This window comes from Indicator indicator, chromosome 8, assembly GCF_027791375.1.
Source record: "Indicator indicator isolate 239-I01 chromosome 8, UM_Iind_1.1, whole genome shotgun sequence".
Classification (NCBI taxonomy): Eukaryota; Metazoa; Chordata; class Aves; order Piciformes; family Indicatoridae; genus Indicator; species Indicator indicator.
The window spans coordinates 35721907-35793995 of record NC_072017.1 but is presented as its reverse complement, the minus strand read 5'-3'; the positions used below and the strand labels follow the sequence as shown (position 1 = coordinate 35793995).

Here is a 72089-nt window from a genome sequence, read left to right as displayed (position 1 = left end):
TGTATAAAGCTGTCTTCCACACCCCACTGCTGTGTGGGGGTGCATCAAGGCAGTATATAGAAGATGGAGATGTTTTTGGAATTATTACTAGAAGCAAATGTTGAAGCCATACGGTGGGCTGACCTTGTGGTCAGTAAGATATTAGCATGAAGTCCAGCAGCTGTGCATCAAGCACTCAGATGACTAGCACAACACCCAGCTATCAAGCACAGGAAGAAGCAGAGCATGAACAAGACAAGTGTTCAATAAAGCTTTCTCAAAGATACTGATAAGATACTTGGTTGAGTCTCAAGTGTAAGCTTTTTAACTGTAAATTAGCAACAGAGAGGTAGAAACACAGAGGAAGACACAGTATTTTTGAAAAGCAATATTATAACCTTGCATATGAAAAAGTCAAAATGCACACAGCAATTTATATTATATATAGGAAGGTAAATTTTGCCTGAAAAGGTGTTTATTTTATTCAAACATACTGACCCTTCCTCACCATGCTTATTTTACTCTTCTCTACTCTACCACCAAGATCTTTATGTACCTTCTGCCAGTGAATCCAGACTCTCAGTCACAATCTTCATTTCAGATTTTCAGTCTCATGGATATATTGAGCTCACATTGAGACCTTTCAATGAAAATCAAGACCCTAAAAATGCTAAGATACTCTGTGTTGAGAGCAGAGGGAGAGCCTTGCAGTTACTTGTACCTCCAGAAAGACCACTAGGTTCTGAATTATCTAGAATTTCCCAGGGAATAGAGCCCTAGGAATGAATTCTACACTCTAAATGTTTATAAAGGCACACCTGACTACACACAAAACTGAATGTTGGTGGTAAGGTGGCAGAGAGTGAAGAAATACTCTAGAGAGTGGGGCTTACTACTTCTGGGGCAGGGAGAGTGAAGATGGTGATGACAACTGCTGCTTCTGGAATGGCAAGTGTAACAAAGCAAGGTCTGGCACAATGCTGTTAGACGACACACAGAGGAACATGTTCGGTACACTGCTCAGCACAGTATTCACATCTTTCCAAACAAAACACAATGCAGTATTAACTCCATTAAAGAACCAACACAATGAGCAACATATGTAACTGGTAATACAAGTAGCATCAACTAAAATGGCAAGTAAAACCAGGAAACTCAGTTCTAATGAAGCTTACTTACAGTTTTCTCAAGTGAAATGAGCCTTTCTTGTATGTGTGGGACCTGTTCCTGCCAAACAACACTTACTTCATGTGGAGCTGACCGTGCCCAGTGGTCTCAGAGTTTAAAACTTGATCTGCAGGGCTAAACATAGGTCTTTGTGTCTATAACCACTCCTGAGGGGAAAAAAACGACAGAATAAAACCAATTTTTGCAATGCTCCCTGGAATGCATGAACTGAGCAGGCAATAGAAAGAAAATAAAGCTGAAAAGATATAAGTAATAGGTATATTAGGCTGGTAGATACTGGCAGATACAGTAGACCACAGAATACATGAGATATAACAAAAATCAGAGAAACAACTTCAAAATTTATCTTCACTGTTACAGGTAGCTATGAATATAATCACATGAGTAAAAGATACTGCCTGCAGGGCAATCTCCTGCCAGGTAACTTTGCTTTGAGGCATACATTAAATGAATAATTTCTTTCAAGTCCACTTTTTTTTAATACTAGCTTCCTCCTCCTTTTCTTAAAACACATTGCAAATAGTAATGAAGCCCTCTGTTTGGTAAAATCAAGCAATACTTTTTGTAACTTTCCCATTTACATCAGCAGAACTTAAGAAACAGAAAATGATTTTCCCATAAATCAATCTGTCCTGAGACCAGAAACAGACCTCCTGCTTTGCAATTTCATACTTAAACCACAAATCCATCCTTGATCCCTCCTAAGTATTTCACCCTCATTGAGGCTAACAAAGTTAACCATAAATACCACACTACTCTGAGTCACTCAATCATGCTATGATGTGTACAGAACCCCCTTGATTTGTAGTTGGCATGCACAATCACATTCTGTATTTGTGATGCTAATGTAGCATGTATGCTTCTTGCAAAATGGAGCAGCAGAAGCGAATCCCAGTCCAAACTACCTATGAAACTTTCAATGTCATTATTTTTCCTCTGGGGCTATGCAATTCTGCTTTTCAACCAACTTGGTTGTACAGTGCATTTGAAAGCAGTATTTATTAAGTAACTAGTATGTTGAGCATACACTAGGTAACAACCTCTGTCAATCCCATGAGAATAACAAAACTGTGAGGCACCAAGAAAAGTCAGCTAAATCAATCCTGGTATTCCACCTCCTTCTTGGTAAACCAATATGAAAGGGTAATCAAAACTATCAGACACTGTGGTATCAGATTACGTTCTGTAAAGATAAACACTGCTTTGGAAACACCATTTCAAAAGCTTTCAAATGCCTTTTTTTTTTTTGCACCAGGTCTTCCAAAGTAATTTGCTTTTTCCAATAATTATTTTCACACAAATACTCAATCCTTCTTTAAAAACTGAGAGCTACTTGTGTTAAAGTTTCCTGCATTTCATTACAGTGTAAAGAATTTATTTTCCTCTGTAAATAAATTACAATTTAACTTTCTAAGTCCAGTGAAGTTTAGTATTCCCTTCTGCATATGTTTTTAAAATAGATTCCTAACAGTCCATGTTATCAATTTTTGTACCAAATGTATTCTGCATAGGGGATCAGAATGATAATCCTCCAGATTTAATGTTATCCTGTGCAATAGAGGGTCAGCCTCCCTGGCCTCACTTGCAACGCAATCATTGAATGCAGAAAAATTTGCAACTGATGTAAAATACATCTTCAGCAGGATGGTGAGGGAGAACACAGTAACCTCCAAAACAATGGTGCTAAACTGCCTGCACTAATCCCAGCTTTACACATCCTGCACCTCCCAGTGATGGCAGCAAAAAAAGAGATGCAACTGTCAGAAAAACATGAGCTGGTCGTGGTGAGCAGGACCAGACAAGACACTGCATTGATACCTACTTGCAGGCAGGCAAGTGAGTGGAACTAGGATGAGTTCTGTATGTGAGTGAAACAACTGCAAATGCCTTCATAGACTGAGCAGAAAAACAGGCATATGGCCTCTGATGCCGTTTGAGAAAGGGAAGAAAAGAAAAAAGTTTTAGGAAGCTATTGAATAAATGATTGACAAACAGTTTGATGCAGTCAGATTGTCAGCACTGAATGAATGCCTCCAACAACACAGCATCACTGTTATCTGCTCCAGGTTGATGCAGCCAGTTAGCTCTCACTATTCACTGTAGTCAGCTTTTGGGCAAGCTTCACAACAAACCAGCAAGGTTTGGTGAAAAGGAGGTAGGGCTGTTTCCCAAGGAGCTGGCTTCTGTACATCATCTTTGTAAGGTCCTACTGTTCCAATAATGTGCTGAGTTCAATGCAACTCCTCTAGTTTACCAGCATGTTTGCAGATCATACTACATCTCTTCATGTCCAGTTTTCCACTTTGCAGCCAATGTTCAACCCTTTCCTCAAGAAACCAAATGGTCAAACAGAAAAAAACCCAAACTGGTCTATACATCACTAATACATTGTCACCTAATTCATGATCATGTCCATGGGCTGCATACACATGCACTTAGTCAAAGTGAAGGGACCAGAACTGAGGCACCAGCAAGACATCTAGCCTGAGTGGAAATAACCAAAGAAATATTACTTATACAGCAAGCAAATGCACACACTTGGCAAGGTTCAGAATCAGCAGTGTGCCATCTTTTTCATGGGCTGGAAGTGCATGAAACCCTCTGTTCAACAATATTAAAGGCTGATGAGAGATGACGTAAAAAAACCAAAGCAAAACCCAACTCACCAGATTATATTTTCTTTCAGTTGCAGATGGTAAAGAAAACAAAACAGGAGAAGAGTTGCATACCTCATACAGAGGATAACTATTAAAAACTTGTTAAGAATAAAAACCCCCACAAGTATGTGAGCTGGAACCAAACTCACACTTTCTGCTATAACTTTAACCAAAAAAAGGCAACATTAACAGAAGAGATCTCCATGAAGACATGTTCTTGACCACAGTTTTAACGTAAACTGATCTGAAGCAAGCAGGCCAACTGTTTTATATATTACCTGAAATAATGACTTTATGTAAGCTTTTCATGAGCCCAGACTGCAAGCTAGGGCTTCCTGGGCTACATACAAATTTTCACGTATAAGAAACGACCATAATTCAGCCTGAAAATTTACTAGACTTGTCTTTAGGACAAAAGCAGCAAACAATCTGGTGCCGCATGGATTCAATTGTTTCTGCTCATGAAATACAGTCCTTACAGCAAGAAATACACTGGGAGACACAGAACCAGAAGGAAATGATTTACAGTAGCCTAAAATTTCAGCCTTGACCATCACACAGTCTGTAACTTTGATTTTCCCCTTGCCTTGAGTCATTGCCAATAACAGGGGGAAAAAATGAAAGAAAAAAAAAGAAAATTGGAGGTCCATGCATTAATACAGGTATGCTGCCCAGGCTACCTATATAAATTACAAGTTATGACAATGACTTTCCTGAGAGAACCTGATCCTATAGATTTCTTTCCCCCCTCTTCCCGCTCCAAATGAACCTGAATTGCTATTTAAATTTTGTCAAAGACAGAATTAATCAGCTCAAAATATAAAAATCACTCAGGGTCCTGATTTTCCCTCATTTTCAGGTGCTTTAACTTTCTTTGCCTGAGCTATAGCTGTATAATGAGATGGAACCTCTGGTACTGGCCACTGATAAATTGACCAAGAACTACTTACATAAATGAGTGTAAATTGCTGTTGTCTAGGGGAAAGTGAGCTTGTCCAATTGATTGAATTCTTTATATTCCCATCTTGTTTTGTCCTTACAGAAAAAATTTAATACATTTTGAGATGCCAAGAGGGGCTAGTAGGCAGGAAAACCTACTACAGATGCTCAGAGGAAGAGTAGCTGACTGACCTCTTCTGTTCAATTTTATATACCTGCAATCTGTGAAAGAACTTCCAGGAATCAAAATAGAGGGGACAGCTGATTATTTGTATTGCTGTTTCACAGAATGGATGAATGATTGAGGTTGGAAAGGATTTCTGTAGGTCGTCTTGTCCAATCCTCCTTCTCAAGCAGGGTCATCTACAGCTGGATGCACAGGACCGTGTCTATGCAGCTTCTGAACAGCTCCAAGGATGGAGACGCCACAGGCTCTCTAGCAACTCATACCAGTACTCAGTCACTCTCACAGTGGAAAAGTATTTCCTGATGTTCAGAAGGAATCTCTTGTTTGTATCCATTACCTTTTGATCGTGGATACCACCAAAAAGTACATGGCTCCACCTTCTTTACATCTTCCTTGCAGATATTTGTCTGCATTGATGCAAATCCCCCTTGAGTCTTGTCTTCTCCAGGCTAACAGTCCCAGCTCTCTCAGTCTTTCTTCACAGAAGTGAGTCTTTGTGAGTCTCTTGCTGGACTATCTCCAGTAGCTTTGTATCTCTCTTATACTGAGGAGCCCAGAGCATGGCACTCCCGAGTATGGCCTTACCCGTGTTGAATAGAGGGGAAGGATCACCTCTCCCTTGATCTGCTGCAGCACTCCTCCTAATGTAACCCAGAATATTGTTAGCTGCCCTTGCAGCAAGAGTACACTGCTGCCTCACATTCAGCTTGGGGACCATCGGAATCCCAAGGCTTTGATGCAAAGCTGCTTTCTAGACAGGCAGCTGTGAGCATCTAGTGTACAGGGTTGTTCCTATTCAGGCACAAAACTTTGCACTTTCCTTTGTTGAACTGCTTGAGGTTCTTGCCAGCTCATTGCTTCAGCCTGTCTAGAGGTCTCTCTGGATGGCAGTGCGACACTCTGGCATATCAGCCCCTCCTCCCACTTCTGTGTCAGCAGCAAACACTGTGCCTCATCACCCAGAACATTAATGAAGATGTTAAACAGAACCAGACCCAGTATTGACCTCTGTGAAGCTGACGATTTCTACCAAAAAAGTTTTCATATGTTCTACGTCAAAGCCACAACAGATCTGAGAAGTACAGCGTGGAAAGAGTTAAATAAAGCACATGAGTAGTACGATGACTACTCCACAGATAGCCTTCTAATACCTTTCAGCATTACAGATTTTGTTTGTGGTTTTCATTAGGTAGGATGAGAGACTAAAACGTGCATGAAAGTCACATCTTCAGAATATATTACAAGAGGATGGAAAAGATTTAAGATGGGTTTAAGTGCTCAGAATGAAAGGAAATGAAGCAGTTTCAGGGTTATCTACTGGTTTTGGTAGACTTGATGATTCTATAGTCTTCTAAAGCAATACAGCAATGTTCAATTTTACTTTGTACTATGTACTTCTTGAAGCTGTATGTTCAAAACTGACTTCTGTGGGTTTTCATGAATATCCTTTGAGACATGAAATTTGGGATTGTGCTTTAAAATGCCTGCACTGCTGAATAAATGATCACTCTCCTGAACTGTGATTTTTTGTAAGATAGAGAAAAACAAGAGTTTTGGCTGAGATGGATTTCGACCACCAGGTTAGAAGCTTTTTCCATCAGTAATGAAGGTACTTTGCAGAAGAAGTGAGAAAATTTTAGGAATACAAAAACAAATTATAACAACTAGCATGAAAGGGGAAACCTAGAGGAGGAGACTGGAGCAAATCTGTCAGCAATTTAAAAGACTGGTTTGCAGACCATATCAAAATATTCTAAGACAAATGAAAAGCAGTCCAAATTTTAAAGGGCCCTGTAGTGCTTTAAACAGCAGAATCCACAGGTCATAGAACTGAAGACAGGATTAATGAACAGTTCTATGGACAGACAGAAGATGAAACTAAGACAAAAGGATAGAAGTTGACTCCTTTACATGTAAAAAGTACATTTTATTCTTGTCTTTTTAGTTCTAATACGTAAATAACTGTGAGTGATAACTATGCTTGGTCAAGTAGGGGAAGTATTAAAAAGAACTGAAAAGACAGACAGGAAAGTGCCTATAAAAAGCTTTACCTTTTTTCAAAAACTATAACCTGAACCACTTTACAACATTCTGCAATAATATGAATAGTTTAATAGCTGCACCTTTAAAGTGACAAACTGTCAGCTCTCAAAGACAGCAGGGGACTATCCAGATAAATGAGGTGTCATTTTTTCCTCGAGTGTAGTTAAAGTATGTCAGCTGCCCATCAGAAAATCAGACTGTCAAGCTTGCTTAGTACTCAGTTTCTACTTTTACTGGAACTGAAGACAATGGTCATAGAATGTGTTCCTTTTTTCTTATAAGTATGTTAAATCAAGAAGCAATCAAAGGAAGTCCACTTAAAGGGTTAGATTTGTTTCTGCCATAAATGACATTAAAGATGCTCATCTCTGGTTCCTGGTCCCTGAAGATTATGATTTTGTTATTCAAACCAAGAAACATCTGAACCCAAATCTAGCTGTACTGAACTTCTAGTTCATGAATCATTTCCCCAACCTCAAAAACATTACTGACAAAGAAAAAGTTAGGTGTGCACTCCTGTAGGGAGTCTCTACATTGTAAACAACCCCAAAGAACACTCCTGCAATTTACTGCTTTTAGTCATTTCTTCCTGTTTGGCTTCATGGGTGTTGACTCCGGCTTTGATCTCCTCGGTTCAAATCAGAAAATTACTGCATAAAGAAAGGCATTTTCTGCTCTCTCTCAATGTGTGAAAGGTGCACACAATTAAGAGAGCTAGACAGCACCTAACGGAAGTCTGCTGTGCTCCATGTAACGTATGAATCTAGTGGACTTCATCACCCAGATGTGAAGTGTTACTGTTCAAAACCAGCTTGGGAGCAATACCCAAAACTGTCTTACTGCTTTTGGCACCGTGTTGGCTTTCTCTGATGATGAAGGTAGGTATTAAGTGATAACAATTTTCATGGTTAACAAGCGACCTTCAGAAAGACACTTAACACTTGTCAAGATTACATGGAGAGGATAGACTATCCTGAAAAACTTGGAAACTCTATTTTCTAGTGATCTTTACATACAGCAGCAAATTCTGAATAAGGACAGTAGACACATAATGGCGCTGTGTTATCCTTAGAATGCTCCCACTTCTTTCAAGCAACTTCAGTGCTAACTTCAAATTAATGAGATAAATTATCTCTGTCAGGTTGTCAGTATACATGTCAATGGTATTTTTTCTTTTAACAGGAGCAACTGTGTCACCAATAGTATGCAGATATCCTGGTAACAAAATCAGCAAGAGCTAATATCAACTGCAGTTGCAAGTTCTCCCACTAATGATTATTCAGATGGAATATGTTTTACTTTAGAGGTTTTTTTGGTATTTACTACAGAGCATATTAAAGTAATCCAATTGTAATAAGGATTCATAAACTAACTGAAGGTTTCAAATTGCATAATTACCTTGAATGACTTTTTAAAGTATTTTCTTTTCCAGGACCCTATTTTGAGCATGAAACGTTACTCCGACATGGTTGAGGTATCCATTTATAAACAAATGTTTGTATATAATGGTCAAAGGCAAAAAAGAGGAATGGAATGTTTTAGTCCTGATTTTCATCCAATACCTTCTGTAATTTATCCTGAAATTCTAATTCTATCCCCCTATAAAAGCAGTGCAAATATGAAAACTGGGAGAAAACCTTTTTGCTAGAGCTTTTTCCCCCTCTTCTTTTTCCAAAGTAAAGAGATGCTTGCAGTCAAATTACTTAATGAGAAAAATTCAATATGTCAGCAATCATTCTACCAAAAAAAATGTCCATTTACAGTATTGTTTAACTATTTCTGTAGTTGGTGACCACACTACATAGGTATTTGAACAGGAAGATGCCAGATGAATAAAAGCAACCTTCATGGGTGCCAAATATTAGCTTTTTGTAGAAAATTAACTAAAAGCCTGTAAAAGCAAAATCATACACCCCTATTGTAACTACTGGCCTTTTAGGCAACATACACACTCTATAGTTGATGTGATTTTGTTTAAGTAATGTCAATAAAATACACCAGGAGTTATTACCAGCCCATTATGTCTCATCCAAGCTTATACTGAACTACAGCAATGTATTATAGCTCAGGAACTGTAACACAGCAGGAGTATGAAAATGGGTATCTATTCACAAAAGAAATCTACAGCTTATGATGAATGCCATGAAAAATCATGTTAGCTGGACAAAAACCATATCAACCAGAAGCTGTGCAGTTCAGCAGCCTTTGAATTCAGCTGAAGAATAAAATCGAATCAGAGCTGATTCTGAGAAGTCAGCCACTGCAAACCTCAATTAAAGGAAGGCGCCTGGGATTTTCAACAGTGAGTCAAAATGTTGCCAGTAGTGGTCCAGACTGGAGGCCTCCAAGAAAGAAGCCACAATGTTTTTAATGAACAGCAGTTGGCTCAAAGTCCTTGGCCTAAGCTTGAGAACATGAGGCGTCCATCCCTCGTGATCTTTTCCTACCATCTATTTTAAGTATGGATAACTTCATTATCCTTATTTTTAAAACCTCTACTTAAACCCCCTGATGATTTAAAGCCTGGCTCGGTGATAGTTTGTCAAGAAGAATTCCACTAGCTAAATAAAGATGCCACATAGAAATACACAGGTTACAAACACTAACCTTTAAGTCTGCAAACTTACTGGCACTCCCAGAGTTTTATACGAAATGGGTCGCATTATCCCAAACCACTACTTCTGTATTTCCTTCACAAAATAATTGGATTTCTTGTGTACAAGCTCTGAAAATTACCTACATGACTTTCTTTATCTTATGCTTGTGTTTTACTATGTTTTTATATAGACTGAACGCAAACAAGTAGCGGGTCAGCTTGTCACAAAGAAACCCCACATAAGCAGCTCTTACATCTGTCATTTCAAACAGTCACAGATAACCCAGAAATGGTCTACAGTCCAGGAAATACCAGACGACAAAGCTACAAACATATGGGAGCTAGGGAAACAAACTTGCTAGAGGGAGTGAGTTCCACAGCTGGAGTATCTCAAATAACCGTTCTCCATTCAACTCACCCTTCCATCTCCACATTTACACCCCACTGGCTTCTCTCCACATGCCTGCACCAAAAGTACCCTGGCTGTCATGAAAATATTAGGCTAAAATGCCTGATGTAAGTCAGATGATCCTCAGTGGAATAGTTACTATACAGGTTGAGGGGTATTAACAAGCAAATTGAAAGTTAATTTTAGGCATGTTGATGAGTATTTTTTAGGCAAGAAAACTTAACAGTTTCCTCTCTGTATGATGTTTCCCATCACACCATAGCCACCACCTGTTTCCCTGACATGGCTTCTGTCCTGTAACTCATGCAAGTCCCTAAGAGTAGATAGGACACACCTGGGGAGTACTGAGAAAGCTGGCTGGCCTCATCACAAGGCTGATCTTTATTCTCTTTGCAAGGCTGTGATACCTGGGGAGGTTCCCAAAAATTGCACAAAGGTAATTCTTACCGCAAGGACAATGCAGGGAACTATATGCAGAGCACTCTCACTTCCATCCCTTGCCCTGAGTGCAAGGCCTTTGGAAGCCTTCCCACCTGATACATCTATGATTTCCAGGGAACTTCATAGCTTCCCTAAGAACCAGCCATTACCTCCCCACAGAAATTCTGAAACTGTTAAAACTCTCTCTCCTTTTTCTTACCTGAAACATCATTTTAGGAGTATCTGTTCTGGCATATCAATCCCTAGTCATTCCAAAATGATGCCATCTGTAAATGGAGTCACATCAAGGCCCTTGAACTGCTGCTGTCTAGGGAAGAACAGCATTACTGAAATCTAAAGAAAAAACACTGAAATGGGAAAACAAATCCAAAGCTGGGCATTGATGCTAGAGATAAAGGAAAGCTAACTTGAGTTTTCTATTTTATGGCCCAGATGAATTCACTGCTGTATTGTTTACCTTACATATGCCTTTATCTCTTTACTACTTTCATATAGCAGTGATATTCCCTTTGTCTCATGCCCATGTAACTGGACAACTGCATTTCTCTTGAGTGTAACTTAGAATCACATTGCTATAATTGAAGGGGTTTGAGCTATGACACCTTTGTATCAGTAACAGTTTGAAGTGCAACTTATTCTATCTTCAGACATTTGAAAATACATTCCTTCCACAAACCTCCAAATTGTAATAACGTTAAATGAAATTGTATAACAATGCAGCAAAACCAACCAAGTATTGATAAAGATGTTAAAAATTACAACAATGACCTGTTAGAATAAATGGCACATTAAGTACACTGGCACGTTAGTTCATATTGACACTTTCATGCTCAGAAAAATCTATTAGCAATTAAAAATATGTATGGAATGCTATTCCAACACACCCAAACTAATGATCTGGGTTAGAAAATTACCACTGCAAGAAGAAAAAGCAAGAAGAATTGGAATTATAATAGCACACTAATTTAACACCCCCCAAAATGATCAGTATTTACATTTGAAACTAACTTAGATGCTTTTATAATACAAGCCCCTTAAAACTTTTCAAATGCCCATAACAATGGACTCTAAACTGAAGGGGCTGAGCACACAAAAATAATTTAAAAGTCATGTCTCATGTACTTGAAAATCAGTGGGTGAAAACCTATTTTCCTCAGTATCATGGATAACCTGCCGTCTTCAGAGCTTCATTTCCACTAGCATCTTTAAAAAACAAAACCAAACCCCAAACAAACAAAAGTATGCAAAAAATGTAAGTTAAATAATTTTGAGCTACAAATTGGGGAATATATCACTTGACATACATAGAGTTTAAAAACTGTTCTGTTTTCACTCAGAAATTATGTATTGTAAGACTATCCTAAATACTTTGTTACATAAGAGGCTTATCAGGTGAATTTTGAAAATACATTTATTTTCTTAAATTCACCTGGAAGAGAAGGATGCAGAGCAAGACACTTCATAACTCAATTTCTGAGTAAACAGAAGCTGCAAGCAAAGAAAAAATTAATTTGGTTTCAGTTTCATTGTTTGCATATGATCTTAATGTATTATTAACACAGGAAATGAAATTTCTTTTAATGATAGGTTTCATAAGTGAAACTTGCTACAGACAAGCTACTGAAGTGAAATGAAGATAACCAGGTAGTTTAAGTGTGGAAAGTTCTGAGGGTTTATTTTTTTTTTATTAGAGAGACAAGTAATATTTTTGACACTGGACATAATAGACAGGTATATGTATGATACCTAGGTTTTATCTTTTTTATTAAAAAAAAAAAATATTCTTTTTAAATTAAAAAACCCCAACAACAAAAAACCAAAAAAACCCAAAAGAAAACAAAACAAACCCAACAAAAACCAACCAACCAAAAAAATAAACATAAAAACCCACACTAAAATCAAAACAACCAAAACCCACCACAATTGAAATAACAGGAACTGAGACTGTAAATAACAAGTTTTTTAGGACATTAAGTGCTTCTAAGTGAGACTACCAGAAGTTGTACTGGAGTGGGCTTTAAGAAAGAAGATTGTGCTTTTCTCTCTGCTGACAACTACACAGGCAAGCACTAAGACTGGAACCAACACTTCAGCTACCTTTTTTAAGCAAGGCTTTTCTAGCTCAATACTCTTATTGAAAAAATATTGTGTGTATATATATATATATATATATATATATATATGTTTGTGTGTATGTATATATATATGTGTGTTTTCCTTCATATATATATATATACACACACACATATATACATACACACAAACACATACACACACATATAACTTTCACTGAAAGGGTAAATTACTAACCCAAAATCTTGACAGAAAATAGCTGCAGCTGATGGTGCCCAGCCAAACTGATATCCACAGAAACCCCAGTGTAAAATCAGATGTGTGCCACTTCACTGCAGATTACTTAAAGCTGAAACTTTAATGTGCACATTCTTGACCATACAGGGTTGTTTTTTAATTGCTCTATGCCATGAGAATACCTGGCATACCATGTCTCGTAAGAAACCAGTAATTTTATAAGACATTCCTGCTTATTATCATCACCTTATCAAATGACAGCTCCACCAAGTAGCTGAAAGTCAAGCGATAATCAGAAACATAAACCATCAGTCTAAAATTTATGGCAGCCCTATGAACAAATCATTTTATGGGCACCTTTAAGAATGGGTAATTTTGAAAACGTGTGATTTTAATCTTAAACAATAATAAAATAAAAAAATCAGTAGATTGATTTAGCACAGTAAAACTAGCACCTCAACTGTTTTTTGTTGCTGTTGCTGTTTTTTGGAGGGTTGGGGTTTTTTTTTGTTTGGGTTTTTTTCTTTGTTAAGATCAAGCCACAGAAAGATTAGGAGGCGCAAGGTGCCTACCAGGAACATCCTTTGTTTATTACTACCCCTGCCTAAATAAAGCAATATTAACACCTCCAGAAACAGGAGTGAGGAAGTAGGGAATTAATACAGACAAAATTGAAAGAACAAAAATAAGAATAGATACACACAGAGATGACTTCAACACACAGAATTGCTCAGTTCAGTTTGGTCATCTGTTTCCTATTATACATTTGCTTCTTCCAGCATTACTGGCTATAAAGATAACATAAAAGACGACTGGCAAGACAATAGAAAATTATGACTATGTTAGGACAACACTTTGTTCACCCTAGAGCTGGTCCCACTGGAGCCAGACACATAGAAACACAAACGGTATTTAGGTTTGCATCTTGAATGTAAAGCTAGCATCTTGCTTAACAAACTAAGAGAATAACAACAGTGGTTCACTTACGAGGACCACAACTTCCAGTAACCCTGTTTAGTAAATGCTAGGCTTTATTAACTCCATTTATGTCTAATGAAACATGTGACAAATTAACATACCTAAAAATTAATGTAATGAAGCTCACATTTCGAGAGGGAAGTATATGGCACAGAGCACTAATTTAATCTGTGGTAAATCAACTATTATCAACTGTTGAAAATATCTTCTCCTTTTTAGGCTTTTTTTCATCTGCCTCTTCAGTTTTCAATGGAAAAAAAAAACAACCAGTTCACCTCAGGCTTCATTATTCCATAGTAAGGTAACTTCATCCTTAGATATAAGGAAGATTCTGTTCTCCTAAGAACAGAAAACAGAGCCCATTGATGTCAACAGTGACAAGGTCACAAATTGGTATTACAAGCAAGATGCACACAGCAGTAGTTTTGAGGGGGTTTGCCTTGCTTTGATAAACCTTTTCTTCCTGTGAAGCATAGTTCTATGTGTGGTGGCAGATATAAAATAGCATAAGTCACAAACAAGCAACACCTGGGAGAAACTGTGTCATTAACATAAAACCAGGTACTTGCAAAAAATGGAAAAAATCCTCAAATAAAACAGGGATCGGTATTCAGATTCCTGTGTGACTTCAGCTATTTTTTTTGACTGTGCTGCATATTTAGTCTCTTGGATATTTGTCCAAATAAGGCTCCTTGTCCACCTCTGTTTCCAAGAAATACTGGTTTTGCCCATTAAAAAAAAAAAACCACAAACCTTTTCCACTTGCACACATGCTCCCTGTCACATCCCAAATATATTCCTTCTCCTTTTCTTATAGATCCAAAACTACTACAGACTATTGACACAGATATGAAAGAAATATTGAGGCATGCAACAGCACAGATTTTTCCTCTACTGAAAGCTATTTATTACTGCATCATGTCAGACCATGCCAAATACTCAGCATCACCATAATTAAAACACTTATACTGGTACCCATTGCCTGAAACAGAGTATTGTGAAAATCCTTACTGTAAACAGAAACAAAGCTTGCATCAGGTGTTTTACCTTGATGGTTTCTTCCTTCAGCACAAAAAGGCAATGAAGAGACATTTTGTCACTCCAGACACAGTCTCTGGAGTTCTAAATAAAGGAATTTAATATAAATAATGTTAAGACTTGACACACTGCTATCTTAAAAACAGAGTTCTCTTTGGGCAAATACAATAGAAAATCCTGGAATTAATTGGTATTGCTATGTATTTTATATTTGCTATATATTTTTCTAACCTTCAGTTACTCTTGTGGCTATAAAAGGTGACAGAAAAAGTACTCAGTCATTACTCACTAAGTAACTCATGCTGAAGGTATGACTTCACACCTACTTGTTCACATTTCTTCAGTATTCATGTTGGAGAAAAAGAAAAAAAAAAAAAAAAGAGGATTTGGATCTTTTAGCAGGGTAGGTTCCATGAAGGATAAAGAATTTCAGGATGTTTTTTTTTCCCCTCCACTATCTACTGTTTGTATTTCTATTGAATTACTACTGTTCGTAATTCTGTTTGCTGCATGCACTGATGGTGTGTTCACACTGACCAAACTTCAAATATATTTAATTTAATTAACAGCAGAATTCAGAAAGATATCAAACCCATAAATATGCAGTGAAAAATTCATTAGGAGCTATTTTAAAATTAGGGCAGAAAACTGCCTGTGAATCAGAGCATGGAAGCAGGCTTATTTTCCTCTTCTTTTTCACAGATGACTGTGGTCAATCTTTGCAAATGGTTCCACAACTGCAACTTTGTTCAAATTTTAACCTGATTAATAAACCAATGAAGATTATGTACATAAGACATCAGGTTTCTTAAGAACAAGAAGCAATACACTTCAAGTAGCAGAGGTATCACAGTGAAGTATTCATTCACTGACATCATCACTAGCTGCCATTATTTGGTCAATTGATATTCATGAGTTTGTTTTCTTTAACTAAATGCCTGGTTACAGAATCCTTGTGTAATATTTAAAGATAATTTTTAAAGGTAATTTTTAAAAGATTGGTAAATTGAAATAGGTATTTTTTTGATAGTAGAACGATGCCCAAGTTGTTCTGATGAACGTTTATTAAAAATAATCTTATAGCAGCATGGGATTCTTCAGCAAAGTCAAGCCATCAGCTGTTGCACAGTCTTCCTCGCTGACACTATAAATCTGACCTTTTCTGTTCCTCTAGCGATCTGCGTTATTGGCTGATCACTGCTCTACTTACAAACACAAATGAAGTTTTGACCACGAATGCAATTTTGAAGCACCCAAGACAACTTTACTCCAAAGGAAATCACCTTCCCTTCAATAAGGCCAGCTTTTTCTCCTAAACCTTTACAGATGGCTATGATTCCATGAAGAGTCATTAGATCCAGAAACTTCTCAGTAAGAGAACCAAAAGTTGCTTAACGGCACAAGTACGATTTGTGATGGTCTGCATGCAGTTAATTTTCTAAGACTTCGTGTGCTGCTTCCTTTTCTGAACCCAATGGGTTCAAGATGTGCAATGTCTGCTTCCCAGCTATGCTTCTATCTCCTGGATGTCGTTACGCACTTAAGATTTATGTTCAACTTCAAATCAAGTGCAAGTTTCACACTCTAAGCAGCGATGCCCACAAACATATTGTTCTTTGGAGAACAACTCTCTGGCTCCATAGATACAACTTGGACAGAGTAGTTATGCTCTTCTGCAGCCCATGCACGATCCAGATCCACAATCCCCATACACTGCTTTCCTAAAATGAGAGCAAAGGAGAGAATGGAAACTTTAAAAACACAGAAACATTATCAGAAATGTGCATTCCAATATGCAGTGTTAGGAAAACACATCAGTAAGTCATCTGAAAAATAAGTCCCAAATCTACTTAAACTATCTTAATCTATTTTATTTCAACTAGACAGTCATTAATACTTCTAAGTCATATTTGTACCTTGCAACCCTCATTTAGCAAGGACTTGGAGAAGGATTATTAACTCTTTATATATATGGAGAGAGATAAGACAACTAGTTTTAAATACTCTCAAAACTTAGAGAAAAATCCATGCATTAATATAAAAAACACAGAGATAAAAGTAATGCCCAATTTACCCCTTAGCTCTCTGAATTGCCAAACTTCTACTCCCTTTACTACCATAATTATTTTCCTCCTGTACTTCAATCTAAAATCTGAAAATCTATTATTGAATATCAGTAAAACACTAAAAATACCAGTGATACAACATAATTGAAACATACGAATGTAACTGCTTACAAACAGAAACACTAAATTACAAATGAAAACTAATCTTAGCTCAGATTTACCTGCAGAAAAAAAAAGAAGAGGAAAGAAATTAAACTTTTTTTCTGCAAAGATGTTTGTACTATGACACAACCATGCCAAGATTATGGGGTCATTTTTCACTACATATTTACTCATTATAATTGATTATTATCTTCTGGAATACAAAACTGATTTATCAGATGATATTTTCAGCAATTTGAAACTCTTGCAAAAAAGATTTAGCACTTCCCTGAAATGTTTTATCACTAATAGTCACATAGAGTCAAGTCACGAACAAGGAACAATCCTGCTTCAGTCTTGAAGCCAATGACCCAACCTCTTTTCCTGTTCCTGACAGGACCATACAATTAAATATATCTGGGGTCTGAGGTGAAGAGTCAGTAGTACTCATTCTAATTACCATCAGGATACAAGACTGGCATTCCAAACCACCCTCTGGAACTGCCTACCTCTTTCCCCATAAATATATACAGAACGTGAGAGCCTCAGAGAGTCACAGAATGTTAGGGGTTGGAAGGGACCTTGAAAGATTTTTCAAGTCCAAACCCCCCATGGCAGAAGAGGACCACCCAGAACAGGTCACACTGGAACGTGTCCAGGCAGGTTTTGAATGTCTCCAAAGAAGGAAACTCCACTACCTCTCTGGGCAGCCTGTTCCAGCATTCTGTCACCCTCACAGTGAAGTTTTTCCTTATGATCATGTGGAACCTCCTATGTTTCAGCTTGAAACCATTGCCCCTTGTCCTATCATTGCACATCACTGAGTAGAGCCTGGCTCTGTCCTCCTGACACTTGCCCTTCACATTAATGAGGTCATCTCTCAGTCTTCTCTTTGCCAAACAAAATAGCACCAGCTCCCTCAGCCTTTCCTCATAAGGGAGATGTTTCACTCCCTTAATCATCTTTGTGGCTCTGTGTTGGTCTCTTTCAAGCAGTTTCCTGAGGTCCTTCTTGAACTAAGGGGTGAGAACCTCTCTTGACCTAGTAACTACACTTCTTCTAATACACCCCAGGACACCATTGGCCTTCTTGGCCACAAAGGCACACTGCTGGCTCACGGTCATCCTTCTGGCCACCTTGACCCCCAAGTCACTCTCCTGTGCACTGCTCTCCAACAGGTCAGTCCTCAACCTATACTGGTACACAGGATTGTTCCTTCCCAGATGCAAGACACTGTGGTACTCATCTCTAACATTACAAGCCCTGCTATGCGTCTGTTAGGTACCTGTAGAAGTTTTGGATAGGTAGGACAAACATGCCCCCCAGTATCCTTGTATTTCAGAACAGCTGATGTAAGTTATACTTTAATATAGTACTCAGTCCAATCTATTCCGTCTTTCCCAGTAAGCCAACAGGCAGAAACATCTTCTCTTCAGCCTAATCATTTAAGTTAGAAAAGAAATTCACTACTTTGCTTTCACCAGCATTATGAAATTTGGACTGTTCTGTTTGTGGTTTGGAATTTGAGAAGGGTAGTGATTGGGTAGAGGACAATTTAGAGACACGATAATAAGGTTAGGCCTGAAAAAGAACTTTCCACCCTCTATGTTGCAGGGAGAACTCATCAGTTTATGATGCCCATAATTTACTTCTTGAGACACTATTCTCCTACATTTGTGGTTTCCAAGAACATCACCTTCCATGGCTGGTTGAACAAAATGGCATGTACACACTCCTGCCACTGACTGCAGCATCATTAGTATTCAAAGTGTGCACACTGAGGGCCAGTTGGGATTACCACAACCAAAGCCTGGTTCCCCAGGTGTTCCCAGTAAAACTGTGAAAAATATGGAACAGTTCTGTGATCAGAGAAAATACATAAGGTGGGCTGTAGCAATGCCCATGACACTATTCAGTATGTCTGCACTCAGGTTCCACTGCTGCATGTAGTGGATAGAACACACATGTCCAGTAAAAATGGGAAACAATTTTGTTCCTTCAAGAGGGAACTGCTGCATGTAGGATCACTGGGTTCAACTGGGTATTTCCATGTTCACAAATACAGCAGAAGCTGGTGATAAATCCTGGGACAAATGAGGTGTTTCAGCCATGACAGTCGCAGACAGAATGCTGTACTTCAGCACTTCAGGGCCTCACAGGCAATGAAACAAAATGATTTCTCATTTCACTGAAGTTACATAAACTCAAGGATAATTGCTAAAATACAGTTTAGGATACAATCCTAAAATATTCAAAAAGCAGAAGAACAAGTAATTTTGCCACTATTTACACTAGAAAAGAAAAAAAAAAATCTTCACCTGTTCAGGAATATTTTCATTTAATGAAATCCAGAGTTTTCTCAAGCCCTGATCACACACTGCACAAAATTAAATAACAACAAACAAACAAACAAAATCTCACACTGGCTGTAACACTGATCTGATTCAACCTTCAATTATTTGCAAGCAAAACTTAAAAGTATCCCAACAAGAGTCTCATAAAACCCATTTCAAAGCTGAAACAGAACACTGAAATGGGAATGATCTTCACTGAAACAGATTATTATTTCATGGAACTTAAAAGAAAAAAATAGAATTCTTTAACAATCGTGTAGGGGAAGGGAGAGGAATAAAATTTATATTTGGGTTTTCACCAGAGCAAAGCACATGAAAGTTAAATTTGCGAAGAAAACATTGCAGTTTGAGAGACAGAACAGATAAAAGTTACAATCTTTCAGAAACATTTTCTTGGTTCCTTTCCAATTTTCAATTCACCTGGCAGGAAACAGGAGACAATGTGGAGAGCTAGACGGGTAACTGAACACGGGTGTTTTGGGTTTCCGTTTTTTTTTTTTTTTTTTCAAAATACTGTGAGGATAACAAAAGAGCCAACAAATTTATTATAGAATAGTTATTTCAGAATCTGTATCGTTTTCTTTTTGTGCAGTGAGTACAGGAAGTACTTTGAATTCTTCAGATAAAGCTTTTTAAAAATATGGGTATTAGCTAATTTTAACATCCTAAGTGTTACTTGTAAGCCAAGAATGCACAGTTATACCCTCAGAGTTTCCAGTCCCTTCTGTCTTTTCTGACTTGGAAACTGGTTTATAGCCTCCATCAAAACACAGGAGCACATTATACACTTCTGTTAGTCAAAGAATGCTAGAATATTGCACATAATGAGGAAATGGCTTTGCTTATTCCAAACACTTGAAATGTTATGCATAGAGTAATGAAATTCCTGCTATCCTAAGGATAGCTGCTTGCATTTGTTTTCCCCAGAAATCATTGACACCTGAACAAGAAACTAAAATCTCAGGGACCAACTTACTTCTGCTGTTAATTGCACAGAAACAACCCAACAGAAGGCAGCTGCTTTTACTCAGAATGGCAATAAAATCCAAACTTGAAACAGAACTGTTTACCAAAAGGCAAAAACTGAGTCATACACTGCTGTAACTATGTCATAGGTTACATGCAATGAGAAGGCTGGTACCCCAGGCAAGGGGTAAAGCAAAACTGTGTTTGTGGCAAAGTCTTCAGATTGTAAATATTATTCACTAGTAAAAGAACCCAAAACTTCAAAAATACCTCAAAACCTTATGGTTTGTTTGGGTTTTTTTCTAAAATTATAACAACAATCCTAATAATGGGGAGAAGGGGCAAATAGGCTTGTATGCTCTTAAGCCTGACTCTTAAGCCAAAGCTAGCTCAGCCTCTGTTACTGTTTCCAGGTGCAGCATTAGATGTTTGTCCTTCTACAAGAGTTAGTGCCAGTGATTACAAGCAGGACAAAGGGGGCACACCAAAAATCACTTCTACGAATAGGCTGTGTTTTAATGAAAGTTAAACTAGCAACAGGAATTTAGTGAACTTTACAAAGACTTCATTCTTTGTAGAGAATGTTGGGAGGAAAATAGATCAAGCAACAACAAAAAAAAATATCAGTGAAATGTAAATTCTCTCTCTCATATTGATAATTCTGGGAGAAGTTTCTACACCATAGTTCAGAACAGCAAGAAGTGAAATGTGAAGAAACTCAGATTTTTCAAGTGTTACATGAAGACAGCAACTTAATGCCCTGTTCATAAAAATACTACTTCCTTTACATAGCAAGGTGATTTCATTACTGAGATAGGTTATACAACAGCTGCAGAAATTCATACCAATTAGCCTGCGTTCAGGTGGAAGCTGAACAGCTGTCTGATCTGCAAATCTGCAAAGGATCATGTGCTCCTAGAGAAAAAAAAAAAAAGAAATTAAAAAATTTTGCCCAGTACCACTTCTCTCTTTCTAAAAAAGTATGAAAATTCTAATTCAATGTTTTAAATATCAACATTTTTACCAGTATCAATAACACTATTCATGTTGAAGATATTTCTAGAAAAAATCATCTGTGTGCAAGCAAATCCTAATTTTGATACTGCTTTGGCATGTAAGCATGTGCGTAAAGCAAGTGTTTGTAACCACGACCATATTTCTACTCACAAGCGTTTGTTTCTTGCTAATTTTTCTCCAATTCTTTGCAGCAGCTGAATTGGAAGCAATGTATACAATGTAACACTCTTCAAAGATATCCTGCAGACTAATTGTGCCTTCAGTTATTGATGAGCAACATAGCCTTCTTTCAGTACAGTCGAAGGGCAGCATCTCTACATCAACAAGCAGCCAAACCAAAATTTTCAACTAGGTGATTTGAACGACTGCATGTTTCTCCCAAGCAGTGGTTTTTGAATCCCAGAATGACCACTTTGTGGGTCAGACCTCCCCTGCTCTGCCAAATCCTTTCAGGATCAATCAGAAGATACTGAAAGTAAAATTGATCCTGAAAGCCAAAAAAGAAAAACAAACAAACAAACAAACAAAAAACCCAAAACCCCAAACTGGCTATGAAAGTTTCCTACATTGACATGAGCACAATTCATTACACAAGCAGGCAAAACCCTGTCCTCGACCACCACTTATGCCAGCAGGTTACTCAAAGACCAGCCAACTCAAGGAAGGCAAGTTAGCCAGAGGGTGAAAGAAAACACCTTGAAGGTGTAGCAATGAAATTAATGGTCTGATGATAGCTGTGCTCTTGGGGACAGCTGCAATATTAAGCACAGGATGGAGCAAATCAGAATAACTTTAGAACTGTACAACACACCCAAGTCTTCTACAATGTCATGAGGCAACAAAAAGTGCTCTGCTAAGTAAAGCTACCAGAGCTCTAGCTCTGAAAAAGAGACATAAGTCTTGCATCAAAAAGAAATAATTTAAAAAAATAAAATTTAATTGCTGCCAGATTAAAAATTATGATTTTAAAGGTTTGGTTCCTGTAACAGATGGGGAGAACAACTTTGCCTTTGGAAACTTCATCTTCCCTCAGTATTCTGAAGTAAGGAGATTTACTCAAACTTTTTATTAGATGGACCTAAACATCCAAGTGTCTTCATTTCACTACAAACAGAAATGAAATCCTATCTTCATATTAAACCAAGATGGTAACTCCCTTCACAGTATAGTCCATCCAAATCCTAAATTTAATAGACATTTGATGAGAAGAAAGTTTGCCTACATACTTGCTACTTTGCTACACTATTGCTACTTAATTTTTCAAATGTTACTCATAGATTTACAGTATCTTGAGGCAGGGATATTTGTTTCCTAGTACAGCTCACTCACATGAAGGTTTTTCAGCTCACAGCTCGATAGGGAACATGCCAGCCAAACCAGAACATATTATAACATGTTTAGGATTTAAATGTGTTATGACCAGTCAGTTCAGGTCAGTTCAGGTACGGCTAATTTTGTAATACGAAAGAGCTGAAAATATTAAACCCAGATGTGACTACTGGTGAATGGAGTAGAATGAAAGCCACAGGCAATGTGATGGGAAGCTTGGGGGTGGAAAAAGGGAGTCAGAGGAGAGGGCAAAGATTCACACTAACACAGAAACCCTTCCAGCCCGCAGGCATCTAACACAAACTGACTTTTTGCAATGTCAGGTTCTCAGCTAACCCAACTACACCAGAGCCAAGGTAAGCCTTGACATTTAACCTAAACATCTAGACTGACTAAAGCCTTGGCTTCATAAAGAGATGATCCAAAAAGTTAAACTTTTCAACTACATCATCACTCTATGACTCAGTAATTAAACTGTCACATTCCCTGTTGGCAGTAATAAGAAAAGCATTCAAAAAATAATGAAATTAGTAATTATAAACTGTCCAAAACATGTGTGTGCATAAACAGCTGACTTGCTCACTAGAACACCCACATCCTTAATGCCTGTGAAGTTTCCAAAGCTCTTTGTGCAAAGTTTTTCAGTTTTACTTTCCAATTCTCCTACAGAGAGAGTGTCTTTGCAAATAAGAGTCTCAAAACATATCATAGTAGAAATCTGCAGCTATCATGACCTTATTCTTTGCAGTTATAAACTAATGATTTACAGCATAATGTTCTCATCAGAAAAGTTTCAGAATTGCCAGACTCCTGGTTGTCTTTTTAGATCTCACTAAAATGAAAGATAAGAGAAATGAATTTAAAATGGGAACTGGAGGGGGGTGACAGATACAACGTCTGGCTAACACATGGCAGCTTTGGCTACAAGCCAATAACCTGTAACAATTTATTAATATGAAATATAAAAACGCATATAGCTAGCTGTATAACAAAGGTTATTTATAATTAGGATTATTTGAGGCACCAACCAGCCTAGACCTTTTGTACAGACCCTTACATTAAGAGCAGCCGTATTTTTCAGCATTGTCCTTGACCCCTGTGCGCTTCTATACCACTACTAATAAAATGCTAGAACTTCTACAGTTTCCATAGATTAACAGAATAAGAGAAAAATTCACAGATTTTTTTAATATTATACACACTATCCTAATCTAGGCATCCTTAACTTTATCATTGTCACCTTCTCCCTCTGTACTGTCAACAAGATTACTTTTAATAATATATTAGTAAACAAACATTTTCTGAACTGAACTCTGAGTTCCTCACCATCATGTGTTACAAAGATATAAATGTGTTAAAAAGAATGGTAATCAAGGGAAAATAAAATGGCAGGTCCAAATCCACTGTGTCATTTGTACCATCTCAACCTATGGAAGTTTATTTCCATGCAAATTAGTAAAGTGTACATAGACCAGACTGTCATGAAGATGAGTTTATTACCAGATAACTGAACTTCCCACAGAAGTTGGATGGAGATTTTTTGAATTTTTTAAATGCCTTCTCTTACTTGAGGATTAGAAAGGGCAATACCCACTTTCCTCTTACATTAAGCATTTTTACCATCCCAGAAAAACGTGGATATTACAAACACTATTCCTCTCATATTTCTGTTACAATGGATTATGCATCTCCAAAATTTATTTTCTTATTGTAAACATGAAGACTCTTCTCTAGGATTTGACATGTAAACTTAGTAGTATGCTCCTGTATAGCATTGCTTTTCTCAAATGGAAACGTTTTCTTTTCTACGTTAAATGCACCTAACCTTCCAGTTTTTGGTTGCTCATCTCTAACTAGTTGAAATGCAGATCAGCACTAGTTGTCTGCTGTCCACCTCTCTGATCTTGTCCTTTTTCACTCCCCTCTTATCTGTTATATATACACCTTTGTTCTGTATGCATCATTGATTCTTCCTCTCCCTTTTCTCTCAAACTATCTCCACACAAATCTAGACTCCGCAGGGGTGACTACTATTGAAATAATTCTGAGTAATGTCTTTAAAACATACTGTATAAAATTCTTGCTGGTGAGTATTAACCTCTTCCTATTCACTATGCGCAGTGTTCTAGACATAAATTAGAGGGAGAAATCTAATGCTTCGTAGAGAATTATATCTATAAAAGCAAACATTTCACCTAAAAAAATGATCAGACATCACCACAGTATAAATAGTTGTGTTTAAGATGTAAATAAATTGGTATCCTGCAATCATTAACTGATACACATTAAGGCATCTTAGGAATGGCTTGCTTGTACTTTGATTTTACTGAAGAAAAAAAAAGTGGAAAAAAACAGATGGTGGAGAAAAAGCAGCACAATGACATCTGCACTACTAATTAACATTTCACATAACATGCTTCGTTATTTTCCCTTTTGCATCCAATGGTAATTTATTTACATTTACTACTTTCTGTTCAAGATCTCTGGAAAATTTTCTAGGCATAGCCCCAAAACTGCCACACCTTGAAATTAACAGATAACCACTTATATATCCTAAGATGATGTGGAAAAATGCAGGAATCTGCACATAATCCTCTCGACACCCCCCCCTCCGCCCCGCCCCCCCCCATTCTTTTTACATACCTTGTAGGACAAAATTTCTTTGAACTGGTGACTGGAAAAAAAAAAAAAAGACCAATTCAATTAATATGTAAAAAAGCAGAGGTGCAAAACAGAAGCATCACATACTCGAGCACATATTAAACAAATCAATTAATCAATACCTGTATCCTCCATAAAGGCATTCAACAAAAACCAGAGACCATTACAATTCTAGTTCATTAAAAAAAAAAGAAGAGTATATTTGGCATTGTCTTTTGTTTACATATGTATATTTTACTATTGATTAAAATTCTCTTTAAATCATTGTAAAGTGGTAAGACAGATTTCCTGGTGTTTCCACATTGTCACAGAAATACTTTAAATTACATGTAGACAACCTCTAGACATGTATTTTGTTTGGACCACAAAAGTAAGGTGGAACTGAGTAGGTAGGCAATAGGAGGAAGTGGACAGGCTATCATCTTTTATGATCATATCAAAAAAAAAAAAGAAAAAAAAAGCAAACTTCAAAACATAGCTCAAGCTAGACCTGAAAATTTTCTAAACTGCCTTATGATATTAAGTTTCAAAATTTTAGCAAATACAAAGCCATAATTTACAGTCTTGCAGCATCTACAGCAAGGGAAGTTTTGAAACATAGGGAGGTTTTCCAGTCTTCATAATCTAAAACTGTAACTGGTCAAAAGCTAAAGAGCCTCAAGTCCATTTTAAACCAAGTCAACAAAGAAAAGACACATGCCTGCTAGTTTTAGGTTTAAAACATTATTGCATCTTCAAGAGTACTTGTTTTATTCTGTCACAGGAGAAAAAAGAAGGGACAGAACAACACAGAAGAACCCAAATTGACTAAGAAAATGCTGTTAAGTGCAAAGTTTATCATATCAACAAATCCTAAATATTTATTCTCCAAGCACTTCTGTAACAGCATATTTTGGTATTATTAGAGAAACAAAAAAATATGTAACATGGATGCATAAGGTTTTTTTTAAGATTTGTAGATTGCTTTTAAGAAAGCATGCTTCAGTTTCTTATTTAAGGAAATACATTTGTAAGACAATGCTGTAATTCCTAGTAGAATTGCGTTTGATTCATCTTGAGCATCCAAAATGCAAAGCTCAGCTTTATGAAAAAGAACCCACAACTCTCCTCCCCCTTCTAGTTCTGCCTCAGAAAGCTGTTAGCCTCTTATCTTCTTCCACTTTATGCTTACCTTCTATATTTTATTTATATCAAAGGCATTAACATTCTTAAGCCTAAGATATCTAAGTATCTTCAAAATTGCAGATTTGAAGACAAAATATGTACAGCCCAAGGTATTAAAAAAATGAACTGAAATACAGGAGGGCTTGTCTCTACTTAGGCATAAATCAGAAGAGATTTTACAAGCAGTAAACTGTGGTATAAAGCAGACCCATTTATTTAAGCTGATTGCTTACATCTTTTGCCAACATTAAAATGTCAATTACCCTTCTTACAGTGATTTTCATGAGTTTTCTATTAACTTTGTGATTTCAAGGTAACAGGCCTGGATATTACATTGATTCCCATATACTGTATGTACTACTTCAATAGCATAAAGTGTTCTGGACTATGTGTAGAGAAATCCAGAAAAAATAATCCAGAATTACCAATCTGTTTCCTTTTCAGGATTGGTTGCCAAAGAGAAACAGAAGGAAACGCTTTCATTGTAACTGTGAACCAGTTTAGCCAGGACACTTGCAATTATCTTCAGCTGATTAATTCAGTGTGAAGCCCTGCATCTGGAGAGGAATAACACCAGGCACCAGTACAGATTAGGGGCTGTCCTGCTGGAAAGCAGTTCCATGAAAAAGTTACCCATGGGACAGCAATGTGCCCTTGTGTCCAAGAAGGCCAATGGTCTCCTGAGGCACATCAAGAAAAGTGTCCAGCAGGTCTAGGGAGGCTCTCCTCCTCGTCTGCTCTGCCCTGGTGAGACCACACCTGGAATACTGTGTCCAGTTTTGGGCTTCCCAATTCAAGATAGACAGGGATCTGCTGGAGAGAGTCCAACAGAGAGCCAATGGAGAGCTATGAGGATGATTGTGGGACTTGAACACCTCCTCCTACGAAAAAAGACTGACACACCTGGGGCTGTTTAGTCTTGAGAAGAGAAGGCTGAGGGGGGATTTTATCAATGTCCATAAATATCTGAGGAGTGGGTTTCAAGATGAAGGTGCCAGTCTCTTTTCGGTGGTGCCCAGTGATAGGACAAGGAACAACAGATACAAGCTGGAACACAGGAGGTCCCACCTCAACATGAGGAGACACTTCTTTATGGTGAGGGTGACTGAACGCTGAATAGGCTGCCCAGAAAGGTTGTGGAGTCTCCTCCTCTGAAGACTTTCAAAACCCACCTGGATGTGCTCCTGTGAAACCTGCCCTAGGCTTTCCTGCTTTGGCAGGGGGGTTGGATTCTATCTCTAAGAGGTCCCTTCCAATTCCTAACATTGTATGGTTCTCTTCTCATTTTAGTACTTTCTACCTTTATTTAAGTTAGTATTTTAAGGCCTATCTTATTAGCTTTACCTTCGTGGATATTTAAACTTCACTGTGTTCTGAATGAAGCCATAACAACAAGGGGAGATGACAAAGGCTGCCCGTGCCTTGATACAGTGCTCAATCACCATGTCTGTTGCCACACCACATGCATGCAGAGCCACCTAGAGTGTTAAAAACAAAGGAAAAAAGAAATAAGCAAATTCTTTACAGTAACATTCTAAACAAAATCCTGTTGCAGTGGGGATTTTTTGGTTAACTGAATTACTTAAACGTATGAGGATTTTTCTGCTATGTAAACTGTTATGCCAAAGGCCTAGTCCTTAATTCCTCAGTATTTCCTTCCTCTTCTTCCCATTATGGCTAAGGAAAATTTATGGCCTATTCCATTAACAGGGGAACCACCAACACTAACATAAGGGTCACTGACCAGAAGCACTTAAAAGGTAGGTGCCCTGCACTTTGATATCAAATAATTAAAAATGAAGCTCCAGAAAAATAGTCAAAGAAGAACTACTATGGTAATTAGCCAAAAATTTTCATCAAGCAAAAAAGACTTAGAAGAATGAACTATTTCAAAATGGGATTTCAATTCAGCATTAAGAGAAAGTAGCAGATATACCTGAAGGTCATGTTTAAAGGACAACATTTACACATACATTTTAATCATTTGATTGTAAAGTATTGGAAAACAAACACAAAAAAGGAAAGTGTCAAGTACAACTTGCCCTGCCTTTTTTTTTTTGTTCTCCTCCTTATTCTCTTCTTAGCTCTTGATCTAAACCCAGAATGCCACTTGATCAGAAGAGGTACCTGCAATCATGGATGTGTATTTGGAGAGCACACAGGTTGCACCCAAATTCCCTTACTGCTGCACACAATATACTGCAAAGGAAGCCGCACAGCTCTCTCCTAATCAATACCTGTGACACCAAATGGGCCATCTCAAAAGAAGCTATTACCTTCTCTTCCTTCTTTCCTGTGCTCAGTAACTTAAAGAGCAGGTTTGGTGTTTACATACTGCTCTGTTTTCACTGAAACAAGGACATTTTTGAGGTACATTTTTCATTTTATGCAGCACTGCAGATCTTGAAAACTGTACTGTTTTCTCTGGTTGTTCTTGACAACTTACAAAAAAGGTTTAAAACTGCAAAGCTCGGATTTTAGGGTTCAGAGATGTTTTTCAAGGTACAGAAATTGGAAGATAAAAAACTTTGCTCTCAGATATAAGTTAAAACAAAGAGGTTTTTGTTTGCAGACTGGTTGATGTAAGCTCAGCTAAGCAGACCATTAATCATCAACTGAGTGTAAGTGAATACAGATGGTAAGAAATGTTCTTGTCTCAGGCAGAACACTAAAAATTAACACAAAAATAATTTCACAATGCAAAAGCTTTCTGTCCATATAAAATTAAAAACACCTATAAAACTGTTTTTACATCAGAAATAGATTCTTAAAATCATAACTATTATTAGACTGTCATGGAATAAAATTATATTACTTCCTCATCTATCCAAGCAGAAAACAAAGACCAGTGCTTTGCTTGCACGTTTGAAAAAGAGACCTTACAACAGCAACAGATCAAACCAGTAGCTCAGCTGAGCTTGCATGAACTTTTACACCAATTAATTTCTTCTTTGGGTTTTTCAGAATCAATTTAGTTAAGCAAATAAATACAAAATTTGAGATGGCTTTCTCAGGATACCCTATACGTTAAACTCACTGAAACAAAATTAAAAGCGAGGACTAATGCTGATAATCCATTTGGTTCACAAATCCATACATCTCTAGACACAGGAAAATGAAGTGGCCCCTGAAGAGAACAACAGAGCTACTGCAGTGTAAGATCATTACCCTGTACTAGTCCTCTGATGCTAAAGCTTCTCAGAACACCCTGGTGCACACAGAAAAGTGAAGGGAAAAGCACGTTTCATGAAACCTTACATTCACTTCCATGACCTTAAACAGAAAAGAGCTCAACACCCCCAAAAATACACACCTCATCCCCCAACCAAAACTTAAACTTTTTAACTTGTTCTCACACATTAGCTGAGATAACTGTGAGAATTACAGAAATACTAAAACCAGCCAAGATCTCAAAGAGCTCTCTGAGTGTTGGCATGTCAGTCAACACTGCAGGCAAATGTTTGGAAGCTTTAACTTTGTGGTTGGTAGTTGCACTACACGTAATAGTACAATGCACCACAATGTTTGGCACTCAGGCGCTGCTTCACAAGCTTGATCTTCACTACCCCAGCAATTCATAAGGGCAGAAACTTTGTGGAGTAAAAGAGAAATGGTCGACACGTTGATTTTAAGCTGCTTTTGCTGGCAGATAACAGATAAGTAAAAAAAGATTTGCTATCAAAGTAACTATAATGCATATAAACATGTTTTAAACTAATACCAGAAGCAGAGAGATGACAACTTCTGCCACATTCATTTTTCTGTAGCTCTTTATATTTCAAATACTGTAACCAGCTAATTTCTTGTCATCATGTCTGCCCTCACATTTACATTGTAATGTTTTACTGAAAATGAAGTCATGCGATGAATGCACAGCCTTGTAAGCCTCAGAAGAAAGGTTTAGAAACGATGCATTCCCAAATTTTGTGTGTATCCATGCATTATGGTATTACATTGTCATTTTTCTATCAGTCCAACGTTTATGACATCATGATACAAAGGCAGATAAACTCCATGTTATCTGTCTTCCAACACACTAAACACTCATGCTACTAGTCAGAAAACCAGCCAGCTCTTGTCTTACATGTGGCTGCAGAGGAAAGCTAATTCTGAGTTAATGAGCACAACCTGAAGAATGAATTATGTATGGTATGATACAAACTAACTCTGAAGCTGAGATTGATACTGGTCTCCCAAAATGGGAAAGCTGCAGGTTTGTTAGTAGAATAGATTACAGAGTCAGGTCAAAGACACTGAAATCACAGGCCTGGGAATGGAAGAATTTCCAAGTGAATTTTTCTGACATACAGAATATCACAAAACAGATCCAGTTGGAAGGGACCTCAAAGATCACCCAGTCCAACCCTTGACCCAGCATTATTCTCCCTTTCACAAAAATTTAAAAAGGGAGAATGTCTAGGCCCAGAGAGTTGTAAGTGAAGTTAAATTCATTTGGCAGCTGGTCACTAGTGGTGTCCCCCAGGGTTCAGTATTGGGGCCTGTTCTCCTTAATATCTTTATCAGTGATCTGCATGAGGGGATTGAGTGCTCTGTCTGTACGTTTGCAGATGATACCATGTTAGGCAAGAGTGTTGATCTGCTTGAGAGTAGAGAGGCTTTGCAGAGAGATTTAGACAGGCTGGCTGTCTGGGCTAAGGCCAATGAGGTTTAATAAGGCCAAACGCCAGCCCTTTGGGTCACAACAACCCCATGCAATGCTCCAGGCTTGGGGCAGAGTGGCTAAAAAGCTGCCTGGCAGAAAAGGATCTGGAAGTGTTGGACAACAGCCAGCTAGTGGTGTGCTCAAGTGGCAAATAAGGTCAACAGCATCTTGGCCTATTTCAGCAATAGTGTGGCCAGCAGGACCAGGGAAGTGACCGTGCCCCTGTACTTGGCACTTATGAGGCTGCATCTCAAATACTGTGTTCAGTTTTCAGCCCAATAAAGACTTTGAATTGCTGGAGCATGTGCAAAGAAGGACACTGAAGCTGGTGAAGGGTCTGGAACAGGCTTTGTGAGGAATACCTGAAGGAACTGGGGTTGTTCAACCTAGAGAAAAAAGGCTGAGTGAAGACCTTATCACTCTCTACAACTACCAAAAGGAGGTTGGATGGAGGTGGGTGTTCTTTTCTGCAAGTATGAAGCAATAGGGTGAGAGGAAACAGCACAAAGCTGCATCAGGAGAGGTGTAGATGGAATATTAGGAAAAATTTCTTCACTGGAAGAGTGGTTAAGTCCTGGACCAGCTGCCCAGGTAAGTGATGGAGCCACCACTCCTGAAAGCATTTAAATGACATATAGATGTGGTGCTGAGGGACATGGTTTAGTGGTAAACTGGCAGGTCTGGGTTAACAGCTGGACTTGATGATCTTACAGGTATTTTCCAACCAAACTGATATGATTCTACAAATATACCACTTTTCAAAAATGAAAGCTCCACGGAGGTATTTCACTTAGTATTAACTTTAAAAACAGGCTCCATAAATGTAGACAGGAGCTCCAATGATCACAGAACTGGCGACTCATTTCACTGAAAAACTACGACACATTTCATACATAGAATTCAATAGATTATTCATAAGATCATGCGTTTTTGAAACAGATCTCTAGTTCATCCACTGAAGTGTCTATGACAATGTAGCACAGAAAATAAAGCCAGAGATTTTGAGATTTACACTTGGAAGGACCAGGCTAAAATAATTTATCCTCTCCTCTTTCTTCTGCACTGTATTTAATTTCTTTTATTAAATAAACCAAACAGTTAAAACAGTACTGTTCATGTGCCATAAACCTTCAGCTTTAAATATCCTCAGCTACAGCTGAAACAGGCCCTTGGATGGATGATTTAAAGAACAGTCTGACTCACGCTGAAAGCTTAGGGCTTACTGCAAAAGTTCTTATTCTGTTAACAGAGCATGAAACAAGACAGGAATTTTTACAGTTACAAGGGACTATTTATGCCTTACTTTTCCCTAGGGCTGCAGAATTCTGAAGAGGACATTAATCTGATTTGCTTTCAGGGTCTAACACAGATGCTTTGAATCAGTTTTCAAATCACCCATTTTGCTCCTGCAGAAAAAGATTCCTGCTGTGGTCTGCTCATTTATGGTTAACTGGGTGTCAGGTTGTCACCTGTTGACTACAACAGGAGTGCTCAGCATGAATTTTACAAAACTGAAATCATTCTGCCTGAAGTTATGCATTGAACACACATGTACATCATCAGTATAACATTCTCTGTCATGATAGCTCCTTTTCAGTTCTAAACTGCATACTCTTGAGTGGTTTGCTTTATCTTTATATAGTTTTACTGTCACCTAACTACACTTCTCATCTCGTTTTATTGTATTCAGGCTTAATTTGAGCAACAGTAATACTTTCTTCCTATCTTCAAATTATTACATCCATTAATGAACCACTAATTTCAAAACAACCTGATTAAACCAAGAATCTACCCCACATTTTCATGAACATGGTCAGGCAGCCCTCATTTTTGTGTGATTGGAGTAGACACCTCTCTTCATTCATGTAATATAAAAGTGATGCCAATTTGAAACAAATAATAAGTACAAAACTAACAATATGGATTAATGTAGAAAGGGTGTTTCTCATAGCATCAAAAATACCTACCTCTCAGGGCATTCTCTTAGATATTTTAGTTGTTTTGAGAGTAATTAACCAGATATGAAAGTTCTGAAGTTGAAAAATTATAATCACTTACCCCAATATTAAAAGTCCCATTAAAATAGTCCAAATTGGCTTGAATGAACCAAATATTGTTTAAACCTAGTTCATCACTTCTCTCTTTAGCACGGATCAGAGACAACTCCTTATTTTCTATGAGCACCACCTAGGTTTCAAACATAGGAGAAAATAAGACAAAAGACAACTGAGAAATAAAAGCATAGCATTGCCAACAAGCACAAAACTTGGTCATTTAGTTGAGAAATCCTCCATATTACTTGTGGCATAGCCTGAGATATCAAAAAAATGATTAGCAGGAAAGCCAACCACAGTGAAAGGCATTTAATACTTGTCAGTATCAATCAGCTTACAAATATTTTATCTTTTCCTATAACCTCCCCCCACCTCAGGAAAGCACCACACACATTTGGGATCAGGCTAAAAATTTGCATGCTTCAAATTTAAGCCCTCTCCTGAGACGAGTGTGTCTTGATATTTATTCTCCTTACACGCAACATTTTTAAAGGTGATTATCAAGAGACCAAAAGCTCATAAAATCTGTACTTCTTATTCAGAATTTACCTGGCATGATGGCATTACATGAGCAAGAACTATTCCAACATGACCCTGTAAAAACAAAACCAAACAAAACCTGAGTCACTTCTCAAGTCGCTAACTCATAACATAAGCATCCTCTAACCAGTCACAGAACCCTTGAAATCAGCTAAAACATTAGTGCTTGTACTTCTGGCTTAGGCAGTAAAAGCTGAAATAAACTGTACCACATAAACAAAAATATACATTACCCCTCCACTGCAAAAATCCACAATCACATCTCCAGGCTTAGCCAGCTTTGTCACCACTGCTACTAAATTATTCAACTGCTGCTGCTTCCTCAGAGCCCGGTCTCTGGACATCTTTCCTGGGGACGGCAGAGAAAACACTGAAGTAGTGATCATCAGTTCTCAACATTGGTAATTTTAAATGGGTAACAGCAAAGCATTGCAAAAGATAGTTATGGCCAAGACTAAAAACTGGCTGGAACACTTGGGAATCTCAATCCACTTTGACCTAAATTCACCAGCATTTGGCAGAGCTTCTCTACACCTGCAGCACATCTAAAAAATTCCACTCCAGTTCTTGCTGTTAACATCTCCTTATATAAACTTACTATAAATTAATCAAATTGGTGTATGCTCTAGCCCGATTATATTCCAAACCTGTGAATCATGCCCAAAAACAGAGCTGAAATCTACTTACTGCAAGGTTGACAAAATAAATCCCTATTTATTACATCTCTACACTTTCCTTAAGTAACTTGTTTTTAAAAGTTGTACTCTTTCTCTTGTCTTTTTTCTCTTCTCATAATAAGCAGCATTGTTTATTTAAATGAGTGTGTGTGCAAGGAGATAGTTCTCAAAGTGACTATTCCTGTCTGGCTTTCCATCACAACTTTTATGAAAAGACTATAAGGAGAAATTCTAATTCCTCACATGCCAAGTATCTATTTCAACGCTCCATAGACTGCTTCTAATTTTTGCTCCCATTTGATAAACTAATGTTCAAATGTTCTCAATGCCTGCAGTTTTAACTGTAGGTAATGGAAGACGCAGGCATTTCACCATGTGAAAAAAAATCAGTGTCTTAGCTAAAAATTCCGCTTCTGAGGTCAAATAATTTGTTAGGCAGACAGGAATTGTGATATTACCTATAAAACCCTACCCCTACAAATCACACAGGTACATTTTCTGTGTACAAATATATGTATATACTTGCCCACATGCAATCACAAGGGATTGTTTGAGTTTTAAAAAGCAGCTGCTATCTTGCACATAGCTTTAATCTAACTGAGGCTGCTGGAACAATAAATGAAAATAATCAAGCAATCTAATTTGTATTTGTCTGCTATATCACATGTCTAAAACAGCTGTGACAAGACATGCATAGTGAACAGGGAATTTTAGCTTGACAATGCAGGCCACTACTTGGGTCTGGTTTTATCAATCAGGTTTGTTTTAATTATTTCAATTCTACCTGATGAAGTACTTAATAAAATAGTCATTCATCTCAAACAAAGGAGCAGCTACCAGATGCCCTCCCCTGCAGCAAGAAACATTTGAATTCTTTCACCTGATAAACATATTAGCAGCCAAGGAAGGCCAGAATTCCCAACAAAACCACCTTCCTTAGAGCTCACTAGAAGCTGCTGATGCACAAAATCTGCATCTGACCAGGATGACTCAACTCTAAGAGGTGTGACTGCAGCTCAGATAAGTGAATCTGAGCTTGCTTTAAACAGTCCACCTTGGACTGGACATAACACTGCTATGACAGCTCTCCGTTTAAGGCAAGCTGATCTTCCAAAAACCTCTTTGGCTCCTATGTTGCTAAAACCAAAGCTACCACCTTAAAATTAGCTCAGTTATTGTTCAGAAACTGCAGGCACACAACTAACTGACACTGCAGGTCCAGAACTAGTAGGCAGCAGCAGCAGCAGGCGGCACAAACAGCAAGAACAGATGTAACTCTTGATCAGCACTGGATAAAAATTTTACGTTCAGCTAAAACCAGAAAAATGGGTTTTCCAAAAGCATGATAAAAACAAACAGAGGGGCTTTTATTTGACAGAATTCAGTAGGGTCTTGTCCTCTTAAGACAGTGAAAGCACACAGAATTCCTTACTTAGAAATACACTGTGAAGATAAAAGTCAATTTATTCTCAAAAATGGTTCTGAACATAAAATTTGCCTTTTAAGTTTCGGTGTCCTCGTTTACATGGCAACTCATTTTTAACAGGGGTTAGTTCTCAGAAGCATTATCTTAAAAACAAACCAAAGCAAAAACAAAACAGAAAACCCCAAATGAACAAAAAACTCCATATCAACCAAAACTTTAATCTTCACAAATTTTTATCCTTTCTATTTGGTGGAAACAAATAATAAAAGTATTTACAGCTCAATTGAGATATAAAATTGCAAGCTCCCTTGGAGGAAAGCCTTTAGAATTCAAGGCTTCCTGAGCTCAAATAGCTCAAATAACTGCTGCAATTAATTTAATGGGATTTGCTGTAAATGCTTTTTTTTTCCCAGGTAGCTTTTGTATCACTCTCTTATATCCACTTTCAACTTCAATCTTCCTAATTGCGAGAGGAACCAGGCAGACAATTTTGTTTCCAATTCCTGCCTCTCAACAGGCATTAGCACAAACATTCTGAGCTATTTTCCTGCACAATGCTGAAGGACAGACTGCACCTGCCAGGCCAGAAACAAAGAAATCCATGCGAGCAAATGCTCTTAGTTCCTTATACAACTTCTCTGTTCTTATTCTCCAACACTAAGGTTTTTCTGAAAGGCTTGGGATTTATTAATATACCAAGTACACTCCCTGAAAAATGCCACCATGTTTTCATAGAGAGCAAAGCTGACCAAATAGATCCTAGGAGTCACTACAAATCAAAAAATCAAGGTTTTATTAGCAACATTCATTAGTGACCTCATTACTGTTGATAAATATGTAAAGGATGAGTGCCAAGAAGATGGAGTCAGGCTCTGCTCAGTGATGCCCAATGACAGGACAAAGGTTAATGGGTGGAAGCTAAGGCAAAGGAAGTTCCACGGAAACATGAAGAGTTTTTTCACTGTGAGGGTGACAGAGCACTGGAACAGGCTGCCCAGGGGGGTTAGAGTCTTCCTCTCTGGAGATACTGAACACCTGGATGTGTTCCTGTGTGTTCTGATATAGATGATTCTGCTCTGGCAGGGGGGTTGGACTAGATGACCTTTCGAGGTCCCTTCTAACCCATGGCATTCTGTGATTCTGTGAACATATCCACTAGTTTGTACTCAGCTTTGTACTCAGTCAACCTTCTCAGTATCAAATTAATAAATACTTTTTTAAAAAGAGATTAGCCTATAGCCTTTAAAACCTCTTTAAAAATTAACTCTTTATAGTCGCCAACAAACAAGGTTTCATCCTTCCTTACCGTGCAGACAGCAAGCACTGCACATTCCCTGGAAAGATGGAGAAAACTAAGCTTGAATCAATAGGTCTTTTGTCTGCTCCATCTCACTTGCTAGCGAGAATCACCTAAAGCTAGCAAGCCATGACATAGCCTGCAGAGACTGTTAGTTAGCAAGGCTAACTAATCCTTCACCACAGCAAACTCGCAAAGAATTTAACTAAAACTTCTGCATCTGAAAATACTACAGCTCACTTTGCATTCCTCAAGCCCTGTGATATTAATGCTAAATGTTTTCATCAACAACAGGAGAAAAAGTAGCTTACATTCAGCCCTACAAGGCAAAACCTTGAAAAATGTCCTTTTCCTTTTTCTGCTGGAGAGTCAGATTTAAACAGATGAAGGATGCCACATCAGCTGACATTTATTTACAAAGAAATATTCTTACTAGTCAGAAACAATATTGCCTTCTTATAAGGAACTCTGCTAAATCTTGCAAGACATACAATTAGCAAGGACAATAGCTTTGCTGTTGTCCAGTGGTCACCTTGGTTACTTGAATAATATTCTTCTTCAGCTTCAGCTGCTTTAAGTCAATCTGTGTGGGTCAGTGCTGAAAGTTGAAGATCTGCCCTCCATTTCTCAGCCTGAGGCCACCTTCCAGCTGCACCCTTTCAACAACACTGACCTGTCTCCCTTCCTCTCCTCCTTCAAAAAGGGAACTATTTCAGCAGCACCTCTTTTCTACTCCTATTGCATAGCCACATGAGAGGAGAGAGATTAAGCAGTAGGAGATGGGCCAGATAGTCTCAGCATCATCTACAGGTAAAGATCCAACCTGAAATACATACATCAAATGGTAAAGAGGCATGTGAGAGGTAAATGTATGTCCATCCTCCTCTACCTCTCACCCTCTTACAAGAATGGAGGGAGGCAACTCTGATCAGGCAAACCAGGTAATTATCCTTCTTGAGCAGTATTGAAATCAATACAGCAAATAGTGCATTTGTGTTTTTTTACACTACACTTGGGTGTAACTCCAAGTGTGGGATCCAGAAAAGGAAGTTTGAGTGTTGAGAGACAAGTCTGACCACATCCTCTACTGGGACTTGAATATCTCCTAATTGTTATGGATTTGCCCAGTTAAAATCCAAAACTTACTCTCTTCAGAGTATGGTTTCAGGTTTGGGAATAAAGCAGGCTTTTACTGCAGAGTAGCTGTAAAACAACCACCACTGGAAAGTGTCCCTAACCAACTCCTCATGGCAGTCTAGATGGTAGAATGACACTGACCTTGGCCCTTCACTCATCAGGCTTGGTAAAACTGTTTTCTTTATACCTAACTCCCTCACTGGTGCATAGCTTCATGAAATAATTCAGTCTGTCTGTTTCAAGTGATGCCAGGCTAAAAAGTTTCTGTCACTGGAAGCCCACCTATTATTTACAGAGACTGTACTCCACTGAGCACATTAAATCCAGAGATCACACTTCACACTGACATGAATGCAGCATTCAAAGGCTGGCTTCTAACACCAAGTAGTTTTGACAAAGGATCTCGTATATTTGTTTTTACTACTTTACATTGATATACAGGACAAAGCAATTTATTAGCAATTATCTTTCTTGTTCATCTTGAGAATTCTCTTTGCTAAGAAAAAACCCCAGAAAATCAAAATAATAAAAAAATTAAAGGGACACCTGAACGTGAATGATAAGCCCATCCAAAAAAAAGGAAGTCTGACACAGACTAATGCTAAAACCAATCATTGTAAAATTTAATTTTAACATGCCAAATTGTCAAATCTTATAAAAACATGGAATAGTCTGAGGAGCAAGGCTGAAAATACTCAAGATATGCAAAACCTGCTGAATATGGTCATAAAAGTATTTAATGATGTGGAATGCAGAATATGATGAAATTGACAGTGACAAAGAAAATATCAGTCAAAAATATCAAATAATAATTTCATTGTTTTTACTGTTTCGACATTAGTTCCCTTTAAAATCTAATACAATGAATTTGCACAACAGGTGAATTTTCCAAATCACTGTCATGGAAAAGTAAACAAAGATTTAACTCAAAACAGCTGCACAGAATTTTCAAGTAGATATTTATTTCTGGGTTGCCTTACCTGCAGCAACGTATGAAAATCAAAAACCTGATACACATTTTGGAAGGCAAGTGAACAGAATCATCAGAAACAAAAAAAGACCTATACTTGGAAGCGTCACAAGGTATCAAATGTTTCTGCAGCCAAAGCTCTACACTGGAAATTATGTTCCATTGCAGAGACAACTACAAAAGACCTTATTTTTTTTCTTTTTGTACTTCTGATCTTGTTGCCTTTCCAAGACCTTGTTCTAAGGCATACCCAAAAGGCAGCCTTGCAGGTAGGGAAAGCATATACTTTTTGGCTCTGCAGACAATCTCAAAGAGTTATAAGACAGAGGGGCCAGAGATCTCCAAAGACCACTGCAATAACAAAATGCTCAAGCCTTTTTAAGGGACATATCTACAAGGTGCAGCAGAAAGATGCCGTTACACAAGATGATGGCAAATGCATTGCCTCTCTGAGCAGTAATAGCCCTGTTAGTGCAGTCTTAAATGAAAAATTCTGCATCTCTGCTACTACTTTGTCTACCATTCCTTTGTCTCTACTACTTCTTTTTGGGATCCTCAACTTATTTCTCTACAAGTTGTTACACTGCACCATATGAAGTAAGTCTCACTCATATCCTAATGCTGTATTTCACATTTACCTGGTCTCTATACAGCTTCCTCCTTGTATTTCTCAAGACACTAGGACACTGTCCCACCCAGCAAACCAGCATTTTAGGCCAGAACAGAATCGTTTCATACTTACAAAGACTCTTTGTAATTATTCTTGTAAGTTTTCATATGCACATGGCCAGGAAGCCCTCAAAGTGTAAATCATTTTCAGCTATAAAATATTACGCAAAACTCAAACTAGAAGTTAAGCTTTACTACTTATATCACCGAAGGACAGTGTTAACCATCATTTTCCCTAATTCTGGATATGATATTAAAAGAATCCTAAGGTACAAAAGGAGCTGGTAGGTGAATTGAAAAACTTCAAGAGGAAACATAGTTAATGTAGAACAGCATTGGCAGTGAGCCATCATCTGCTTCCTAACTCTCCTACACAGATGACTCAAGACAATCTATCATGATTTTTTCATTCTCTGAGAAACAGGAGCCTGCCCTAGGTGATCCTGCTTTTGGCAGGCAGGTTGGACTCACTGATCTCTGGAGGTCCCTTCCAACCCCTAACAGTGTGTGAATGTTCCTGAGAGAGCTAGTAATATTCATGAAGTTGCTTCTGTGCACACATTCAAACCAATGGCCTTAGCATTTGGGTGGGTGGAAACAGAAACAACCCACCTATAACATCCCAAATAAAGCCTATAAACTATCCTTCTGGAAAATGTATAGCATGCACTTTCAAGCCAACAGATAAGGTCAGACAAGAAAACCCACAGTACACATTATATTTTACTACATAAAGCCTTTTATGATCAAATGTAGTGATATTTTAGCTGCAGTTAAGGGACTAGGAGAACACTACAATACATGGTTTAAAGCATACAGATATAGAGCAACAACAAAAAGGACAGGAAAGACAACTAACTCCATGAGCATATTTTATTGTTTTTTTCAGAAAGGAGTCTCTCATGATCCTACTATCCAATCTGCTCTTTATTAAGGCAAGCTTTGCAAAATAACTTTATCATTTCAGGCATAAACCTCCCCCTTCATCTCACATACACTATCTTGGTATAGTCTCAAAAGGTCAGACAGCTATGAAAACTGACCTTTGACAACCTAAGCAGGAATTTGGCCTGCTTCCTTTTTTGTACTAGAGGACTTTAAGCAACAAAAGAATGTCACCTTTAAAAAAAAAAAACAATAAAATCAAGATCAACAGATGCCAGTAGAAATAAATAAAAAAATAACATTGGGCTTCCCTGAATGTAACTACGTCCTACTTACAGAAGTTTTTGGTTTGGTTTTGTTTACTTGCTGTTGGGTTTTTTGACCCTCAAAACAAATAAATCTTCTGAATATCCAACAGAAAACAAAGACATACAAACAGCCAACACTATTTGTGCACATCTAATCTGGTCTTTACATTACTGGAAGACTTTTTGATACTAGATTATCAAGTCTCTGTAGGTACTCAAATTAATGAGTGTTGTCCATACTGGTATGTACTTGCTAGAACCACAAAGTTTTTCACATTGTAATATTGCCAACAGCCATCTTCAAAAAAATCATGTATGAGAACCTTTCCTAGAACACTAGATTAACCCAAAATCGTGAGCTACTACTTCTTTAAGCTGACAATGTTCATACTTCTCATTCTGAAGTCCTTGAGATTCATATTTTCAAGCTACTTTTCCGTAATCACAGAGATTAGGAAGTTTTTTTGTTCTAAAATGAAAGCAGGCAATGTTATACAATCACTGGATTGAAAGAAAGATATCAAACACTGTCATGACAGAACCATGAGAAAAAAAAAAATGGCATTTACCCTTCTTTCAACTTATTTTACTCACATTTATTCATACACTGCCTATCCTGCACTCCACTCTTTTCCCCTCACCTTTGTCCCATACTCTCACTTCTTCAGTGAAGTAGTGAAGATGCTATGAGAAGAAGTCACTGTGTCCAGAATTCATGAGTAATTACAGGGCCTCACAACTGGCCCCACTGGACTACATGACTGCTTGAGGTCCCTTCCAACATGAATTATCCTATGATTCTTTGATTGGATTTGTTACAGGTAATATGAGGGCCAAATACCTTGCTCAAAGAGCAGGTGTCAAACAGTAGAGCAGACAGATTTCTAACAGCTTTACAGCAGTGGTGTTCCTTTGAATTTACTTCTGTCCTCCCTCACCTTAGCTCCTCTGTTTCTGCTACCTGAGCAGTCAGCCTTTACACTTCTATCACAGTATATCAGAGGTTGGAAGGAACCTCAAGACATCACCAGGTCCAATCCCCCTGCCAGAGCAGGATCACCTAGGGTAGTCCACACAGGAATGCATCCAGGTAGGTTTTGAAAGTCTCCAGAGAGGGAGACTCCACAACCCCCCTGGGCAGCCTGTTCCAGTGCTCCATCACCCTCACTGTAAAGAAGTTTCTCCTCATGTTGAGGTGAAATCTTCTATGTTCAAGTTTGAACTCACTGTTCCTTGTCTTATCACTGTGAACCACCAAAAAGAGCCTGGCCCCCTCCACTTGACACCCACCCCTCAGATATTTATACACATCTATGAAATCCCCTTATCGTCATCTCCTGTGCCCAAATCCATCTATCACTTGAGTAAGATGTGAGGAAGAAAGCACATCAATACAAACCTTAAGAAATGAAAGGTGTTAAAACTTTTGGGGAAGGATAAAGGGAAAAGCAAACTCTGCTGCTGTACTAAATGTGGGGCAAGGTCTCCCACTGTGAAGGAGAGCTGTGTCATCTAGGTGCAATATTGTACCAAATCTCAGCAACATGCAGGTTTGTGAGGCTGCTCACTCTCTGCAAAAGTTCTTCAGAAGATGATGTCACTGCCTAGCAAGGAAAGAAGAATCAAACTGTTTCTTTACCTTTCACAAGCCTAATATACTGACTGACAGCTACTGTCTTGCTGAGAAACAGCAACAGCTAATTCCTGAAGAATTCAGTGCTCACCAGGGGCTAAGAGAGGCTGACTCTTGCAGAAATAGGAGAGCTCTCTCCCCAGCAGGAATCAGAACTGGCTCCTGCTGAGGTCAGAACAAGGGCCAGAAGCCCCTGCCACTTACATTCACAGCTGTTCAGCAGGATCTTGCCTCCAGGGGACCAATTCTCTTAGTTAAGAGGCAGGCTCCTCAGGGTGCAGGCAGGAACACAGCATATTTCCCTTTCTCAGCTCCTTATGCTGAATGTCTATAACTGATTGTTAAGGGTAAATTAAGAGCTAAATATATCTGTACCATCAAGAGTAGTGAATCACAAATAGTTGAAGGAAAGAATGAAAGACACCTTCTGATATCTATGTTCTCATTAATTCCTATTGTAACTTCTAAATAAGGAAAACAAAAAATATTCAGTAGATTAATAACTTAGAAGATTCCTTTCTGATTTATTGACAAGAGAGAGAGCCTAAACCAATAACTCAGAAATAGGAAAAACTGGCTTAGAAGACAGTCACGATTCATTTGGCACTCCTGTGTCAAGACAACTGAACAGCTGGCTGCTGGACAAACAGCAGTGCTTTCAACTTAACTTTATACATTATGTCTGCTTACTGTACAAAGAGTAACGGCTGAAGGAATCCCTCCACAACACTTACCCTGATGAAAAAGAATTTCACCCTTGAAATTTCATCCTGCATTTTAGTCATTAGAAAAATCAAATCCCACACTGCAAAGGACTTGATGACCAATTTATAATTAATTTTCATTTTAATATGCATACAACCACATCATTTCACAATAGCTGGATATGATTTCTAAAGAAAGGAAATCTAGTTCACATGGAAAAGCCAAGGATAGAGACTTCTACCTTGACTGATCTACACTACGATTACCACAGCACTTGTAGCTTCATCCTATGTAAATCTGCAGTTTATGAAAATTTTATTCTGTTCAATCAACTTTCCTGTATTAAATGAGTGTATCTGGTACTCATGTGGTTTATGTTAGTTAGAAGGGCTGAAAAAACAGTCAGGAGTTCATAGGAAATACAGGAATTACCTGACTCAATCACAAGGTTTTAATTCTGTAATACTAACTGCTTGACCACTGATTTTCTCTCAGCAAATTTGAGGGGGAGGAATTGACATGACCCAATTTAGGCAATTAATACAATTAATTGCTTTGAATACCAAGCTAACTAGGATATTTTCTATACAGTTTTAAAGTCAGTCACCAGCTTTGGATAAGTGCTCTTTTAATCTCTGACATTGAAGCCCCAGTATCTATTTTCTGCCAGGTTACTGGTTTACTGCTGTAAATGTTGATGGCCAGAATTAAAGTTTGTATACCTTCCAGAACTGCATTCTATAATAAAACCCCCCTTTTGTTATAAAAGTACTTATGACTTTATTTAATAAATTAAATTATTTTCAATTAGCATTTCTCTTCCCTTAAGTCTTTTCCCTCATGCTTTCTCATCCTATGAGCACAAATTGAGTAAGCCACAAGTGGCTGAGACAGCACTGCTTCGGCCATAATTAAGTTCCTGTTACTGAATGCTAACTGTGCAATTTTGCAGTTTGCATACCACAGCCAAGTACAGTTACCAAGTAGTTCTCTGATATGTTTAGGTTGCTCTGAGTAACCAGTTTGGGTCAGAACCAACAGATACATCAGAATTCTCAGATTTGAAGAGTTCTGTGACTGCGTAGCACCAGACCACTTGCTAAGTAAATCTGGCGTTTACTATTATGAAAGAAACAGGCTTTGATATCCCCATCACCCTTAGAGCTACTAGAATCAGGGCATTTTGCACAATGCTTGTCTTCAAGCTGCTCCTTTTCATTGTTGTCAACCTATTCAAATCCCTCCAAATTAGGTAAAGCACATATTGACTATAACCAGCACAAGCTAATTATAATGCAGTGGACAACAAACCTCTGAAATTCATGGAATAAACATCTATTTTTTTCCTTTAAACAAACAGAAATAATGGTGTGATCATCTGGATCATACTTCACAGCAACAGTCATCCACTACAAATAAAGGCTACTTTACTGCACACTTCATGACAGAAAGATTATGTCAAGTTAAACAATCTGGCCATGAACAGAAATTTTTCTCAACGGATCAAAAACATGCAACATGAAGACCATAACATTTTACATCAAGTTTATAAAGGGAAAATGTAATTAAATTTCAACTTGTTTTAATACGCTTCTAAAGGACTACAGATATGGAGTAGCACAGAAGCGTCATCTTATGCTGCACAGCAGTTATCCACAAATAAATATGTTCCTAGGAGATTTTCAGAGCAAGTGTAAAATACTGCTTAGAGACAATTTGGATGTATCAATTCAGAAAGCTGCCTAGAGATAGAAAATATTTTCATTTTAGTTAGTCCAATGTATGGTCACTTCAGAAACTCTTGTGAAAAGCTAGTTGTGCATACAGTTTTCCACTACAAACATAGATGCCTTTGAAGAAAGAGCAAGAGAGTTTTTCCTTACCGACACTATAAAGAATAAAAGTACTCAAGCTTGCAAAGACTGTCTCAGGTTAACTCATTTTTATGAAGTCCAAAACAGAGGCAAAAATTGTTTCCTAGACAATGAATATATACAACTGGCACTTGTTGCCTAGTCCACAGTTCTAATAAGCAAAAGCTCCTTTTACTTGTGTCTTAAGCAGCTTTCCGCAGGGTGGCCTGTTGTATTATTCTTACATAGTTTATGAAAGCAAATAGCCAGGAAAATCCTTCCAACTACCTTTGAGACAGAAACCAGGATTTAATGAAACTGTGGGCACCAGCCCAGCCCTGTACTCCAGTCCCCTCAGCTTTGCACATAAAGAACATCAGGAAACAAAGACATGATTTCATCTGGCCCTTCTGTAGCAAGCAACTCTGAACAGCTGGCTGCTGGACAAACAGCAGCACTTCCAGCTTCGCTTTGTATGGCACTTCTGTTCCCTGTGCAAACTATCAGCATTCTTAGGCACAACTAACTAAACACCAAGGTCATCTATAAGTTTAGTTATAGCATGAAAATTCTGTACTAATTTGGAGGAGGAAATCAACAATAGCGTCTTCCTGCTCTTTATGTTCTCCCTTTACAGAAGGCAAAACAGTAGCACAATTCTCTTCCTCATCTCCCCAATATATTTTAATTACTTCATTATACATGAACAAAACTAAGCTAGCAGTGTTGAGGGGATGGAGAGAGACAGCAAAACCAGACAGCACGGACTGATGCCATTCAAACAGCTTGCTGAATTCCCATAAATATTTTAAAAATTGATTTGAAGCCAACAGAAATGAAACATTATGAACTCTTTTCCAACAGAAATTAATCAGCTCTGTCAACTAAACTGCCTTCAAAACAGCCATCTGCCTTCAAAAACTTTAAGATATATAAAATATCTATATATAATCTCCTACTAATCACCAGAAGGTAGGTTCATCAAACATCTGCCTTAATGAAAAATACACCACTAAACACAGTAAAACAGTAAAAACATGAAGTATTTCAAAAGTAGTCTAAAACATATACTTAAAGTATTTAAACAGGCAAATATTCATAGGGCACTGTGTAGAAAAGGGCCTCTGACACAACCTTTAGGTGCCAGTATAATGACAAAGGAGCCAAAAGCTGGAAAATACACCAAGAAAACAGCACAGCAAACCATCACAGCAATGATTTTTTTAGATAAGGCCTCTAGAGTTATTCTGATAAAACCTCCTGATCCAGTCTGAGCTACCACTAAGACCTGATCAGATCTAGTCAGGTCCTAAAAAACACAGGCAAAATTTCTTCCTTTATATATAATGTAAAATTTTGAAGCTTTTGTTTTCTCAAGCAAGAAATCACAGCCACTACACATTGATAAAAAGGTAGTAATTACAGCACTGCTCTTTACTATTCCAACTAGGGAAATCAAGCACTGCTGCTGCTAGCAAGATGACAACAAACTGCTAGGTATACTCAAGCTTAACACTGTTTGCAGTGTCCCAGCAAGGACTAATGAAAGATCCTGAGGAAGAGCAACATAAGATACATAAAAGCTCTGTACTGCATGAATTGATTGGCATATGTGAATAAAGTTTGCCTGTCATACATGTGCACAGACAAATTTGGCTTAAACAAATGCATATGAAACTCAGAAATACAGTCACCTATTCCAGGGTCACTTCAATTCGGTTCATAGCTTGCCTAATTTCTTCTCCTATTTTCCTAAATTTTCCTATTCACTAACTCCACAGAGAAAACCCTACAAGATTCCTACTGCATCCCACTACCTACAGTGCAGGCACTGACAGGCAGACTATTTCTCTGGACATATAACTGTATGGCAAATTGCTACTGAAAGATCCTTATAAAGCAGGTCACAAGGAAATCAAAGCTCCTCAGAGTAGCTGAAAGAAACCGAGAAACATGGACACCCTTCACCTCTGCATGGACACCACCTGTGAGAGCAATGCACATACTCCTGTGATATTTCTGAGACACAAGTTCTGCAGATGACTGAGCCTTCAGTGCAGCACAAGTATTCAGAGAAGTGTCAGCTAAAGGGGTGTTGACATTGGCCTTGAGCAGAATTTGCTTGCAAAGACAGAAAATTGTTTCAACAGTAACTTAAGACAGAGACAGCAGAGCACAAAGCCTAACCTCCAACAAAGAGGCAGTCAATACTGCTATATACAAGTATAATACTTAAAATGGGCATTTCTGGTGTAAGAGTGCAATTATTTTGAGGCTATCTGATGGGATTATTTTATTTAGATTAAGCCACTTCTTGAGTAAACCAAACTGAAAAGACACAAAGCCAGAACAAGCATCTCTTAGCATACCAGAAGAATTATATTGCAGAGGAATTCTCTTCCAAGGGATAAGCATTTCTTACAATAGCACCAAAAAGATTATATGTGACTATAGGAGTATCTATAACTGAGCATCCAGTAATTTTAAGGGGTATTTTTAATTGCAAAATCCAAGGAAACCTGAGCTGTGATAGTAACCACAGCATCCATCATGTACCTAGTGCAACAGTGAGTGCTGGCAGGGAAATGCAACACAGTCTCCAGTCACTAAAATCTGAGGATGGAAGACTAAGCAATCAATGGCTTTCAATCAGTTTCCCCCCTTAAGTACAGAGAAGCTCAACATCCTGTGATAATCAATGGCTGTTGTAATGCCCATTTCTTATCTTTTATTGCAGCTTTATATAAAATTAGAATAATGAAATGCACTCCTAATTTTCCATAAAGCTGTTTTGATCTAATGACTAAAAGAATACCAGCTTAGTTTTGTCAGAGGTTTTTTAATTAACTAATTATTCCTAAGTTGAAAACACTTTGGAAAGGTAATAGTAAAACTGAGTTGAGGACTATGCTTTGTCCCTGACATACAACAAAACTAAATCAAATGAGAAATTAATGGATTATGAAGCATTTGACCATGCAGCGCATTTGTGATACAAAACTTAAGGAATACACTAAATAGAGTTTTTTAAAATGTATTTGTTTGGCTTTCTGTATATTGCACAGTAGCAAATCTAACTGAATTACCTTAATAAACAACATAAAACTAAAGCTGTGATTCTCCTGAAGCTCTTGTTGCTCAATTCTCACACACAACCTCAAGAGGACTACTCCTACATTTAAACAAAGTCTATGCTTGCTTGCAATAGGGAATAATAACCTCTACAAAAATTAAAATTACTAAATAAATGCCCAAACCAAAAGGATGTTTCCTTATATCTTTTTAACTAACATAAAGCGACTGGGTTTTAAGCAAGCATTTCCCTATGGTAGTTATTAAAATGATGAACAACTTAAAAAAGCCAAATGTTCATAAAATGCCTTGAACTAGAAAAGAAAAATTACCTAATTATTAGAGATTAACTTGTGCTTGCAGGAACTTCAGGAAAAATTAGGGAACAAAATTTGCTCACCTCCCTGATAACAAAATCATAAACATCTATATTTGTACAGATCTGCATGTTTTGAATTTGTCAGAAAAACAGATGAAGCTAGATCTACAAACAACCAGCGTCCTGCAGAAAGTCAGCTGCAGTGATTTTCAGCCCTACTGTTTGCCATTTCCAAAGTTTACAAACCAATCTTTAAACAAAATTTCTGATCTTATGGCTCAAACGGAGTTCGACGTTCATAATCTCTGCCATCTGTTCTACTTGCTCCCTACCAGCAGAATCAGCTGCGGCTGTAATCTTTATGCCACAGTTCAGAACATACAGAGATATACAACGCATATATTAACCACGAAACAAGAAAAAAAAGACACACAAATACAGAAAGAGCAATCTAACCTTTGTTTACAAAGCAATTAAGAACCAAAATGTCAAGAAAGCTTGGCTGAAGGCATGATTTATTTTCTGCATCACATCTTACTTGATGTCATATAAAATGAGTTACAGGCAACTTATGGTTCCAACATACATCAACTAGGCTAAAGCATCCAGTAACAAGCACAAGCAGAGGAATGTCAAATACGTGCTGCAGATAAGATGGAAAGTAATCCATTTGGCAGATGTTTTTCTGAATAGTATAGAACACAGGATTAAGAACTGTTCTATGTCAGCTCAAACTGGTTTTTGGGGGTTGGTTTTGGTGGGACAGATTATTTTAATTAAGAAATCATTTCCAGCCTTTCAAAAACCAGATGAGAGTACAGTGAAGAAATTATAGCAATGCTTCACAAAAACGGTACAGCAGTAGACTGTGCTCAAAAAATGCATTAGAGAATATAGGGACACTACCAGTTCTTAAAGACCACTGTATAGCTGTTTATGTTGGCTTTCATATTTTAGATCAGGTGAACTAAAAGGAACCACATGAAAAAAATATTTCTTTTGTCAAAATTCCTCCAAAATGGTACCTGCCTAGCAGGCTATGGTGACTTCATACAAATCTGAACTTCATTTTGAGGATGACAAATCTGAATTACAAAGACAGAGTCTAGCAATGAGGAAGCCATGGAGGGCTGAAACCAAGACTTTTACAGCTTACACTTCAAACAAAAAAAAAACCCAAACAAATTACTAGAATCAACAATGGCTAATTTAAGAAAGCATAAAACATTTACTTGTTGTATTTATTACTTCAAAATGCATCTGCTTCACTCAAAAACTAGCACAAATGTTTTATGAAGATGTCCAAAACTATCTGACCCACAGTCTATTACAAGACTAAGAGCTTCTGCAAACCTGGGAAAAAATATGAAACAAAGAAGTTATCATAATTTTAGATGCCAGACATTTTCAGAGATTTTTGATGAGTGCTAGAGAAAAGAAAATTTTAAGTTTAAAGTGATGAACAAACGAAATGTCTTATTTGGAAACTCTGTCTGAAGTTACAGGATCTGCATGTAAAATGTTGGACTTGCTTTCACATTTCCTACGCTGATAGGATAGTGACATTTATTTTTGCTTACTTCCAGTTTCCTACAGAAACCACCAAAGAATGTAAACAATTTCAGGATTAGCACACACAGAAAAGACATACAGCTACTTTGTGGTTAAAGGGCCAAATCAGCTACAAGAATAAACTCAGAAGCTGCTCAAGAGTCCTTAAATGCTCAGAACCCTTGATTCTAAAAGCTACACACAAAAAACCAACTTCAACTTCTGGCTTCACAACTTTTCACAGTACTTGCTTACAGTTCTGTATTTCCATTATAAATCAGAATGAAATATATCCATATACACTAATCCATAAACATAATTATTTTAAAGGATGTCATAAATATCTCACAATAAACTTCTATACTAAAAATAAGTTCTTGCTACTTACTAAAAGTAACATCACTCTAGACAATAATGAATTTCTGGATTACAGGTAAATTAGGTCTGGAAATCCCAAATCGTTATTTTAGAAACCATGAAGTTATCAGTATTCCATAAAGGTTTCAACAAGCAAGGCTTAAATTCTTAGGCTATGCCTTATTGCAGAGATAGATCTATAAATTCTGATACTATGCAGTTGTGCATTTCATATCTAAAAAATTTGCTAGAACTGGATCCTCCTCCTTCTCTTAAAGGTTCAGTAATGGGAGAGGAAAAATTATTTTTGAAACAATTAATCCAGCCCAGCCACAGTATACAGAGTCCAGCATGATTCATTCTTACATTATTACAAATTATACATTTGTTTACACTTTATCTGAGGAGAACAAGATAGGTCATTGGGTAACATACAAACACAGAAGCAGAGTGCAGGTTCCAACTATTTAATGCTTGTCTTGTGCACCCCTTCAGGAAGGCTAGCCAAGCCTGATGGCTCAGATGTTATGTGGCTATTACTGTTGCCCCATGACACAGGTCAGCTCTGAATTTTAACAGCAGATTTTACGTCTCCAATATACAAGAATACAATTAAAGTCTCTCTGCTTGGGAAGAAACTTGTGAAAGACCTGGGTTGGAAAACAACCAAGGAAGAATTACATTACAACCACCAACTCATTAGAAATTTGTAAGTTATAAAGTATTTCAGAGGCTCCACAAACAAGGCGAAAAAAACCCAAACAATTTGATTCTAAAAAGCAAACAGGAAAAGAGATTAAGATGAACATTACAAATGCTCTCCTGTGGTTTTCTAGTCTCAACATATGCTAAAAACCCAAACACAAAATAATCTACCTCCTCCTGTTCTTCCTCCTCCTTCCATTACAAAAATTACCTAACTAGTCCTAGGCCCAATTCAATCATGACTTTCTGGGAAAACATAAGTCATGAGAAATGTTAAAAGTGTACATCCCTGTGATTATATGAATTGCATCTGTACAGTCATATGTAACTTTGTCTAACAAACAATTGCAACTACTTGAGTAAAGACAGAATGAAAACTTGACATAATGCATATACTTCATTAAAACAAACAAAACCACAAAACCAAAAACCAAAAACCCACACAAAGAAAAACCTAAACCAACACAACAGCTCCTTAGTATGAGTTTCTTCATTTACTGATTCACAGTGACTAGAGATGCAGTGATCTCAGCCCAACTGTTTTGAAACCAGTCACACTGCTAAATTGTTGTCAAAAGAATCAAAACATTGCATTTTCAGTATTAGTCTAGAGTTGGGCTCAAAATGTTTTCATAAAGTTTCTGGGAAACCAATTCGACAGTAATGAGATGGTGAAATGAACAGACTGGTGATCAGCCTTTCAGATGGTCAACACTGGAAATTGAGAAGAACTTGATATTAGATCTAAGATAGCCCTAACTCTCTGAGCTCTACATCCTTATCTTTTGTTCCTTAGGAAATTACTCTGGAAATGAACCAAGTGAAATCAAAGTACAATTTCATATACGGAGGAAGTGGCAGAATCAGACTCTTGTAAGAAGAACAAAGGACAGATTCTCCAGGCAGCAAGCTCCTCTGGGATAAGGACTTTAATTATGGGTACATCCAGTAATAGAAGCCCAAGAAAGAGATTCTTGGTCAGGTGGAAGCTTAAAGTTATTGAATCATGCTTGAGTACTACTACTGTACTGTTGTGGTAGACCAAAAATGTGGCTTCTTCATACCTCAAAGCACTGATTCAATATCATCCTCAGAGCTCAAAATAACACTTCTAATTCCACTCCCCCTACACACTCCTCCTGACCCCTACCTGTTTTGGTTTGCTGTTTTTTGTTTGTTTCTTTCTTTTTTTTAGCATTAAACTAGTATGGAAATGCTTTAATTTAATAACATTCTATCTATAGCATGGTTTTCAAGCCAGGTCAGGTCTCAGGTGTCCTTTCACAGCTAGCATAGCACTATCTAGGCACAAGTTCCAAATTGTGTGTTAATTTATCACAGATACAGAGGAGCATGCCAGCATTTAATTCAGATCAGACTTGTATCGCAATGAGATTTGGCAGTGAAACCACTGCTTCTGTTGAGAAACTGAAATACTACAGGAATACAAACAACAGAAAAGTCCCTGGCCTTACAACTCAGTAAATTAACAGAAGCCTACTACGAATAGAAAGCTCACAATGAGCAAATATGCACAAACTAGAAGTGAAGGAAGTGACACCAAAGCCACCCATGACTACAACCATGGTGCCCAGCACTCAGTCTCTCTTATTGCCTGAATTGTTCTTTGGCACGATACTGCAGAACTACATTGCAGGACTCTTTTCAACACAGGACACTTGAAAGTGCATAGTAGAAGCACACAGAAAATACAGCACTAAATTAATATTAACAAATTTTTCAAATTTTTCAGTGTTAGTACTGTTGCCTCGTCTCTTTTTCCATTTTGCTAAATGTAAAAGTAAGCTTTTTTAAGGTCTAGAGGATACTCTTCACAGCAGACTACTAACAAAAAGAATTAGTTTTACTTTTCCTTGCAAAACAACTATGCTTTCCCTCTCAATTAAGAAGACAAAGTTCACTGATTTCAGAACAAAAAGAATTAACTTCCATTAAACAAGCAACCTTGACACCTGTGAAAAGCCATCTGTGGTGAACAACAGCCTTTAGGTACCCTGTTAACTTCTACACCTGAAAATAAAAAAAAATTCCATTATTCACACTACCAAGTGTACCTATTTTTAAAAGGTCCACCAAAGCATCTAGCCAGAGGATTTGAAAATGCACTAATTGAAAAGAAACAAACATGTTGAGCGAATGCGGAGGAATATAGACACTGAAACCCCTAAAAGGCATTAAAACCCTCAAGTTCACTCACACTTAGATTTGTAGCAGTAATGTGAATCTTGTTATAAGTAAACCCAATACTTCTGTTTAATACAGTTAATGAGGTCTAATGAAAGCACAAATCCATTTTAAATATGAAAAACATTAGAAAGGTATCCACATTAACATCAAATTTGTTATTAAATTCACAAAATTTATCTTGTGCAGCAAGTCTGCTTTCCCAAGCTTACCTATGGATATCTGACACCCTGGTTCATTTTTCAAGTTACTACTTCTGAACAGAGATTTCATCACATTTTTTTCCCTATATGGGGGAAAATGAGCTACAAATATAAAATCCCTATCAAATCCCCATCATAGAAACATGCACTGTGAGAGTGGGCAACACATATACAAGCAGCTTGTGTTGATGATATGGAAACATAAGAATGATACAGATACATAAAATTTCAAGCAAAATACACCAAATATCCTGATAAAACACAATGCAGGTAGGAGGTATGGTTCAAGGTATTATACTACTAATTGCCTTATTTCTTGCACAACGTAAGCCTGCTATGCTGCAAGTAGCAGCACCGTGGATCTTCCTAAATGCATCAGCTGAACTTGCACAGAAACAGATGAACCCACCCAGGATGCAGCAGGAAATGTTGGCTCATGAAGGTCTGGGACATAAATCAGTGTTTCCCAACATCTCTAACTGATGAAGGACAAGGCAAGGAAGCCACTTTCCACAGGCAGTCATGAATACCACATACACAGTCTAGAACCAATTACAACCTGATATACCTTTCAGTGCAAGCTTGAAAATTTCACGTAGACAGTCTACGACAGCAAGGGATTTTTGTATAAAAATTAGAAGTTTAGGAGCACATTTACACTTTTTTCCTGCATCCTCTTGCTAACAAATAAATAAATGCAGAACACATGCAACACAATTGAGAGCCAAGATACGAACTCTTGTCTGGTTTACCACTTCTTCATGGAAACACTCAAAATAGTTTATACTAAGAGATATCTTAGTCTTTGGAGGGGAGGATGTTGCTTTATTTCCTATTTCCCATCACTAAAAGTGCAAGAATACAGGAAAGATTTGCAAATAGGATATTCAAATGCATTTAAGCAGATTTTAGAGCACTTTACTAATCAGACACATTAGGAAATACCAGGTAGAGTGTGCTGATGGAACTACTAAATGAATACTATTTCAACTTGCCTACTCACTATACTTACACAGGTGATTTAAACATAACACAAAATCCAACAGGTCTCTGACAGATCTGCAACAGTTTTAAAGTAACCTCCTAGAATTAATGTTCTACAACAACAGGGGACAAATTTTATTGCTTCAGATTAGATTTTACTCATTTTAATTCTGTGACTATTCTCCCGTTGTTCTACACTCAAAAGATAACTTGGCTGTTTGTAGATTTTTCTACTTGCCTTCACTCTGCAATACTCTAGAAGTTTTTTAAGGATATGAATTTCCTTTGATATTGCTATGGTAAGATGCCAGAAATTTGACATGAGGCATGCACCAAAAATTAAGCTTTTCAGAAGCTGTTCCAGACCATCTGGAGATGATGCAATTCAAGTACAAAATAATTAATACCACTTTCACCACAACACCAAACACAGTAGCCTGGCCTTTCCTTCATGCAGTTAAAAGCTTTGAAAGTATCAGATTACTCAGATTATGAATCACTCTTAACAAAATAATTTTACTTTTTGTTGTTGTTTGGTAACACTATTAGCTTTGGGGATTTTTGTTTTGTTTTTAAACACAGCCATGATGTCTTCCTTGAAATTGCTGATTAGAACTTTAAATGCACAACTGTAGCCTAAGAACTCACTTCCAGGAAGAACTAAAATGAAACACCTGACCTTATCCAATGTGGAACTGTATCCAAATCAAGTAATACGTTCATGGTTTTAACATGGAAATGTACAAACACCGAAAGTGCAAATGGAAACCATTAAGCAACTTCAATAGACAGAAAAATTCTGCCTCATCTCATGTTTTCTCACAAATTATTTATAGATTGGAAACAAAATCTGTACCTCAAATCTGCAACAGATAAAGATTGGGGGATGGAAAAAGAAGGAATACAAAAGCATTGTACAATGCTTACCTTTACACACACCACCTGTGTTTCAAAAGCATATTTTATACACTCAAGGCTGTTGTACTGCCCCCACAAAATGCCACAAATTTATCAATTCGTTATCAAATATCCATAAAGAGCTTATAGAAATTCACTAATGATGCACAAAACTTGACAGTACCTTAATGGTGCTGTGTTTTTTACATTGCAATAAGGCAGTCTCATCCTCCCAATGTACAGAACACTGACACTGCAAAGTAAGGTTTTTCAAAATAATTTCCTGCAGAACTGTAGGTAAACGTATCTAGTTCAATAACCACAAAATGAGTGTCCACTTTATTTTCATTTATGAATTGACAAAATCTGGGCAATCACAAATTCTGGAAACAACAAGTAGCCTTAAAAATAACTCCTTCAGGTTATTAAATATTAAGTAGGATAGATTAATAGAATTTCAGTAATTCAGTAAAATAAGAAACTGTGAACTGTGACCACAGGTTGAATTAATTTTCATGAATAAATAATCTAATGGGTTACACCAAAATCATTACAGATGACTTACATTACCTTTTTTGTAAATTATTTCAACTTCCAACAAATTTCTTCCCTCCAAAATCATTAACAAATTATGTTTTTAAAGAAACCATCCCAGAATACCACATGAGTGAATGTCAATAAACTTGAGTGAAAACAACATATAAATTCTTTCAATATGTCTGCAGTATTTTGTTACCAAGGAAGAAGAAAAAGAGATACACTCAGGCTGAGTTTCAGTCATTCCCCAGAAAGTCTTTTCTTTGTCCTTCTCATGTTTAGTTACCCTTCGGATCCTAACCTCTGTATAATTTCCCAGTGCTTACAATTAGTTTTTCAAATGCAAGATTATAGCAGGAAGAGAAGTTGTGAAAGGTTCAGTTAAGAAAGAATCTTTTTTGACTCGTTTCTGGGGAACATTTGAAAATGTTTGCATAGGCTAGACAGATCTTCCACATTCTGATTACTGCCCTCTCCTCCTAATGAAGAAGGTCACATATTTTCATGTGCTCAGAGTACTGCTATAAAGAAGGATTAGTGGTTAGATGCTTAAAATTTGCTTCTTTCTATCCTTTCAGTCACCTACTTTTTTCTTTTGCCACATCAAACAAGTTATTTGCTTTTACTCTAAATTCCATCCATAACCTAGCTTTCAATGGTACCATCTTTTTCAATTACTAAAACGTTGGCCCTTGAACTATGCCAGTATTTATTGATCGATTAAAAAAGGTAATAGTACCTTATCTGCACAAACCTTCATGTTGTCATGCCAAGAAAGAAAAATTCCCAGAAATTTCCACTGAGCTTCTCATTCTTTTACAAATATCTTCCCAGCACTCTCCTTTATATCAAAGAATATAAAACACAAGTGGAAGAAGTCGAGCTGATGAACTTTCCTTCACTCCCTGATCAGCTATTATCTCTTTTCTTTTACTTGAAAACTTTCAAGTCAGAAGGCATCACTCTGCTAGGTATTTATTCAGCACCTCGCACAAGAGATTGCTGCTACTTCAACACAATGAATGTCAACTGTTAAATCACCAGTTCTAATTTGAAGGGGAGAAAAGTGGTTTAAATCACTTTTTCCAACAGGTGGTTCGACATTTTGGGATTAGAGGCTATAGAACTGAGACCTGCCACATTAAAAGCAGCATTTTCCTAGTTGCAGGGCACAGTTCCAGCCAGCCAATTTCTTCTTCCTTATCCAAACAGATTTTGCTGCCCTCCTGTGGCTGTGAGGATTTTAAGCTTCCAAAACCACAAACCAGCACAATGGTGAAACAGCCAAGACAAACTCGATTCCCCTAGACCAGCTCACACTTTTGTCTTGAAAGACAGATTGCACAGCTCCACATTAGGCTTTGAGAAAAGTAAAAAAGCCAAAATGCTGTTGGAGAGGTAATGAAGCTCTCCTGATGCCTCTAATTGAAAGGACTGCTTAGACTTTGGAGCAGAAACACAGAGGTCGGTCATGCTCACTTCACAGTTGAGCTGATGAATTTACAACTCAGCTGTCCCTCAATTACAATGTAGAGAAAACAATGCAAGTGACTTTAAAAAAATACTTCAAAGAAGGAGGAAAAAAAACCCACCTACTTTAAATCCTTGTGTTGATTATGCTACATAGCTCTATGAATTATGAATCACCGAACTCTCAAGCATGGCAAATAGAGGACACACAAAACAGCTGAAGGACACAAGCTCTACAGTGATTACACTCCATCACTGATGGAGTTGAGATTTAAATCTAATCTAATGCAAAAACTTATGGAACAATCTTCAAATAAGCAGGGAAGACATTTTACAACAAGAAATATCAGAATACTGCAACAGATGAAACATCTCTTTTGAAGAAAACGCTGGTGCTACAGAAGATACTTAACTTTATATACTGCATTCTGGAAAACAAGTCCCTTGGAAGCCTAATATACTCACAATTAACAAGGAGTTGTGCGTTGTAAGCCCATACCTCTAGGGATTAAGTTTCATCAAAAACTCAACTCCAGTTCTAGGGATATTCAATATTAAGGGCTAAGGCTTCAGCACTTCCCTGAGGGTTTACACTTAGTCCCTAAAGCAAAGTACAAAAACAAAGGTGACACTTTTCAGCATGATTACCAGCAGTATGAAAAGTCCATTACTCACTCCCACCATAATAACTTCTTACAGAACAGGCAAAGCACTAATGAGAATGTGTCCTAAATTAATCAAAATGCAGCTGTTAAAACTCAATATTCTTTCTAGTATGATTTTCAGCAAGATACATTAGCAACTGCTGATTTTGCTCTGCAGATCTGCAGTGTTTCAGTGGCTGCTAAGCATATAATTTAGATCAAAGTATCTCTTTAAAAAAAAAGCAACAGATTTCAAGCAAACATTAACGAACTTGTATCCCTCCTAATACAGAAACATTATTTTCATGAGGCATAGAAACCTTCCATGTTTCCAAAAAGTAGGTGTTTCAGCAACACATTGTACTTAAAAATCATTATTGCATACTAGTTTAACTTCTCATTTCATAGCTGTGCTTCCTGTCTCCAAATATGCATCTAAAAATACAAAATAATGAATTCCCTTCTTTATCTTGGTAACCAAAATAATCACAAAGTAAAATAAAGGGAGAGTACAGAAATAGCAGGAGCCATATCTAGTACCACAGATGAGTTATCTGGTTTGGTGGCATGCATAAATAATAATTTCCAGCTACACACACGCAATTTTGTATCTAAAAATTTATAATTGCATTCAAACTCCCATCAAAATTGTCTTCAAGCCAATTATGCAATGCTATACCCCAGAACAGTTGAAAGATCCAAAGAAGTCACCTACGAAATCTAGAATTTTGTCTTTTTAAGATAAGCCACATAAGAGTGAAACTAGAGTAACAAGCTTCTATTTCCTTACACTTATCACCTCAAATACCAATGCTGCCTATATTCAATCCATTTTCCTTTCTCTTTGCTACTGAAAATTATTTATTACTTAAGTATTTAGTAAGAATACGAGGCAACCTGGCTCCGTTGCCATCGCAGGTTTTCCAGATCTTGAATTATAAAATACAACACAAATGTGTTTTAAACTTACTTAAACAAGCACAGCAAAACCATAACTTTAGGGAGAGGTTAACGAGAAGCAGCTTCAGCTGAGTTTCCCTTCAGTTGTTACCCATGTGGCCTGCAGGCAAAGAGCTGTCTGATTTGGAAAAACCAGTTGAAGAAGAAGGATGAGTTCCTGCTTCAGGATGCTCGAGACACTGAAATAGGCTACAAAACTATGTTTGAAAAAAAAAAATCTTCAAAGTGTTTCAAGAAGTTCTGACAGGCTTGGAAGGAAAATAGAAAACTTTAAAGTGTTTCTTTTAACCCATTTTGGTTTATAGAATCAATGACTGCCTGGATCTCATTTCAGAAACACCATTGCTTTGAACATTTAAAGTAAAAATTCATTTCTCTTGCTTTTCAAAAATTTTAATAAAATACCAGATTCCCTAAGACAGATTTGATTCTTAATCATCATCTATTCTTATCTCAGAAAGCATCTCTCAAGTCTAAAACACTCCAAAGGTAATAACATTGTAATAGAGAAAAATACAAAACTAACTAAAAAACCCCACAAACAAAACAACAAAAATCCCAAAACTAACCAAATAGAAACACCAAAAAACCCACAAAAAACCAACCAAACAAAAAAACCCCACTTCACAACAAACCCCAACAAACTATGCCCTATCTTTACAAAACAATTCTAGAGAAACTCACCTTTTATTGAATCCATCTTGACAACAATTCCAAATCAAATAACTCTACATCTAGCAAAGCATTTATGCCACAGTTATGTTAGTCAGCTTTGCCAGCAACTACAAATAGTTTTAATATGGATCCAAGCTCACAAACTTTTAAAATGGTTAAAAAGACGATGACATCATTCAATGCTGGTTTCCACCAGTGTTGTAAAAAAAAAAAAAAATAAAATACAGCAACCAGTAAAACATCAGTAATCTCTAATCACATGAAATTAGAGAATGGTTGATAATCGTTTGATATAGGGTTAATACCCAACATATCAACATTATGTCCTAGCTACAGGGACCTCTGTCAGAAGTCAGGCTTTGCAATGATTAACAGATCAAACCAAGAATCTTATCACTACTTCAAACCCATAGAAAGGTGGCACAATAAGAGCAGCTTCATCCTCGTGTCGTTATTCTTTCAGTACCACAGGCAAGCTCTCCGATGTGAATGTTTTATATTCTGTATGTACATAAATAACTGAATATGGCACCTTAAGTTTTATATTCAAGAATATATATTAAAATACTCCTATTAATGAAAGTATGCCTTTCAAAAAAAAAAAAAAACAAAACAACTGACAGTCATATTTCATCCAAGGAGCTCTTTCCTGACCTATTGCAGTTCCTTCATTTAAGTAAAAATATTTTTTACGAGGAAGAGAGAGCATTACTCACAAGACTATAGAATGTAGTTTACTACTTGCCATGTTCATTCTGTGAGCAGTTTCACACTTTGGAAAGAACAGCATAAATTCATTCACAGCTAACCACTACCTTTGTAAGTAAATACCATCACATGTACACTCTGTCAGTCTGGCTGGTAGTTTCAGAATGAAATACCACAAAGAAAGCGTTTTTCTTCTTTTAAGCACTGCCTGCTTAACAAGTATTTCAACTCAGGAGAAAAGAAGCAAAAGTTTGAAAGACCATTATTTCTCATTCTTGAATGTCACAGTTGAAAAAGTTGTTTTAAAGAAAAAAAAAGATTCCCATTAAAAAAAAAAACCCACACTTTTCTTCTTCTGTCTCACACTGAACACAATCCTTGATGAAAAGATGACAGCATCAAAGACGTATCCCCGTATATGATCAGAAAAATAAAGCAGCAAACAAAGCTTATCACTCTCCACTGACACATACTCTCCATCTACTCGTAGTGGAGTTTCGGTGAGCTTAAGGGAATCACCTCTAATCATAACTAGTCAAACTGATCTTGATATCCACAAAGCCTTTGCAGTCAATACAAAAGTAACCTCAAGTCAAGGAATATTTTCACACACACAGGGGACCAGCACAAAGGCTCCAGAGTTGACTGAAGCTCCCAAAAGGGTAAAAAAAATCCTTTCTACTGCTGCTTAGTATAACTGTGAAACCCCAGAAGAGATGTTCCATTTCTTTGTTGGTCACAAATCTAATGAAATACAACTTCCTCTTTCCCAGACATCACATTTAATCAGCATTCTTTCCACAAGGTCTTCTTCCCAAAATTTCAGTCACCACTTTGTGAGGGTAAAAATTAAAACATGGCCTATGCTGAAATACATCTGAAAAAGTATAGTATATTCTATTTCGTTGTTTCAGAAATATGATTGGCAAATGAAAAGTAACATAATCATGTAATCATGAATGTTACAACCTCTAGTTTTGCAACAGTAAATAATCCCTATAAAAAAAAATAATAAATTTAAATGTATAATGCAAACAACACATTAAAACCGCAATCATCAGTAATTCTTTTCTGCAGTAAACAGATGTGACAGCAAGGTGCTTCCAGACTGAACAATTCGATCCCAGAACTTCCACATACATGTAACACAAATTCTGAGATATCTAAGTTGAAATAGAGCAAAGGTGCTTATCATGTATGCTATTAAGATTTGTCAGCAAATTAAATTTACTAGGGCTAAAAAACATTCAGTACTTTGTCTCAATTGCTATTAACACCATTAAGAGAAAACTGATTTACTAGTTATAATCTAGTATTATATAATCTATAATCTTGAAAGAGGCCTGCAAGAAAGCTGGTGAGGGACTTTTTAGGGTGTCAGGCAATGATAGGACTAGGGGAAATGGATCCAAACTAGAGGAGGGTAGAATTAGCTTGGCTATTAGGAAGAAATTCTTCACCATGAGGGCAGTGAGACACTGAAATAGACTGCACAGGGAGGTGATGGAAGCCCCATCCTCAGATGTTTTCAAGGTCAAGCTGCATGTGGCTCTGGGCAGCCTGATCTAGTGGAAAATATCCTTGCCCACAGCAGGCAGGTTGGAACTAGATGATCCTTGAGGTCCCTTCCAAGCCTGAAAATTCTGTGATTCTGTGTGCTCCAGGACTAAAAGCACAAACATGTGGACTTTGCCTAAATCAGAAAACAGCATCAACATCACCGTGATCTTGGTTGGAAAGAGGTGAAATGTCTCCCTTGGCACCCTGCTGAGGCTATCAAAACATCCCCAAAAAATTGAACTGAAAACCATTTCAGATACTGACATCATCAGAATTCATTCATCAAAGTTGACAGAGAGAGCAAGCACTCATGCAGGAAGCAGCAGGACTTGGTTTTTCCACCAGTCAAATTGTGATCCAGCACACAACGTCCAAATATAGACTCAGTATGTGTTCCTCTATGTCATGCACCTTTTTCACATTTTCTTTCAAAGAGACACCTTGGCAAAACAATGAACTAAACTTTACAGCCAAACCCCTGAGCATTGGAAGTAAGCAAAACCATCTATTCACTTTCCAAAGAAAATATTGAAGCTTGGACACTCAAATTCAACACACAGAGTCAGGTTACAAAGCTATTTTAACAGAAGTATATCCAAAACTTCACTAAGCGTGAAGAAGCATGATGACAGATACAAACCCAAGATTTGATTGGGCTTTTTTCCTTCCATGGTAAAAGAAAGGAAGGATCAAAAACTGAAGCAGAGTGTGCAGCTTCCCAGTAAGACTTCTCTCAGGACAAAACCAGAGGAAAATAGTTCATGTTAAAAGGATGGACACTTTATATAAAACCATAAATCTGTTTGTGGTACACATGAGGGTTTTGTCATGGCTTTGTAACTACACACAGATCCAAGCCAGAGGAAAACAAGTTCAAATTTGACCTTATTTTTATAGCCTGTCTGCTGTAGATGGCAACACATGCTTGTATTCATAGCTAGATATTAAAAAAGAGTATTGTTTTGTAAGTGCCTATAGCTCTTCAGTGATTCTTAATATATTCTCTGATGAATTTCACATATTGCCCACTGAAGACCTTCTTCACATTGCATATGTATTTCTGTGTTCTTTAAATCAAGAGTTCTATGCCACTGAGGCTAGGACTCCAGCATCTAAATTATCTTTTTACACAACAGAACACAAACCTTTTTCTTTCCCTGTAGAAAGGGGTTACCCTCCGCTAACTTCTTACTGATATGTGTAACACCTACTGTGCACAGAAGAGGTATTCAATATTCATGACACTCATTAAAACAACAAACACTGTGACAAATCATATTCCTTGTAAAACTATAGCAACTAGGCAACTAACTGTCCTTCAATCCAGCAAAGCAAACAACCCCTACATGGCAGGGAACACTGCCACAAAAGGGAAGACTCACACATAGCTACCAAACTTTGCTAATTATTTTCATCAACTTTGCACGTTATTTTCATCAGAATAAAATCAGCTGTTGGGAGAAACAATCCACATACAACCCTCATGTTGACTCTATTAACATAATGTAGTCAGAAAAAAATATGGGAAAAAATATGGTTCAGGAATTAAGTTTTATTTCCAGTTTGGTCATCAGCTGTTCATGACCTGAGGGAAGGCATCTCACCATGTGTCCCAAACAGATTGAATTTTAAAAGCAGATTTAAAACTGCTTAGTTGTTTTACAGCACTCCAAACCACATTGAGAAGTGACATATTTTCCCATGAAACAGTTAAGTATCTTCGCCAGAAGGCGGCACTGTTAAATACATACATAAAACCTTACCTTCTCCAGGATTGACTGCAGATGGTAGATTGGACCAATCTAGGGTCCAGTTGGGGCACGGATGAGGAGAAAACTTTGCTTCAATACCATTTTCCTATATGAATGGGAATTAAAAAAAAATAATAATACTACCCACTGAAGTTGGTAACACCCACTGACTTCAATAATAGCATCAGATCAAATTGTGCAATGCTTACAACTCAACTGAAACTGACCAGGCAGTTGACTTTACATTATATGGGATGCAAATTATGTATTTCTCTCATTTTCTCAAGAAAGTCCTGTTAATTTTCTTCAGAAAATACTGTTAGCATCTATGCAAACAATATTGAGAGCTATGAAACCTGATGGAGAGTTTTCTTTAACAAAATTCATTAGAGTTCCCAGAAGTTCAAAGCTCTAATCAAATAGCAAAAAGTAGAAGTGATAGAACAAAGTCAAAGATAAAAGCAATGGTTTTTGTCATCCCTTATATAAATATTTTTTAAAGAGGAATACAAGATTGAGATTCAAACAAAAAGTTACTTCGATTATTCAAAATTATTGGTTTCCAGCAGTCCTGTCTTTGCTTAATTCCTGAACTGGTCCAACATCATAACAGTAAAAAGCAAAATAACACCTAAGTCAATGAATATCAGATGGAAGACAAGCAAAAAGTATTAAACTGCTCAAGGCTGTCAGACAGCTTCTGCACTTCTAGGAAATTAGGAATTTTACCTATTCCAAATCAAGCAGATTATTACTATTAAAAATACCTCATTTAAAAGCTTACATTACCATTAACTTAGTCATAGTTGGCCTTGGACCACCTATAAAATGACTCTCTTGGTTCTCCTCTTCTAATTCATCAGAAACTGAAGAAGAGTCTTGTAGCTGTTCCTCTGGAGCAGACATCAACTCTGGAAGTTGGAGAAGCTCCATATTGCATTTGGCAGCAGCTCTCTTTACTCCAGGTACTTCCTGAACTCTTCGATACCAACTGGATATCAGGGGCAAATTTACCAGATTTTTGCCTTGTTTTATGCTGGAAGCCTAGGGGGAAAAATGGAAAGGTCACTTCTTACCATAAATTGCTTCCTACAGGCCTCAAAAAGGCATGAACTCATGAAGTGAGCTTGGTTGCACCCCAAGCATGCTTATTCATAGCACGGTAATACTTGCCAGCTAAGGGCTCATGAGGGCCTGCAGGTGGAATTGCCAGCTGGTCATTCAGATTTTATCTGAAATTCCCACTTGCTTAACAGAATGCCAAGTTTACATCACCAATTTTCATTATCATTTCAGTCAGTAATATTAAAACACAATTTAAGTAATATTCTTGATAATGTGCTGCTTCATAACAAGGGAATGGTTTATTTTTGTTCCTAATCACAGAAAAAAAAGGGGGGGTGGAATAGTAATTTGCAACAAATACTGAACTCTAAGCAAGACATTACCATACCCGAATGCTGCTCTTTCTCACAGACACCCTGCACCCCTTCAAAACGTGGCCACTGACAGGTGTTTTTGCTGGCAACTGCAAGCCAGAAATACCTTTGACTATGTGGCAAAGCAAGCACAGGCATACGAGGTCTCTGGACTTCAGTGAAGTCTTTGCACCGTATCTGTGACTTTTACATAGCACCAAATCCAACCCTTTTTTTTTAGAATTCTATATTTAAGTATATATGATGATCAGATGAAGTGGCCTTCAACAGAAATTAGAATTCTAAGTGTAGAAAAGAAAGAAAAAAACCAAAAGACATTCTTAAGAATACAATGCAAGTATTACCAAAAAAGATACCCAAATCACATTTTCAGATGAAGACCAGGATGCATTTGGTCTTAAGTAATTTTTGTTCAGGTAACCGAATGTTTTAGAACAATGCAGATCACTCTCTTACAGGAGAGGCTGTGAAGTCACCATCCTTAAGAGACACTTAAAAAAATTGACTGGACAACCAGCTCCAGGTAACCCTACTCTGAGCAGAGGGATTAGACAAGTTGATCTCCAGCTGTGCCCTTCAACCTTAACTATTCCGTGATGCTGCGCCTGCTTTAAGCAGAAAATTAAATATCATGATTACAGGAAAAGGCAGAAATGGCCATGTAAAAACGGTGCTCCTCCACATGTCTATCCTGGAAGCCGAAACTGGTAAAGAACACTTGAAATGACATTTCAGGCAGCTTTCTTACATGCTATGTTTATAATGCTCTTTAGCATAATCACAAGTCATGAGTAATTGTTAAGGGAGCAAAAGGAGGATGAACTGTGCGATTTCAGTATCTAATTCAATATCCTAATAGTAACACAGGCAGAAATACATTAATTTAGTTAAAGAAGGAAGTTATTTTGGAAAGCAATTCTAAGAGGCACTGTTACACTTGATAGCAAGTGTTCTAAACTGTATTTTTAAACATGACTTCTCCCAGATGGAGACCAGAGCTTTTCTTACTCTATTAATTTTAAACAGTTTCAACTAATAGAAAGCCTAACAAAGCTAATTTCAGAAAGATTACAGAAATGGAATAAAGTAATGAAAAACAACTCCTCAGCTTCATTATCTTACTTTTGGTAATTACAATTACAATCAGTTAGTCAGGTCTCCTTGTATGTATTGTATACTTCCCAGACATATCCATTGAAGACTTCATTATTGTTCACACTCTTAAAGCAAAGTGGAAGTGCAACTGTAATAATTTTTTTCAAACACATTCCAGGAAGTCCAGTTGTAAGTGATAAATAACGTTTTATTACAGAATTAAATTCTGGTACTTCCATCAGTAAGAATGGTTTCAACCCACTGTCTGCAAGAAGCGTTCAGATCCAGCTTACTCAATTTTACTGATAACTGTAGGGATCAAGATAGAGAAAATGATCATCCATCAGAGAACAAAAATAGGGCAACATGATGCCAGAGCTTTTATAATTTAGATTTAAAAAGGGAACTGAAAGCCATTTTTTTAGGAAAATCCTTGGTGCAAGCTAAGACAGATCTATCATACAATATATGGGCTGTAAGCTGCAAGCCACCAGGCCTCAAGGGTCACATAGGAAAAGCGAATAGATACAGCAATCTCAGCTGTATCTCCAAGTATATCACAAGTCACAAAATAGCCCTACCCTCAGAAGGAAATTTTGCATATGCCCACTATAGAGTGTCCATATTACTTTGTGGCCATTTTCTTCACAGTGCTGTGTAAATCTCTTGATGTGGAAAAAAAGGACAAAGATTAAGACAATTGAAAACAACCCATTAGCGTCTGTCCAGCATTGGGAACACGCTAGGTTGACTGCAGAGGAGAAGAGGAGGCAAAGGCATCTTTGAATAGAGCATGCTCCTGGCATTTCCAAAACACACAACTGCATAGGAAAATGTTCGGCTCCCCTAAAGGAAAGTGTGAACTTTCTCTCAGTACATTATGGGACCATACAGGTAGCATACCAGAAAAATAAATTAAGTAGTCCCAGTGCCACAAGACTGCAAGGATAATCACAGCTTTCCAGTTACAAACTTCACTCAAAGAGCTTCCAGCAATCTAACCTTTTACAGGGAGCTGCTCCTTTCACTGCAGTGACCAAAGGACCTCCCACAAACACTGGAAAACAGTTTAACAGCAGCAGTACTATGAATGACAAAAAATTCACATTACTAAGTTTCAGGGGCTGAAGCACATCCCAAAGAAGCTTGCTCCCTAGACACAACCCCATTTCTGAACAGGATCACAGTGATCAGTCCTTGCTTGAAGAGGAACACAAACTAAGTTTTGTAAAAACAAAACTGTACAGAAGAATAAAAGGGTTGCTGACTAGTTTTTACGCTGTCCTAGGCACCAGTCTTTATTTAGAGATGTGCAATGAAATTGGTTTATTTTGCTGGAGAGCTTGATAAAAAGCTGGGTTGGGTTACAAAGGAATGTTTCCTCCCAAACAAATAAATCACCCCTAGGAACTAGAAGGAAACAACAGCAGAGATTGACTAATTAACCTATTATGTGGAGAAAACTAAAATGGAAGTCATGGCACACTGCATTTTAAAATACTGGTAGACAAAGAAGAAAAATAATATTCTCAAGAGAATCTCAGGAAATTACATACCAGTGGCATAAATAAATGATCTTTTCCTAGTCAATGAGTGTTTCCCTAGTCAATTCCAAAGCACCTCCTCATCTCTGAGCATAGAAAGCAAGGGATTAACATCTGTAGTTTACATCTCTAGAAAGCCACCATAGTTCCTGAACCTATCCTCTTCCTTAAAAGGCATTGTTCATTTCTTAGAAGGTACTTGTTTTCTTTTGGCTTATCTGTCCATGTCAGGATAAAGTCACATAAATTTGTCAGTCTTTGCTGAAAAGAGCTCCAATTCAGGTAATAGCCAGACAGTAGAAGCACAAACTGAGTACTCCAGTACACCGAAGACAAAGTTAAAATTGGTTCACGCTTACCTACTTTTTTCCTACATGTATTACAATATACTTCAAGTGTCCATTGTAAATCTCTCATGAGAAACATCTCTTCCAGTATTTTAAGATTATTATACCATTCTCAACCCTCCCTCCTTTTTAAATTTGCAATTTATGATGGAATCAAAATTCCACATCACAAAAAATTCCTCACAAACAGTCTCATTTAGTAAATTATCCACCGAGTCACAGCTATGAATCTAGTACACTAACTTCAAGCAAGAAAATCAGCTCAAGCTACTTTTGCTTTTATGCATATTAGAATGCACTTTGAGTGTCCGTGTAATGTATTTTCATGGAGGAATCTTCTAGGCAACATGCTGACAAAATACTTCAGCATAATATTTTAGCAGTTTGAATAGTGTTTACTAAGTATTGCTATGCTATGCATTTAAGAGTGATCACAGAATCACAGAATGTTAGGGGTTGGAAAGGACCTCCAGAAATCATCGGGTCCAACTCCCCTGCCAAAGCAGCATGACCTAGGGCAGGCCACACAGGAGACCCCACAAACTCTCCTGGGTAGTCTGTTCCAGTGATCTTGCCTATCCCTCTTTTTGTTTGATTGTACAATACGAAAGACAAATCCTCTGTTTCAGGTTCAGTTCATATTGCAAATGTCACAATATATTTTAAATGAACACATTTTACAATTTTCCAGTTCTTAAAAAAATACATACATGCTACTTAATGTTTGCAGAGTTTGTTGTCTTACCAAGAACTGATGGATGCACGGCAAAAGCACTACATCTGCCAAGGTAAAATAAAGCCCTTCTGCAAAAATGTGCTCCAAAGGTGGAAGGTCAGAGGTTTTTGTTCTCCTGATGTGAGACGCCTCCCTGTTGACCACATCTGATCTTTCCTGGACAAGTAGCTTGGAGAAAGCTACACTCAGTTCCAAACTTGGGAGCGGATGTTCCTGCATTTCCACTGTTTTTCCTTCTTCTGTTGCTTCTTTACCAAGCATAGGCATTGCAGACTTGGCACCTGCCTTCTGTTGTTGAAGTTTTTGCCTTCGAATTTTGTCATCATTGTGTACTCGGACAGGTTCTCCAAGCTTCTTTTCAAGTTGTAAAATATCAGGAGGAATAGTCTGACAGTGCTCAGGAGATGCCTTCAAAAACCCTTCAACAGCTAGAGGTATGCTGATCTCACAAAGTCTGGTCCACTGGCTAACCTGTCAGATAAATTCATGTAATTAATGTTTATACAGAAGGATAAATAAAATCCAGGATACCATTTTTTGCCCACTTTAAGCAAAGAAATTCCAGTTTCAAATACATGCTCTGATAATCTTAGAAACTCATGTTTTGTGTTACTTTTGCAACACAGAATTAGGAAGCTAAATATTCTATATAGAACACAATGAGCAGTTATCCAGAATAGCATATTTTTATTCCCTATTATTTGCATCAGATTAGGGTGGCTACATAACTCATGAAAAGCAATGCTGTCATCTACACATATATATATATATATACACACATACACACACACGTGCCATCTTTACCGAGTGCTGGTAATAAAACCAGATGACACCAAGCAGTTTTTGAACGTATTTATTTTATAGAAATGCCTTATATTAGTAATTTTTTTATTAGCAATCAACAAAAAAAGGTAGTCTAACCAAACACCACCTTAAAAAGTTACTTGATTCTCATGTTCTTGTCCTCTTGTTCTGTAAAGGTTTTAAACCTATAAACTTTTGTCTTTTCTTATTCAGTTTACTCACTTTGCAGACATCTGAAATACTGAATCAAGTTTTCCAGCAGTTGCAAGAAGAGATTAGAACCAGAGGTTTATGTAGTATGTCAGAGAACTTGTTTATGATAGGGCTAAATGGACTAACACAGGGATATGCTTCCCCAGATCAGTTACTCACCAATAGGGATGAACTGGGTCAGAGGCATAGCAATAAATAGCAACCATAGATGTAGTGATCATGAAAGAGTGGGGTTCAGCCTCCAAGAAGGGTGAGGAGAATAAGTCTAGAGATGGATGACCTGCCAGATGAGTAAACCACTGTGTGATAAATAGGCTTAAACATCAACCCAAAGGGTAGTAACAGCAAAGGGTGAATTCACACCCTACCTGGAAGGCCAGCTAGAAATGGAGCTCTTCAGAGGGCTATGCTGAGGCCTATTCTATTTAAGTACCTTGACCAATGGCCTGGCAGTGGAAATGGAATACACTCAACATCAAGGATGACAGTGATTTGAACAGAGCAAACTCCAATAAAGAGCTGCCATTCACAGGAGCCTGGACAGGCTAGAGAGGAGGCCAACCGGAACAAACATGAAACTCAGTAAAGCACTCTGCACCAAGGATGGACTAAACCCCTGTAATGATGCAGGTGAGGGACTGATTATCTGGTCAGTAGCAGCTCTGCTTGAAAGACCCTGGACACCCTGGAAATTCAGTTTATTCTGCTGAGCATAAACCAAACCTAAGCAAGCAGTGCACCATGGCAGTGATGAAGACTAACAGTATACAGTGCTCTTGAAATCAACATTTCCAAATTGGGTATTTCTTACCTCTTTTTTGAACCTTAAGATTATTTTTTTGCTGTTAAAAAGTAGGGTCCTTAAAAATAAGGATTTGTTTATATTTATTCCAAAAATCAAGACACTTCTCCACTGATGAAATTTCACTTTCTAAGCAAATTAAGTTTCTTACTCGAAGAACTTGGTTTACATCATCAAGAGTCTACTTCAGATTATTTAACACTTAAGCCCCATCCTATTAAGGTATCTAAGACAAAGAGATGCACTCACTTCAGCACAGGCTTTTAAGCAGGTCTTCTTAAAGCCCAAGAGTTCCACAACATCTGTTTTAGATGGATCTGCCTCATATGTTTTCTGTATTATATGCCTTAAGACAACAGAGAGCCCAGCTCGGCAGAACTTGCCATCTTTCACAACAACAGCAGGTAAACAGCAGCTCCGCGCAACCGCTGGAAGCTGACATCTGGAGATGAAATGGACCTCAAGATCTCCAAGGAGGTTTTTTATCATAGAATGATCACCTACATCTTCAGCAGTTGGCACTAAGAAAACTTTGAATAATTTGCAGTCACAGTAAGATAGCAAAAACAGTGAAATAGATGTATGAAGAGGAAAGATGCCATCTCTGTACCAATGAGAAAAATCCAAATATAAATGTTCTTCAGCAACGCTATCTTTCATCTTCCTCCTGAGTCCAAGTTCCTGAAATAGAAATCAGAACACAACATCCACTGAATACAGAATTTAGAACCAAAAAAAGGTTTAATGTATTTCTGACATTAAATAAAACATCGAAAATATTTTTTTTCCCTTTTAATTATTTTTTAGTGTCCAAACATTTTATAGAAAGGCTTTTTTCCCCCCATGAATAATCTCCCACAACATTAACCGTATACCATAGAAAAAAGTTGCTGAGTACACATCTACAACAGTCAGCTTCCTAATGCACACATATGTCTTTCGGTAAGTGTTAGAAAGCAATATGTAGGACACATAAGCCATGGGAAAAAATATTGGCTTATGTATTAAAAACTAATCTAGAACCTGGCAAGATACTAACTGAAGGTCAGGAGGGTACAGAATAATAATAATAAAAAAAAAAGCTTTCAAGAATACCACATTAATACCTCAAATACACAACTACTTAAACTGTTAACTACAACAGTAATCTAACTGAAATTAAAGTCTTCTCATTATATTAAAAACTTAATTTTCCTCATGCTTGGTTGAAAATTACATTTCTTTCCTATTA

General features: G+C 37.4%; 1 protein-coding gene across 1 annotated transcript; it reads right to left on the bottom strand.

Moving 5' to 3' along the window:
- Positions 1-16349: 16349 nt before the first annotated feature.
- On the bottom strand, positions 16350-71518 carry GSTCD (glutathione S-transferase C-terminal domain containing). The gene is made up of 11 exons (XM_054382965.1): positions 71108-71518; positions 69049-69510; positions 64668-64922; positions 63891-63984; positions 33954-34069; positions 33730-33774; positions 33185-33313; positions 27808-27941; positions 25282-25312; positions 21138-21207; positions 16350-16486 (listed from the first exon to the last, which is right to left on the bottom strand). The coding sequence occupies exons 1-11, from the start codon at positions 71516-71518 to the stop codon at positions 16350-16352; spliced, it is 1884 nt and encodes a 627-aa protein (XP_054238940.1).
- Positions 71519-72089: the final 571 nt, after the last annotated feature.

Bases quoted from the DNA above. Each gene is read 5' to 3' on its own strand.
- GSTCD (XM_054382965.1), bottom strand. From the start codon at position 71,518: ATGAAAGATAGCGTTGCTGAAGAACATTTATATTTGGATTTTTCTCAT. The intron at 69,511-71,107 runs GTGAGTGCATCT...TTTATCTGACAG, and splicing joins GCTTAAAAGCCTGTGCTGAA to GTTAGCCAGTGGACCAGACT. The intron at 33,314-33,729 runs GTAAATTCTGAA...TTTGAAACCTAG, and splicing joins ATGTAATGCCATCATGCCAG to GTGGTGCTCATAGAAAATAA.